Source organism: Nerophis ophidion, linkage group LG08, assembly GCF_033978795.1.
Source record: "Nerophis ophidion isolate RoL-2023_Sa linkage group LG08, RoL_Noph_v1.0, whole genome shotgun sequence".
NCBI classification, from domain to species: Eukaryota; Metazoa; Chordata; class Actinopteri; order Syngnathiformes; family Syngnathidae; genus Nerophis; species Nerophis ophidion.
Genome location: NC_084618.1, coordinates 70,500,141 through 70,572,229, shown reverse-complemented (window position 1 = coordinate 70,572,229; position 72,089 = coordinate 70,500,141). Strand labels below are relative to the sequence as shown.

The 72,089-nt window shown below is 39.0% G+C and overlaps 3 protein-coding genes and 1 long non-coding RNA gene across 7 annotated transcripts in view; all 4 read left to right on the top strand.

Moving 5' to 3' along the window:
- The first annotated feature begins 110 nt into the window (after window positions 1–110).
- On the top strand, window positions 111–17,420 carry lgi1b (leucine-rich, glioma inactivated 1b). The gene is made up of 10 exons (XM_061909590.1): window positions 111–1,083; window positions 1,165–1,236; window positions 3,153–3,224; window positions 3,299–3,370; window positions 5,293–5,364; window positions 8,851–9,020; window positions 9,082–9,246; window positions 9,314–9,534; window positions 9,610–9,856; window positions 14,436–17,420. The coding sequence occupies exons 1-10, from the start codon at window positions 905–907 to the stop codon at window positions 14,783–14,785; spliced, it is 1,620 nt and encodes a 539-aa protein (XP_061765574.1). The 5' UTR covers window positions 111–904; the 3' UTR covers window positions 14,786–17,420.
- LOC133558315 (uncharacterized) lies at window positions 9,867–10,461 on the top strand. Its single transcript, XR_009807927.1, has 2 exons — window positions 9,867–10,098; window positions 10,191–10,461. It is a non-coding gene; the product is annotated as an uncharacterized LOC133558315 (long non-coding RNA).
- A 10,480-nt stretch (window positions 17,421–27,900) lies between the features above and the next one.
- Window positions 27,901–54,035, top strand: slc35g1 (solute carrier family 35 member G1). The gene is made up of 5 exons (XM_061909589.1): window positions 27,901–28,336; window positions 33,678–33,852; window positions 43,583–43,717; window positions 43,846–44,042; window positions 49,226–54,035. Exons 1-5 carry the CDS (start codon window positions 28,039–28,041, stop codon window positions 49,636–49,638), a joined length of 1,218 nt encoding a protein of 405 aa, XP_061765573.1. The 5' UTR covers window positions 27,901–28,038; the 3' UTR covers window positions 49,639–54,035.
- A 3,994-nt stretch (window positions 54,036–58,029) lies between these two features.
- plce1 (phospholipase C, epsilon 1) overlaps window positions 58,030–72,089 on the top strand; it is a 158,683-nt gene continuing 144,623 nt past the window's right edge. For all 4 annotated transcript variants that reach the window (XM_061909582.1, XM_061909581.1, XM_061909580.1 and 1 more), the window contains exon 1: window positions 58,030–58,181. The gene's annotated coding sequence lies outside the window, so the exon portion shown is untranslated. The remainder of the gene's footprint in view (window positions 58,182–72,089) is intronic.

Here is a 72,089-nt window from a genome sequence, read left to right as displayed (position 1 = left end):
AAAATGCAGTCGTTTAAAAATCATTGAATGTTTCTCTGCGCCCGGACCGGTGGTTGGAGACCACGAGACTAGAGTATAGAGAAAATAAAAATATTCAAAGCAAAAGTCTGCCCCCACCCCCTTGAAAATATGGCCCCCAGTACAGTTTACCTCAATAGCCCTGATGTAGGCGTTTAAATGCCACACTGGAAATATAAAGAGTCTATTATGCGTTAAATTTGAAGTCAAAAGGTGGCGAAGAAAGAAGTCCAGTGTTTTGTGCCATTTTCCCCCCACCCACCCATCAGAACAAAGGGGTCCAATGTGGGACCAAACTACAAGTGTATTATCTTTAAAGAACAATTTCAATTGCCTGTTCTTGTCGTGCGCTACTGTTTGACAACAACGCAATTAATTTTACAACATGGCTAGTGCACCAAATTAATATTTAATGTCTCTTTTCTCCTTCATCATAGCAAAGCGTGGAATCGGGGGGCGGGGGGTGTCATTTGAAAGAGGCAGGTGCACTGGCTCACAATGGCCGTCCCCTCATTAGTCGTGCACTGCTTTTGAGGCGCGCATAAATAATGATAGTAAAAGCCAAGATAAGAGAAGAAATGGGCACTTTTGTTTAGGGGTGCTCGTCCTCCTCCGCCTTTCTCTTTCTCTCGCCCCATCCTTTTCTCCGTTTGAGGCCAACTTCTTTGTATGCAGCAGCCTAATAAGAAGCAGACAACATTTTGAGGAGGGAGGCAGAAAAGGGGGTGACATCAATCTGGATCTGCTGTCTGTGCCCATTTGGAGTGCAGCACTTTGCAGAGTGCACTGAGACGCGGTTGCAGCCTGGCATAAGACCTTTACTGCAAATAGCAGTCAGGATTTTGGTGTTTGTGGGTGGTTGCAAGTCTCCACTGGGACAGAGAGAATGGCATCCCCAGGGTGGACGCTCCTGGTTCTGGCGGTGGCCGCCTGCTCGCCTTTCGCGGCGGGACGGAGAATGAAGCAGCCCCGGTGCCCCTCTGGATGTACCTGCACCAAAGATAACGCCCTGTGTGAAAACGTCCGCTCTGTGCCTCACCATTTCCCCTCAGACGTGCTGTCACTGTAAGTAGCTCTTCTTTATAAGTGCATGTCGTCCATGGCCTTCTTCTTATTGTTTACTGCAAACATTGCCCACGTGTTCAGGTCTTTTGTCAAGTCTGGATTCAGTGAAATCACGGGAGGAAGCTTTGCGCATACACCCGCCTTGCAACTACTGTAAGTCAGTCGATTTATTACGAAAAATGTATTACTGTACAGTTGAATTATATATTATTAGTCTCTCCATTGTATTGTTTTTCTTATAACTTTACTTGAATTACTATGTTTAATTCTTGCCCTCCCCCAAAAGACACAGTGTACTCTCTGTAGTTGAGTAAATATGTGGAATGTAGAATTCAATAATATCATTTTAATTACTACAAAAAATAAATCCCTTAACCCAAATGGCACCAGGCAGAAATATGGGGAAATAACTACAAAAGTACACTTCATTGATTAGCGGTGTTACAAAAAAGATCAGTTAGAATAATACATAATATTGGATTAGAGAATATACAAACTCTCGAAAATACTGACATTTCACGACATAGTGAATTTGCAAACAGCTAAAATTGTACACAAAGCAAACTATAATCTGCTACCCAAGAATATACAACAATTCTTCTCAACAAAAGAGGAGTAATATAATCTTAGAGAAAAATGTATTTTAAAACATTTGTATGCATGCACAACACTTAAGACCTTCAGTACATCAGTTTGTGGAATTAAATAATGGAATGGATTAAGCAAATAAATCAAACCATGTACTGAGTTAATCCACTTCAAGAAACTCTTCAAACTTAAAGTGTTTACAAAGTACAAAGAAGAAGAACCATGATAAACATTCTGAATTTATTTCATCCATCCATTCATTTTCCAGATACACTTACTCATCTCACTACATGAAATATAACTTACTTCACCAATTATTATTTATTTATTTTTATTGTTATTACTTATGGAGTATATTGTGAATAAATTGAGAACAGGAAGTAAACAACATTTTTAGGAACTGTTATGTAAAAGAAAAGGGGTAGGATTAAATAAGATCTGTTTCTTCCTACTCCTTTTTGAACATGTTAAATAGAGAAACTGGAAATTGTGATGTATCATGTTGTATGAATGCATGTTCCAAATAAACTTAACTTAACTCAACTCAATTACTGTATACTCTGTAGTGGAGTAGATATGTCTACTCTAGAATGTTAATTGATATTGTTTCAAACATCCATTAGTACAAATACAAAGGTTTCATATACAGTATATAGTATTATTGTAAACATGCATTTATACAAATAATTAACGCCTTACCCGCAATACATGACTGTTGCTCTTCATAGTTGGGTGAATCTTTCTAGTGTATATTTTCAATTATATTATTTTAAATATTGTTATCCATGCAACACTAATTTGTATAAATGATTAATGCCCCATCCCAGTAGATGATTGTTGATCTCTGTAGTTGAGTACATCCCTCTACTGTATAAATTATTGTATTTGATTTTAAATATGAACTTCTGCAAATAATAAACACCTTACCCATAGTAAACGATCCATTAAACCATCCATCTACATTCTACAGCGTACTCCCTGTAGTTGAGTAAATCTGACGTAAGTACAGTCTGTCCATATGCATTTGAAAATATTAAATTATGTAATGTTTTTATAAAATTATATTTGAATAAATAATACAAACTTTTGGGGGGTATTGTATGTAGAATTTTGAGGGGGGAAATTAATTAAATCAACTTTTGAGTAAGGCTGTAACATAAGAAAATGTGGAAAAACTAAATCGCTGTTAATACCTCCGAGATGCACTGTATGTACAGTATACGCACTGTACTGTGCAGGTTATTTGACATATTTCTCTACTGTTTTCTGGGGCTTTATTCAAATGTGAAGCTGTTTACTTCCAATGTTGTTCCTTAGGAGCATTTAAGAGGCTGAGATCATGTCATTTATTGATGAGAAACATGTGGGAGTGTGATGCCATTGCCTAAATACACACTCTTTACAAGAACGTCACTTCTCGCCCTCTTCCCGCTAATGACTCATTTTCTGTTACGCCTTGTCTGTTTACTTTGTCCTCACAGATTGTTCACGGCTAATTCCTTTGACTTGATCGACGAAGACGCATTCGTAGGTCTGCCACATCTTGAATATCTGTGAGTAATACGTTTTAGATATGCTAAATGTGCATAAAATAATGAAATATAACCATTATAACATTTTTCCACAGGTTTATTGAGAATAACAAGATTGCATCAATCTCTCCCAATGCATTCCGGGGCCTCAAAACATTGATTCATGTGTGAGTATCATCCATCGCCTTACACACATTATTATTAAGCACCACAATATTGTCAGTAAAAGATATGAGCTTACAAAAAGCAGGAAACAATATATTATTTAAGTGCTTTTCTCCCTCCAAATCTTATTTGTGACCTTCACTCTTGGTTGTTATAAGTGCCCCTGAAGTTCAAACTATATTTTTCTGGACCAGCAAAGTGGCCTTCAAAAAATAAGTTTTATTCAATTATTTTTTTTGTATATTTTATGTGTATTTTTGTAATTATACTACATTTTAAAACATATTATTATATTGTATTAAAAACAACATATCAACAAAAATCATGTCTTATGTCTTTTAACATTAAGGTAAACATCAACAAAGTGGCTTTAAAATACAGTTCTAATAAACAATGGCATTTTTTTCTTTTTAATACTCAAAGTTGTAGCCAAACAACAACAACAACAACAACATTGCTGTTCTATTACCTTTGTATGAATCTTTCAAAGTAATTATATACTAAATAGTTATTTGTAAATTCATCTTTTTTTAGAAATATTATTTCAAAGTAGAAAAAAAACCTGTCAGAGACAATAATATACAACTATAGACTTTCTCTCACACAACTAGTAACAACAAAGGTAAAATGTGTGATGGCTACCATAGAACTTCCAATTGTGACACAAAGTGGACTTTAATCTGTTTGGAAAACAAACTAAACAAAACCAACCTTTTTTGGGGGGCTTTTTTAAAATGATATTGCTTATTTCAAAAGTATTACTTTTGTAAGTACTATGATTGATTTATTTACTTCATAAATAAGTGTTTTACATTTACAATAATACCAATGTAATAGTAATTTAGCTTGTTCTATTTATTTCTAAATAATTATAAAATAAGTATTGTGTGATTTTGTGTCTTTTTAATTAAAAAAAACAACCTTTCATCCATTTGCAATTTAATACAAATTTTATTTAAAAATATTTCCAAAAAATTGTGTAATTGGGAATTGAGCAATTGTTTATTTTTTTTTAATTAAAAAAATAAATAAATAAAAAGTTTTATTTAAAATGTAAAGCAAATTACTTTGTCATAATCTTCTTAGCAATGTCATACTTTTAGTTTGCGGCAGGCACACACTAAACCAATTTGTTCAAGTGGAGCGCTTGCAACAGTGAAGATAGTGTGACATGCAAGTGACCTGCAGGTTAAAACTATGTTTAACCGTGCTCCTGTAACCTTCAACCGGGTAACCTAGAATCTTTTTTTATTCCTGAGGTTAGTCACAGCTTGTTTCTGACACAATTTACATTGAACAATGCAGCTAAACCTTTTGGCCTAATCAACTACAGATGTATCATTTTTAGGTTATGACATTCAGTGCAACAAATCTCTATCAGAAGATTCCTTATTCCATTTAGAGAAATACTGCAGACAGATTCTGGGTTGCACTATTTCAAACTAAGGGTTTAAGAACCAGCTTGTCCTGCTGTTATAACGACCACTACATTACGTGCAATTGCAACAAATGTAAACAGGATGTGATGTCACACTAGAAGTTGATGTAAGCCCACAGACCAGTAACTTCCTATAAGATTGCCCTGAGGTTATCAGGCAACCAGTATTGCTCCCTAAAACACTAAATAAACACTATACGGCAGTTTTAAAGGTAATATTGTCAATTGTGTTGATAAAGTGCAGCAATATTACCAGACTCCATCAGATTGGCTGGCCAGGCCGTTTGAATCTTGTCCCCTCTGCTTTGTCATGGGCTGTTTAGAAAGTGCAGCCATGCAAAAACTCAGAAGAAAGTGAACTCTCCGCTCAGGACAGCAAGTCCCATATAAATATTGCAGCGCTCATGAATTGGAGCTCACTTTTCATTTTATTTTGCATTTCTAACAGACGGTCCCTTTCAGGATATTTCTTCTTTCGCTTCGCAGGAGTCTGGCTTACAACAATCTTGAGACGCTGCCTAAAGATGTGTTCAAGGGTATGGATGCTTTGACTAAAGTGTGAGTAATCACTCTTCATCACATATTTCAGTGACCCAAGACATTTACAGTATGCCATACACTAAGTATCATAGATTTCAAAGTTGTATTTTTCCATTAAGTGGCTGGCTGGGTGTATTACTCAGCTGCCTAATTTGCCAGATGTCATGGATGTTATTTTACAATATAATATGTATTACAATGAATATCTTGTATAAAGAAAACATGAGACGTCAGCAAATCTCAAGATATTTGTTCTCACTGTTTGCTTTTGCTGTAGCTTATTTGCATTATGCTACCACAGAAAAGTACCAGGCATAGCAAAGACGAAAAGTTTGATGGTAACTATAGAACCTGCACATTTGGTACAATTTGTACCTGAAATCACTACTACTTAGTTAGCTGCTGAAGGAATACTGTTTGTTGTTGTTTTTTTCATTAAAAAAAGCGAAATACTTATGTCATGACAAAGTGAAATCATGCAATAGTAATCGTAGAACCCACAATAAACAATCAGGACAATATGAACAATAAAATACAATTTAATTAGAATCAAATAATAGCATGTAGCAAAGGCATAATGGATAAAGTATGTAATGTTACAAGTAGGGTGGAGTACCAAATTTGGTACTTTTATGTGGTCAGTACAACTGGGTACCGAGTCACGTCAAATCAGTTTGTACTATAGTTTGATCCCTTGGTTACACGGGGTGGCAGACTTTGCACTTGGCAGGCACACAGGCGTATTTGTAGCAGACTGCCTAAGCATGCCTAAGTAAAAAAACTTTAAAAAGTAAGGCTACACTTTTAAGAATGCGCTAGCTTGACGGTAATACTAGCTACACCGCTGGGGGCTGTACTACTGGGCGGTTGGTAGAGTGGCCGTGCCAGCAACATGAGGGTTCCAGGTTTGATCCCCGCTTCCGCCATGCAAGTCATTGCCGTTGTGTTCTTGGGCAAGACACTTTACCCACCTGCACCCAGTGCCACCCACACTGGTTTAAATGTAAATAATATTTTGGGTTTCACTATGTAAAAGCGCCTTTAGTCACTAAAGAAAAGCGCCATATAAATGTAATTAACTTCACTTCACTAACAAACTTTGGATACGCCATATACAAGCTACTGATTAGCGTTAGCGATTTTGACCAGGCGATTACAACACCTTCAAACTTGGTAAATAAAACTACAACTAAGATGCACATTAAAAAATTAAACCACTGGTTTGTAAATAATACAAACTGTATAAACATGTTTAGAGCTTGAAAAAAGACAAGACTGGCACATTTAACTTAATGGCAAAGGCTACTCCCTGACTATAACAACACAAGACTGGCACATTTAACTTAATGGCAAAGGCTACTCTCTGACTACAACAACACACCTAAGACATATTAAAATGAATGCATAGCTGCAAATGAGACCTTAGAAGGGTAAAAATAAGATATAACAACTGGACAGCAATGTAATCATCAGCTTAGTGTTAAATATTAATAAAAATATGTATATATTGTATTATATAAAAAAAATAGCTATTACTACATGAACACACACAAAAGGACGAAAAATGGTACTGTTGTGTACCGGCCGGTATCCAGTGTTCATTTCGTTGACTACTGATTTTTTTGTTAGTTATCGTCAATAACCTATTTTTTCCTGACAAAAATAAGAGGATAACCAATCAAAACATATGCACGTTGACTAAGACGATAACAAAATGAACCAACATTTTACTCAAGAAATAAAAAGGAGACGAAAAGGTTGACAGAAACAAAATCCAATCATATTTGATATCGTCTTGTAGATGGGTGGGACAAGTTTGGAATATATCCAATCAAAGCTCTTTAACGTGTACAAGCTAATTACGAAGGAACGCCAATTAGATGCTTTTGTAACTGAGCTACTGTATCGGACAATTTCCCTTCTGGATCAATAAAGTTTGTCTAAGTCTAAGTTTCCTTGTGTGATGAGGAAGTTGGATTTCTCATTGCCAAACCCAAAATGTGCGGATTCAGCATGTTCAACATCGTAATCCATCTTGTTCTTCCGCTTATCCGAGGTCGGGTCGCGGGGGCAACAGCCTAAGCAGGGAAACCCAGACTTCCCTTTCCCCAGCCACTTCGTCTAGCTCTTTCCGGGGGATCCCGAGGCGTTCCCAGGCCTGCCAGGAGACATCGTAATATGTTTGTAAACCTGGGAGAAAGTAAAGAGGACATGTTTTCATTTTGATGCTATGATCTCATTGAGTTAGAGACAATTCTACTGTATTACTTCTTTACAAAATATGATCAAGTAGTTTTCTCTGCTTCAAGAAATAATTTATTTAATGTTGTTGACTAAAACTAGTGATAAACTAAATCAATATAGATAACTCAACTTTGACTAAAATTAAAAATAGCCTTTTTGTCAAAAGACTAAACTAAATTAAAAACTATTGTCAAAATGAAGACCGCTGGTGTCAATTATTGGTTCAAATGTGTAAGGTACCCATCCCTTCTTACAAGTAGTTTTATTCAGTTCAAACCAGTGGTCCCCAACCTTTTTGTAACCGCGGACCGGTCAACGCTTCATAATTTGTCCCGCGGCCCGGGGGGGATCTTTTTTCTTTTTTTTTTTTCTTTGTCATGAAAAAGGGATGTTTTTGTCATGAAAAAGGGAGGTTTTAGTGGTTGGTGCACTAATTGTAAGTGTATATTGTGTTTTTTATGTTGATTTAATAAAACATTAAAAATGTATTTATTTATTTTAATTTTTTTTGATAAAAATGAATAAAAAATTATTCTGCGTACCGGTACCAATCGGGCCACGGCCCGGTACGGGACGCGGCCCGGTGGTTGGGGACCTCTGGTTTAAACCATAAAGTGGTTAACCTTTTTTAAATTTAATTTTATTTATTTTTTTATTTAATATTTTGTGGGTTTTTTTTACTTGTATCACATTTCAAAAATAGTTTTATGAAGTTTTTCCATAAAAAGCGTACTTAAGACTCACTTTTTAAAATGAGTTGTTGATTGTTTGACTGCTGTGTTTTTATTCTTTGTGGCATCTGGTGGAGAGCATTATAAATAAAAATGTATTGTTATCATCATTAAAACATTTTTGTGTACCGTGAATACTATATAATTGGATACGGATTTGTGATAGCTGTAATACAATACATATATTATTTTACAATAGTGTTTTTTTTTGTGTGTGTTTTTTTTACAAAAATGTGGCTAGTGTTTAATGGCTGCAGCCACTAGGTGATGACATCCAGTGACTGGAAGTATTGACTATAATGCTGCAATTTTTTTTCAGTAGATATTTTTTCAAATATGCAATGTGCTGTAAAATATATCTGTTTTTGATTGATTGATTGAAACTAGTAGATTGCACAGTACAGTACATATTCTGTACAATTGACCACTAAATGGTAACACCCGAATACATTTTTCAACTTGTTTAAGTCGGGGTCCAAGTTAATAAATTCATGGTAATGATATGTAACGTGATGGTATTCATACTAAGGGATCTGAGAGGCAACAGCCTGATATGCGACTGCAAGCTGAAGTGGCTGGTGGAGTGGATGCACCACACCAACGCCACACTGGACCAGATCTACTGCAGCGGGCCGCCCAGTCACCAGGGCAAGAAGATCAACGACCTGCTACCGCACTCCTTCGACTGCATCTCGTCAGGTATCTCCCTCAAGCGTCACATTTAACCGGAGGGATAACGAGCGCTTGTGTCCTCTACCAGAGTTTGCCTCCTATCAGTCGCTGAAGTTCGAGTCCATTTCCGTGGAGTCGTTCACCTTTGGCAACGACCAGTTTGTTGTGTTTGCGCAACCCTTTGCCGGCACGTGCAGCTTCATGGAATGGGATCACGTTGAGATGAACTTCAGGAGCTTTGACACCATCGAAAGTGAGTCAGATCACAACCTCCGGCCGGAAATTAACGGGCTAGCAACTCTTGAACGTTCTGTTTCCAGGCACTTCCACTGTGGTCTGCAAGCCCATGGTGATCGACCGCCACCTTTTTGTCATCGTGGCGCAGCTCTTTGGCGGCTCCCACATTTACAAACGCGACATCTCCGCCAACAAATTCATCAAGATCCAGGACATTGACATCCTGAAAATCCGCAAACCCAACGACATCGAAACCTTCACGATTGACGGGGAGTCATTCTTTGTCATTGCAGACAGCTCCAAGGTTTCCTGTCTCTGTCTTGTCACATTTCAACATCTTACATCCAGCTGGAGACTTCATTTCAAACTCTTCTCATAGGCCGGATCAACAACCGTGTACAAATGGAACGGCAATGGATTCTACTCCCATCAGTCTCTCCACCCGTGGTACCGGGACACGGATGTGGAATACCTGGAGATCTCCAGCAAACCTCACTTGATCTTGTCCAGCAGCTCCCAGAGGCCTGTAGTTTATCAGTGGAACAGGGTCCTGAAACAGTTTGACCGCAGGACCGACCTACCTGAGATGGAGGATGTGTTCTCCATTAAACACTTCCAGGTCAAAGGTAGGCCCTTAAGTTTTAGTCTACCCCTCTGATTTCTTAAACGGCCCCTATAATGTTGACAACATTGGCGCTTATCTCATAGTTCTGGACCTACAGGTAAAATTCTCCCCAAAACAGACAGTGGGAATTTTAGGTTTGTTTTTTATACTTTCAACACATTTTGCAACGCCCACTTTTAGCTCCAAAATGTGGGAGGGGCTGCATCTTCCTGCTGAAGACTGGAGGCCATTTCACATTGCGTAGTATGTGTTTTAGTAACATCTTTATATCAAACCACGATATTTTCACGCAAATTTTGAAGGAACTATCAAATATGCCATGTGTATTGTTGCAGGTTGTGGCAACCCAAACTAAAGAAGCATACATACATTTCCAAAGATTGGGACTATGAGGAAAGTATGAACCTCTCCTGTCAAATTGACTAAGGCAAAATGGGGCAGACCAAGCAAGAGTGTCATTTGCATCCATCGTCAGACTTTAGATGGCAAAATGGTCCAGAAAATCAGGAGCACTCTCAATGGGAGTAGAAATTGAGTCAGAACCTGCAAAATAAAACAGAATAAAGAACATACACTTTGCTCAAAAATTAGAGATAAAGAAGGTAAGTCGCTGGTATTCTACTTTGTGTCCTCTTCTGATGTTTTCCTCAAGATGCTTGAGGAAATACTGAAAGAGCAGGAGTAAACACAAGCTATGGCATCTGTGGAGGAGCTGTGAAGTCCAGAAATGGCGGTTCTCATAATATTAACGATATCAGTTAGACCAGGGTGAAAAAAAGCGTGTAATTAAGTGATCAAAATACAATTTTTACATGGCTTAATCGACACTGTTTATGCGAGGAAATGGGCTCAAGTACTGTAGACCAGTGGTTCTCAAATAGGGGTACACGTACCCCTGGGGGTACTTGAAGGTATGCCATGGGTACGTGAGATTTTTTTTTTTAATATTTAAAAAATAGCTACAATTCAAAAATCCTTTATAAATATATTTATTTAATATTACTTTAACAAAATATGAATGTAAGTTCATAAACTGTGAAAAGAAATACAACAATGCAATATTCAGTGTTGACAGCTAGATTTTTTTGTGGACATGTTCTATAAATATTGATGTTAAAGATTTCTTTTTTTGTGAAGAAATATTTAGAATTAAGTTCATGAATCCAGATAGATCTCTATAACAATCCCCAAAGAGGGCACTTTAAGTTGATGATTATTTTTTATTTGTAGAAATCTTTATTTATAATTGAATCACTAGTTTATTTTTCAACAAGTGTTTAGTTATTTTTATATCTTTTTTTCCAAATAGTTCAGGGAAGACCACTACAAAAGAGCAATATTTTGCACTGTTATACAATTTAATAAATCAGAAACTGATGACATAGTGTGGAATTATACTTCTTTATCTCTTTTTTTCAACCAAAAATGCTTTGCTCTGATTAGGTGGTAATTGAATTAAAAAAATGTTCACAGGGGTACATCACTGAAAAAAGGTTGAGAACCACTGCTGTATATGATCCGCTTTGAACTGAACTCTCGCGGCTGTGTTGGAGCCACTATGGATTGAACTTTCACAGCATCATGTTAGACCCGCTCGACATCCATTGCTTTCGGTCCCCTAGAGGGGGGGGGGGTTGCCCACATCCGAGGTCCTCTCCAAGGTTTCTCATAGTCAGCATTGTCACTGGCGTCCCACTGGATGTGAATTCTCCCTGCCCACTGGGTGTGAGTTTTCCTTGCCCTTTTGTGGGTTCTTCCGAGGATGTCGTAGTCGTAATGGTTTGTACAGTCCTTTGAGACATTTGTGATTTAGGGCTATATAAATAAACATTGATTGATTGATTTATTTATTTATTGACGTCACACCAAGAGGGGCAGCATATCCAGTCCGGCCATGGAAAGGGGGCGTTCAAAGTACAGTTACCCATTACTCAATAACTACATGATATTATGGGAAATGACTACCAGATTCATTTCCAAAAGGTAAAAATACAGAAAAAAATAACGTCAATCTTAGTGAAATGTTGGTCATCTGGAGCTATTGAGGAAAAATACTATAGAAATGGATTTACTTAGATGAAGTCAGTGTACCGCTTGTATGGTATAGCTTTACTCTCCACTGCAAATGAGTCAACACACAGCAAATATTGTCTAAATCAGGTGCAGTAATGGCTGCCTTCTGAGGGCTGTTTTTTTTTTTTTTTTTTTTGATTAATTATATTATGCATGCAGGTAATAACCTGTGATTACTCGCAATTATTGAAATTCAAGTGTAATAAAGTGTAATCTGATTTTTAACAAAATATCATTTGACAGCAGTAATTATTATTATCACCCGATAATATTAACACACAATTTCGTATGCATTTGAGTATTAGTGTTTATATAGAAATTAATGGATAACTTGCTTTGAAATTAGAAGTAGACATGACAAGCAAATATTTAACTATTAACTATTATTTGTAACCGTACGCATATTTTTTTTTTAAATATAGTATTAAAGGGACAAGCAGTAGAAAATGGATGGATGGATATATTAATATACTATTTGGCATGAGTATAAAGTTTAAAATATGTTTGTTTTTTTGTCAATTTAAAGAACGAATGCATTTAGTAAAAAAAAAAAGTATTTTATTGACACAAATATTTTTCTAGTCTTCTGTGGGCCACATAAACTGATTTAGCGGGTGAGACCTGGCACCCAGGCCTTGAGTTTGACACTTGTGGTCTAAATAGTTGGCATCAGCAGATTTCACCTTAAAAACCAACATTGTTGAGCTTCTAAATCAAGAGTGTCCAAACCTTGTGACTGGGGGCCCGCATTGGGCATGCATACATATACACACACACACACATATATATATATATATATATATATATATATATATATATATATATATAAAGCCTATGCATATATAAGTACATAATATATGTAGATAATATAATGGATATACAATTAATAATTACAGCATTATAATTGGTTATTAAGAGTATGTGAAAGTTGTTTACTTCCATGAAGTGTTATGTACGTGAGGCGTGGAAGGAGACGACACCACGAAAAAGCTCAGGTTACCGGGCTTATTATAACCTTTGATGAGTGTGTGGGAGGTATATGCTACTTAATGTGTTTGTTGCAGGACTATGTGTGAATTTAACCATGTGAATATTATCAGACCATGTTGTAAGTGCGTGCTGGGTAAATTCTTCAGCAGTCCAAAAGGGCGAGACAAAAAGGGAGACAGGTGGTCGAGGGCAGGAGAGAAGAAACAAGGTCTGTGTCCAAGCGAGGGTCGAGGATCAAGGGAGGCAGTGCAAAGGGAGGTCGAGGCACAGAACTCGAGCACACGGAACAAGACGGGTATTGTGGCAGAAACAAGGAACATGAGACAAGGGAACAAGGAGGACAAGAAGAGAGATAGCGAGGACAACAGGAGGGAAGCCAGAGACGAAATGCTTACTACAATGATTTAACGACGTTCCGGCGTAGACTCCAAGGGTCGACTGGCCTTTATGCTGCCGCGCTGATTAATACCAAGTGCGCTGATTGCCGATAGTCTGCAGCTGCGTCGCAGCACGGTTGTGAAGCGCCAGGCGCGTGCAGGCGCGTATCCTGGCATACTGCCAGCCTGAGTGTTGAAGGAACTTGCTGCAGGAGAATTGTGGATCCGAACTGTGCCGTGACATGAAGTAATGCTTTAATCAATCCGAAATATCAACCAGCTAAAATGGTAAGTTTGGAGAGAGTTTTCCATTTTCCCGTCATCCCTTGTAATGGATTTAAATTGGTGTATTTTGATTGTTTTATGTTGATTGGATGTTTTTTTGTATTGGACGTTTTTTATAATATCCACAAGGTTCAATGAGCAGGTTGTGCTATGTGTGACCATACATCATCCATTTTGTACCCCTTGTCCCTTTCGGGGTCACGGGTGGTGCTGGATTCTACCTCAGCTGCATTCGGGCAGTAGGCAGGGTACAACCTGGACAAGTCGCCACCTCATCATAGTACCAACACAGATAGACAACATTCACACTCAATAGGGCAAAATTAGTGTTGCCAATCAACCTATCAGTACATGTCTTCGGAGGTGGAAGGAAGCGGGAGTACCCGGAAGGAACCTACTCAGTCACAGGGAGATTATACAAACTTCACACGGAAAGACTCTGAGCCCGGGGATCGAACCCAGGACCTTTGTATTGTGAGGCGCATGCACTAACCCCTGGCTCACCGTGCTGCCCCATGTGTGACCATGTTTGTTGAATTTTTGTACTGGTTGATGTTTCTTTCTGCACCGTGATTAGGGAAGAATGTTTGTGTTGGGTCATAAAAGTAAATGCTGCACTTCATTGACTTAAAAGTACAATTAAAGGCAGAGTTTCTCTCGTTTGAGATAAAATGGCAACAATCAGGCCACCGGATATTATATATATCAAATGGATACATTTATCCTGGTCAAATTGGTTATTGACCTTGTTCTGTCTTGCGGGAAAAAATTAAAGACGCCGGCAGGCCGCATTTGGCCCGCAAGCCGTAGTTTTGACAGCCCTGCTGTAAATTGTTCTTTTGTTCCTTTTACTAGGAGATCTGTTTATATGCTTGACAAGATTCATCGGGGACTCCAAGGTGATGCGTTGGGACGGCGCCATGTTCAAGGAGGTCCAGACGTTCCCATCCCGCGGATCTATGGTCTTCCAGCCCGTCTCCATCGGCAACTGGCAGTACGCCATCCTGGGCAGCGATTACTCACTGACGCAGGTGTACCAGTGGGACGCCAAGAGGGGCCACTTTGTGCCGTCTCAGGAGCTGAGCATCCAGGCGCCGAGGGGATTTTCTCAGGTGTCAGTGGACGGTCGAGAGTTCCTGATTGCCTCCAGCTTTAAGGGCAAGTCGCAGATATACGAGCATCTCATGATCGATCTTAGCAATTAAATCTGAACTCAAATGCCTACTAGGTCGTACAATCCTGATTTCGATTAACATCAGAGTTTGGACCACATAAACATTCTTATGTTTTCGTTTTGGTGAACCACCCACCAAAAACACAGTGAGAAGAAGAAGAAAATTAAAAAAATCTATAGCCTCATCGTCACTTGTTTTCAAATGTTCGGTAGACTTGGTTTGTCATTTTGCTGTGGTTAACTTGTTTTTACACTTGCGTGACAAGAGTGCTAAAGAGCGAGATTTCAAATCATCTTACGTCTTCGTTATAAAAGCAGATTGTTTTGTTTTCACGTCTCGGTCTTAACAGGAGTTAACTTCATTCTAAATTTGTATGATAGCTCAGAACTTTACTCTGAACCTTAATACGAATCTTGTTTCCATATGAGTTGGGAAATTCTGTTAGATGTAAATATAAACGGAATACAATGATTTGCAAATCATTTTCAACCCATATTCAATTGAATGCACTACAAAGACAGGATATTTGATGTTCAAACTCATAAATTATTATTTTTCTTGCAAATAATAATCAACTTAATATTTCATGGCTGCAACACGTGCCAAAGTAGTTGGGAAAGGGCATGTTCACCACTGTATTACATCACCTTTTCTTTTAACAACACTCAATAAACGTTTGGGAATTGAGGAAACTAATTGTTGAAGCTTTGAAAGTGGAATTATTTCCCATTCTTGTTTTATGTAGAGCTTCAGTCGTTCAACAGACTGGGGTCTCAGCTGTCGTATTTTACGCTTCATAATGCGCCACACATTTTCGATGGGAGACAGGTCTAGACTGCAGGCGGGCCAGGAAAGTACTCGCACTCTTTTTTTACGAAGCCACGCTGTTGTAACACGTGCTGAATGTGGCTTGGCATTGTCTTGCTGAAATAAGCAGGGGCGTCCATGAAAAAGACGGCGCTTAGATGGCAGCATATGTTGTTTCACTACTTGTATGTACCTTTCAGCATTAATGGTGCCTTCACAGATGTGTAAGTTACCCATGCCTTTGGCACTAATGCACCCCCATACCATCACAGATGCTGGCTTTTGAACTTTGCGTCGATAACAGTCTGGATGGTTCGCTTCCCCTTTGGTCCGGATGACACAATGTCAAATATTTCCAAAAACAATTTGAAATGTGGATTCGTCAGACCACAGAACACTTTTCCACTTTTCATCAGTCCATCTTAGATGATCTCGGGCCCAGAGAAGCCGGCGGCGCTTTTGGATGTTGTTGATAAATGGCTTTGGCTTTGCATAGTAGAGTTTTAACTTGCACTTACAGATGTAGCGACAAACTGTATTTAGTGACAGTGGTTTTTTGAAGTGTTCCTGAGCCCATGTGGTGATATCCTTTAGAGATTGATGTCGGTTTTTGATACAGTGCCGTCTGAGGGATCGAAGGTCACGGTCATGCCGCTTACGTGGAGTTCCAGATTCTCTGAACCTTCTGATGATATTATGGACCATAGATGTTGAAATCCCTAAATTTTTTGCAATTTAACCTTGAAAAAGGTTGTTCTTAAACTGTTTGACTATTTGCTCACGCAATTGTGGACAAAGGGGTGTACCTTGCTCCATCCTTTCTTGTGAAATTTTTTGGGAAGCTGTTTTTATACCCAATCATGGCACCCACCTGTTCCCAATTAGCCTGCACACCTGTGGGATGTTACAAATAAGTGGTTGATGAACATTCCTCAACTTTATCAGTATTTATTGCCACCTTATTTGCAAAAAAGAAATGTTTATCAGTTTGAACATCAAATATGTTGTCCGTGTAGCATATTCAACTGAATATGAGTTGAAAATGATTTGCAAATCATTGTAATTTGTTTATATTTGCATCTAACACAATTTCCCAACTCATATGGAAACGGGTTTTGTAAGCGCAACAGTTTGACCCTGGAACTGACTATTTTCTGATGTCTTCATATTCAAAGGGAATATCTTAAGTGGAGCAACTTTCAGGACTCTAGGCCAGTGTTTGTGACTGAATAAGTGAGAATAATATTCATTTAACAGAGGAAGCAAGCAAAGTGGTCCGTAGTGAAAATCCCGTTGACTGTGTCTACTGCAAGACCACGGAATGAAGATAGACGGTCCTAAAATCTACTTGTACTCTGCGGTTACGCAAGACTCCATGCATGATGCAGACGCTCACAATGTTGCTCTTCGGATGAATGACTCGCTAGAAGCATCCCACTGTGTCGCTATCCCACCTCGTTCCCTTTTCACTTGCCCTTTTTTCGCCCTCATGGACAAAAAGCATTGTTGGAATGACACAGTGCTGCACCTGTACCTGTGCTCGCACCTCTTTCAACTAAACCTTACTGACAACAAGTTGCCAAATACAATGTTTACTGTTATTTTTCTACTATACTGTATATAGTTATTTATATGATACAGCTTTTCTTGGTAGTTTTATTTTGGATAGGCTAGAATGTTACGATAGTAGCCTCATTGTTACATTTGTGCAGTTTTACTCTTAAAGTTAGAAAATAAATGTGGAAATTGTCATTAAAAACAGTAGAAATGTCAGATTTTTGTTATTGCTATTAATGATTTACCTATATAACATGTATTTTTTATCCATTTAATGACTAATAAAACAGAGTATAGGAAATGGCATCTTCCTGTTGCTTCCAATAATATAAAATTATGTTCTGTATCATGCAAACATACTTATTGGTTTCCTGATATTTAAAACAAAACAAAACATTGTTTAGTGCAATTTTTACAATTTCTTAGAAACACTGAAGAGTGCTTTAAAATACAAAATAAGAGCTGATGACCCGCCCCCGAAAAAATATTCACACAAACTTTGGCTCCAATGTGTACAATGTACTTTATTGATCAATATTTTATTGTCTAAGCCAGGCGTGTCAAACTTGTTTTTTATTGAGGGCCGCAAGGCAATTATGGCTGCCCTCTGTGACAGTGACTAATATATAAATGTAAATAAAAATTGCTTCATGACACATATTTATTATATATATTTTTGACATACACGAAAAAAAACTAAATCTGTAGATTTTACAGTAAAAAATAGAGTTCAGTTGCCAAACTTTTACCATAAATGTACATTTTTTAATAGTATGTACTGTAAATGGAAATGAAAAACAGTGCCACTGTTTTTACTGAAAAATCTATGGTTGTTATGGAAAAATCATGCCAGTTTTTTGTTAGGTTTTTCTAACGATAAAGTTCTAGCAACTGAGCTATTTATTTTTTTTAACAGAAAAATATTTTTTACTGTGTATATTTTAATGGATGACTTGCTTTAAAATCATAAACCAAGTCAATATATTATTTATTTTTGTGTTAACAAAAATAACTGTTTGGAACGAATGATTATATGCGTTGCAATATTAGCTCAAGTTAAAAGGATATGCAATTGTACATGGATCTTTTTCTGTTGAAATGGAATGTTGCATACATTTAGTCAGAAAAGACAATAATTCCAGCCTTTTGTGGGCCAAATAAAATGATATGGCGGGCCAGATATGTTAAAGTTAAAGAAAAGTTAAAGTACCCAGGATTGTCACACACACACTAGGTGTGGCAAAATTATTCTCTCATCAACCTTGATCACCCCCTGGGAGGTGAGGGAAGCAGTGAGCAGCAGCGGTGGCCGCCAATTCCAAACCTTGATGCTGAGTGCCAAGCAGGGAGGAGGTAATAGGTCCCATGTCTATAGTCTTCGGGATGCCTCAGCCAGGGTTTGAACTCACGACCTACCGATCTCAGGGTGGACTCTCTAACCCAGGCGTGTCCAAAGTGCGGCCCGAGGGTCATTTGTGGCCCCCAGCTAATTTGTTAATCGACCCCGGCCCATTCTAAAAAATACTATACTAAAAGAGTGTAATAAAAGAGTAAACAGTGACATGTTTTTTTTTTAATTTTATTATTTTTTATTTTTATTTTATTCTAATCTATTTTTATTTTTTTCCCCCATTCTCCCCCTGGTTTACCTGTATCTCATCTTTTTTGTAAGGGGCGCTGAAAGCCGGCAGACCCGTCAGCGATCCTGTTCTGTCTCCCTGTTATGTTTGTCTGATCTTGAATGGGATTGTGCTGAAAATTTTAATTTTCCTGAAGGAATAAATAAAGTACTATCTAATCTAATCTAATGTAACAAGAAAAAGTAGCAATGTTGACACTAATAACACAAAGCTGCCATGCGGACTGTTATGGACCTGCTGAAGGCTCCAATTACTTCACTGGAACAATTTCATTTTCAAACATTTTTGGGGGGATAATATTGCATATTTTGTGCAAAACAAAGTTTTCTTTCAGAAAAAGGGCATCAAACAAACAAGTATGAAAAAAATTATAAAATCTTATAATCAAGGGATCTACAGACTTAAGCGTAAAAGTAAAAAATATATATATTTGGCTTATTTTCAACACATTCTTGTTTTTATTGTACGAATACCCCTTTTCAAGCCTTGCATAAATATCTTTGCCAACATGTAAAAAAAAAAACAAAAAAAAAAAACTGTGTTTAGTTGTACTGTGCAGGTTTGAAATAAATATTTCAATTCAATTCAATTATTGACCTATTTAGGGTTCCAATCACTTCACGTCAAACATTCCACTTTGAAATGTTTTGGAGGAAAACGTTGCATATTTTGTGTGTTTGCCATATAGATAAAGAGTTTTGACATAAGGGCCATAAACATAAAAAACACAATTTAAAAAAATGTTATAACGACAGACATAGCTGAAGTTGATCTCGAGATTAAAGCGTTAAATGAAAAAAATTATAATTTATGACTTATTTCTAACATTTTTATGACTGAGACCCTTCCGGAGACCGGGGACCAAACTTGAGGAAAGCCATAAAAGGTAAAAAAACAACAACTATTGTATTGCTTTTAAAAAAGAAAAATATAAAAATGGCCCCCTCATACTTTGATTTTTCAGTCTGCGGCCCTCGGTGGAAAAAGTTTGGACACTCCTGCTCTAACCACAAGGTCTTTGGCCCCTAGGCCTTGAGATTGACCCCTGCGGTCTAAGGCAGGGATTGTCAAACAGTGGTATGTGTACCACTAGTGTTACGCGGGTTTCATCCTGTGGTACGCCGTACAAACAGTTTTTTTTGTTTTGTTTTTCCTATATTAAGTGTTACAGTGCCAACATATTACGTATAATTCAATACAACCTTGGCCTTGTTTTTAATGAATACCTCGGCCTACTACGCTACTGTATTTTAATGTAGGCCATTAAGGTGGTAAAAAGAGATTTAGAACCACTGATCTAAGCAATAGCATACGTCTTTAATGATGGTGAAAGCAACACATTTATCATAAAGCGCTACTTTTTTCTTTTTTTTTTTTTTGAGACAATTATTTATGTATTTAAAGGCCTACTGAAACCCACTACTACCGACCACGCAGTCTGACAGTTTATATATCAATGATGAAATATTAACATTGCAACACATGCCAGTACGGCCTTTTTGGTTTATTAAATTGCAATTTTAAATTTCCCGCGAAGTGTCGTGTTGAAAACGTTGCAGTATGATGACGCGTGCATTTGACGTCCCGGGTTGTAGCGGACATTATTTTCCAGCCCGATCCAAGCTATAAGTAGTCTGCTTTGATCACATAATTACACAGTATTCTGGACATCTGTGTTGCTGAATTTTTTGCGATTAGTTCAATTAATAATGGAGAAGTCAAAGTAGAAAGATGGAGTTGGGAAGCTTTTAGCCTTTAGCCACACAAACACACGGTGTTTCCTTGCTTAAAATTCCCAGAGGTGAAGCCTTAGTACGGATCAGAGCGGTCAAGCGAACATGGATCCCGACTACATGTCAACCGGCAGGTTTCGGTGAGAAAATTGTGGTAATAAGTCGGCTCTTACCAGAGATCAACGGAGCTTCTGTCCTGCTGCAGCTGCCGTGACTTCCCTCAGAGACTCTGGCGTCAACACACCCGTGGCCACACCCCTCCGACTTTCAGGTACTATTTAACTCACTAAAACACTAGCAACACAATAGGCAGATAAAGGATTTTCCAGAATTATCCTAGTAAATGTGTCTAAAAACATTTGCATTGCTCCCACTTCAATCGCCTTTTTTTTTTCTCTCTCTCTCTCTAGTCCTTCACTCTAAATTTCCTCATCCACGAATCTTTCATCCTCGCTCAAATTAATGGGGAAATTGTCGCTTTCTTGGCCCGAATAGGTCTAGCTGCTGCTGGCTATGATTGTAAACAATGTGAGGATGTGAGGAGCTCCACAGCCCGTGACGTCACGCGCACATCGTCTGCTACTTCCGGTAAAGGCAAGGCTTTTTTATCAGCACCAAAAGTTGAACTTTATCGTGGATGTTCTCTACTAAATCCTTTCAGCAAAAATATGGCAATATCGCAAAATGATCAAGTATGACACATAGAATGGACCTGCTATCCCCGTTTGAATAAGAAAGTCTCATTTCAGTAGGCCTTTAATAGTCGTTTACTTGCTATGGTATGTTATTTATTTGTTCACTGTTCTGTTACAGAGAACAACAAAGTGGGATACCATTGCGATAGTATGAAAAGGGGTAGGATTAATTAAGCTACTTTTCGGATGTTCTGTAATGAAACAACTGGAATTGTGTGATGCATTACATTGTATCGTATGCATGTTCGAAATAAACTGAAACTGAACTGAATACTGGATTTGTAAAAACAATTGGATGAAGTTTACCTAAGTGAGATTAGATTCAGAAAAAAAAGAGGGAGGAAATTGTCACTATCTAGGTCATGAGGTGTCAAACTCTGACCCGCGGGCCAAAGTTGGCCCGCCGTGTAATTTAATTTGGCCCTTGAGGCAATATCAAATTAACATTAGAGCTGGCCCGCCGGTATAATGACAATATAACATATTATAAAACTGCATTCACCGCTAATACTCATACTTGCCGACCTTCCCGATTTCCCCGGGTGACTCCTGAAGTTCAGTGCCCCTCCCGAAAATCTCCCTGAGCAACCATTCTCCAGATTTCCACCCGGACAACAACATTGGGGGCGACTGCCTTTAGCGTTTTCTACAACCTGTTGTCACGTCCTCTTTTCCTCCATACAAACAGTGTGCCGGCCCAGTCACATAATATGTGCGGCTTTCACACACACACACACACACACACACACACACACACACACACAAGTGAATGCAAGGTGTAATTGGTCAACAGCCATACAGGTCACACTGAGGGTGGCCGTATAAACAACTTGAACACTGTTACAAATATGCGCCACACTGTGAACCCACACCAAACAAAAATGCCAAACACATTTCAGGAGAACATCCACACTGTAACACAACAGAACAAATACCCAGAACCCCTTGCAGCACTAACTCTTCCGGGACGCTACAATATACATCCCCACTACCACCGTACCCCACCCCCCCAAACCCTGCCCACCTCATTGTTATTTTATTTTCTAATTTATTAGCCTGTGGAAAAAGTTAATGTTGATATTATGTTATAATATGTTGGGACGGCGTGGCGCTGTGGAAGAGTGGCCGTGCGCAGCCCGAGGGTCCCTGGTTCAATCCTCACCTAGTACCAACCTCGTCACGTCCGTTGTGTCCTGAGCAAGACACTTCACTCTTGCTCCTGATGGGTGCTGGTTAGCGCCTTGCATGGCAGCTCCCTCCATCAGTGTGTGAATGTGTAAATGTGGAAGTAGTGTCAAAGCGCTTTGAGTACTTTGAAGGTAGAAAAGCGCTATACAAGTACAACCCATTTACTGTAAATATATTCTACATTTAAGTGCAGTCAAGAAGGACATATGCAAGAGAGCCTTTTTGTGCCGAGAAGCCTTGTGGTTCATGGAGAGACTATAAACACAATAAAACTAGGTTTCGATTTGCAAACTTAATGAAAACAAACATGAAATTTGGCCAAAAAAAGGTTACGAATGAAGTGTGGACTTACACTTATGCACATATGTGACGTCACACGACATAGTATAACTCAGTGTTTTTCAACCACTGTGCCGCGGCACACTTGTGCGCCGTGAGATAGTGTCCGGTGTGCCGTGGGAAATTATGCAACTTCACCTAAGTGGTTCAAAAAAATATTTTTGCAAATCAATAATTATAATCCGCAAATAATGTGCCGTCGCTTAGTGTCTGTGCTGTGTAGAACTCGGCAGGGTAACCACCTAATACTCCAGTAGGTGGCAGCAGGTAGTTAATTGCTTTCTAAAAGTCGGAATGTGTCAGGTGAGACAAGGATGGTTTGTTGTGATCCCAATATGCAGACCACAGCAGGAGGCAGCGTGCAGGTAAAAAGGAATGTAATGCATAAACCTAAATTGAATAAAAAAGGGAAAGGAAAAGGAAAAGGCAATGGCTTTGCAAAGCGAAAGTAAAACTGAACTGGCTACTAAGTAAACAGAAACAAAATGCTGGACGACAGCAAAAACTTACGGAGTCCACAAAATACATCCATACATGACGTGACAATCAACAAAGTCCACACAAAGAAGGATAGCAACAACTTAAATAGACTTGCTTGCCAAAAAGAGGCAAGTGCGGGGAATAGCGCTCAAAAGGAAGACATGAAACTGCTACAGGAAAACACCAACAAAACAGGAAAGGCCACAAAATAACAACGCAAGACAAGAACTAAAGCAATACACACAGGAAAACAAACTCAAAATAAGTCGTGATGACCTGGTGGAGTTTCATTTTTGAAAGTTTTCTGCTGGTGGTGTGCCTCCGTATTTTTTAATGAAAAAAAAAGTGCCTTGCCTCAAAAAAGGTTGAAAAACATTGGTATAACTGATGGAATCGGTCACAAATTGGGATCAAATCACACGTTTGCCTTCATAATGTTGTGGGCTTCAATGACATATTCCAGGTCAGGTGTTTAAAAAGCGAGTTTCGATAGTCCTTGGTACACTATACCAGTGGTTCTCAGATGGGGGTACGCGTACCCCGGGGGTACTTGAAGGTATGCCAAGGGGTATGTGAGATTTTTTTTTAAATATTCTAAAAATAGCAACAATTCAAAAATCCTTTATAGATATAGTTATTGAAAGATACTTCAACAAAATATGAATGTAAGTTCATAGACATAAAGTTCATAAAAGAAATGCAACAATGCAATATTTGTCAGGACTTTGACTTGGATTTGTTTTGCTTCTTCGACGCAGAGGGAATTCGGGACAAGCCAGGCGTGAATTAAGGTACATGTTTAAATTTGTTTAAAAACTATAATACAAAACCAAAAAAAACAAAGGGCGCGCTCAATGGCGGTACAAAAACAGGGCTATGAAACAAAAGACTAGAACCGAGGCTATTACTATAAACATGAAACCAAAACACTTGCTCAATGGCATGAATAACAATGAACTCCAAACAAAAACAGCACGAGGGCATGGCTATGAACAACTAAAACAAAACACTTACTGTGACAAAAAACAAGGGGCATGAATAGCAAGGTGCGTGGCAGGTGATCGAGGGCATGAAGGAGCTGCAGCATAGGTAGGAAGGTCGGTATGTAGATAGCAAAGTTCTCAGCCCGAGGAACAGAAAACAAATTACTTAAATACTGGCTGTGGTAATTAGAAACATGTGTGAGAGGCGTGACTAGGAGGGCAAAAACAAACCAGGAAGTGTAAAAGCAAAAACTGTACGTCCAACAAACAAAACATAACATGACCAAACATAAACCTGATTTACAGGAATGAAAATATTCAGTGTTGACAGCTAGATTTTTTGTGGATATGTTCCATAAATATTGATGTTAAAGGCCTACTGAAATGAGATTTTCTTATTTAAACGGGGATAGCAGGTCCATTCTATGTGTCATACTTGATCATTTCGCGATATTGCCATATTTTTTCTGAACGGATTTAGTAGAGAACATCCACGATAAAGTTTGCAACTTTCGGTGCTAAGAGAAAAGCCCTGCCTCTACCGGAAGTGGCCGACGATGGCGTCACATGTTGATGGCTCCTCACATATTCACATTGTTTTTAATGGGAGCCTCCAACAAAAAGTGCTATTTGGACCTAGAAAACGACAATTTCCCATTAATTTAAGCGAGGATGAAAGATTTGTGTTTGAGGATATTGATAGCGACGGACTAGAAAAAAAAAGCGATTGCATTGGGACGGATTCCGATGTTTTTAGCCACATTTAATAGGATAATTCTGGGAAATCCCTTATCTTTCTATTGTGTTGCTAGTGTTTTAGTGAGTTAAATATTACCTGATAGTCGGAAGGGTGTCTCCACGGGTGTGTTGATGCGCAGTGCCTCAGGGGAGTCGACGGCAGCTGTATGGACGACACAAGCTCAGCTTTTCTCCGGTAAGAAGCAACTTTTTAACCACAATTTTCTCACCGAAAACTGCCGGTTGACATTCCGTCTTGATTGATGTTCGCTTGACCGCGCTCTGATCCATTGTAACGTTTCACCTCCAGGAATTTCAAACAAGGAATCACCATGTGTTTGTGTGGCCAAAGGCTAAAGCTTCCCAACCCCATCTTTCTACTGTGACTTCTCCAATATTAATTGAACAAATTGCAAAAGATTCAGCAACACAGATCTCCAAAATTCTGTGTAATAATGCCGTTTAAGCAGACGACTTTTAGCTGTGTGTGTGTGTGCAGCGCTCATACTTCCTAAAAACCCGTGACGTTTTGCGTACACGTCATCATTACATGACGTTTCCAGGATGAAACTCCCGAGAAATTTAAAATTGTAATTTAGTCAACTAAAAAGGCCGTATTGGCATGTGTTGCAATGTTAATATTTCATCATTGATATATAAACTATCAGACTGTGTGGTGGATAGTAGTGGGTTCCAGTAGGCCTTCAAAGATTTATTTTTTTTGTGAAGAAATGTTTAGGAATGAGGACTTCACGGTGGAAGAGGGGTTAGTGCGTCTGCCTCACAATTCGAAGGTCCTACAGTTCTGGGTTCAATCCCAGGCTTGGGATCTTTCTGTGCGGAGTTTGCATGTTCTCCCCATGAATGCGTGGGTTCCCTCCAGGTACTCCGGCTTCCTCCCACTTCCAAAAACATGCACCTGGCCAACACAGACGTATTTGGCATTATTCATTATTGTAGTATTTATTTCCACCTTATGTTGTATGTTTTAAATTACACATATACTAATGTGTCAATTTAAGTTTGACTATATTTATTTTAGATTTACTTAGATTTAAGGAGGGCAGCACGGTGGTAGAGGGACTAGTGCCTCTGCCTCACAATACCAAGGTCCTCAGTAGTCCTGGGTTCAATCCCGGGCTCGGGATCTTTCTGTGTGGAGTTTGCATGTCCTCCCCGTGAGGACATGCAAACTCCCACTTTCAAAGACATGCACCTGGGGATATCAATCAATCAATCAATGTTTACTCATATAGCCCTAAATCACTAGTGTCTCAAAGGGCTGCACAAACCACTACGACATCCTCGGTGGGCCCACATAAGGGCAAGGAAAACTCACACCCAGTGGGACGTCGGTGACAATGACGACTATGAGAACCTTGGAGAGGAGGAAAGCAATGGATGTCGAGCGGGTCTAACATGATACTGTGAAAGTTCAATCCATAATGGATCCAACACAGTCGCGAGAGTCCAGTCCAAAGCGGATGAATGTGAGTGTGAATGTTGTCTGTCTATCTGTGTTGGCCCTGTGATGAGATGGCGACTTGTCCAGGGTGTACCCCGCCTTTCGCCCGATTGTAGCTGAGATAGGCGCCAGCGCCCCCCGTGACTCCAAAAGGGAATAAGCGGTAGGAAATGGATGGATGTATGTTTGGAAGGAAGTTGATGAATCCAGATGCTCAGTAGAATCATTTAAGTCTCACCTTAAAACTCATTTGTATACTCTAGCCTTTAAATGGACTCCCTTTTTAGACCAGTTGATCTGCCGTTTCTTTTCTTTTTCTCCTATGTCCCACTCTCCCTTGTGGAGGGGGTCCGGTCCGATCCGGTGACCATGTACTGCTCGCCTGTGTATCGGCTGGGGACATCTCTGCGCTGCTGATCCGCCTCCGCTTGGGATGGTTTCCTGCTGGCTCCGCTGTGAACGGGACTCTCGCTGCTGTGTTGGATGCGCTTTGGACTGGACTCTCGCGACTGTGTTGGATCCATTATGGATTGAACTTTCACAGTATCATGTTAGACCCGCTCGACATCCATTGCTTTCCTCCTCTCCAAGGTTCTCATAGTCATCATTGTCACCGACGTCCCACTGGGTGTGAGTTTTCCTTGCCCTTTATGTGGGCCTACCGAGGATGTCGTAGTGGTTTGTGTTGTGGTTTGTACAGCCCTTTGAGACACTAGTGATTTAGGGCTATATAAGTAAACATTGATTGATATTACAATCCCCAAAGAGGGCACTTTAAGTTGATGATTACTTCTATGTGTAGAAATCTTTATTTATAATTGAATCACTTGTTTAATTTTGAACAAGTTTTTAGTTATTTTTATATCTTTTTTTCCAAATAGGGGTTAGTGCGTCTGCCTCACAATACGAAGTTCCTGCTGTCCTGGGTTCAAATCCAGGCTCGGGATCTTTCTGTGTGGAGTTTGCATGTTCTCCCAGTGAATGCGTGGGTTCCCTCCGGGTACTCCGGCTTCCTCCCACTTCCAAAGACATGCACCTGGGGATAGGTTGATTGGCAACACTAAATTGGCCCTAGTGTGTGAATGTGAGTGTGAATGTTGTCTGTCTATCTGTGTTGGCCCTGTGATGAGGTGGCGACTTGTCCAGGGTGTACCCTGCCTTCCGCCCGATTGTAGCTGAGATAGGCGCCAGCGTCCCCCGCGACCCCGAAAGGGAATAAGCGGTAGAAAATGGATGGATGGATGGAGTTCAAGAAAGACCACTAGAAATTAGCAATATTTTGCACTGTTATACAATATATAAATCAGAAACTGATGACTTCCTTATCTTTTTTTTCAACCGAAAAGGCTTTGCTCTGATTAGGGGGTACTTGAATTAAAAAAATGTTCACAGGGGGTACATGACTGAAAAAAGGTTGAGAACCACTGCACTATCCCCCACCCCCGCCAGGAAAAAGAGGGCGTGACCATAGGGCAGTGTTTTGGTTGTCCAGCACAGTTAGTTCTCATCGCTGCCCCCTGTGGCCATAGCGAGCACTGCACGCGTGTGTACCTACCAAGGTTAGTCATTAACTATCTCATTTCAGCCCCTTGCGTGCGACCAAGGAGCCGGCTGTGGCCGTGTCGAGGCATGCTGCTGCCCGGCCCGCACTTCTCACCATGGATGACCGCAACCACTGCCCGAAGGAGAGCGCTTTATCCGCGGGGGACCACGTCACTGTGGTGTTCCAGAAAGTGGCAAGTCATGGCGACAGCAGCAGCGCCGGTGGCGGCAGCGACGACGAGCACGACGGCCGATGGCGCGACGGAACGGAGTGGGCAGAAAGGGCTCGTTTACGGGATGCTGAGGAAGAGGCAGGCGGCGGAACTAAATCAATGGAGGAGGGCGGCCGGAGGGCAACTCTGTGCCCGCCGGCGTGCTGCGTCACCAGGGAGGCGGCATCCATTGACGACAATGGTGAGTGGTTTAAACTTATCATTGTGTACTTAGTGAAAGAGCCGTTATAATTAATATTTTGAAATATTTCGTGGTTTGAGTTGCGTCCGCGTGACGTCATCACAGTGATAACGGTGCTCGTGTCATTTGGAGTTTAGCACTTATTGTGTACTTAGTGAAAGAGCCGTTATAATTAATATATTGAAAGACTTCCTGGTTTGAGTTGCATCCGCGTGACGTCATCACAGCGATAACATATTTTATTGTGTACTTAGTGAAAGAGCCGTTATAATTAATATATTGAAATACTCCCTGGTTTGAGTTCCGTCCGCGTGACGTCATCACAGCGATAACGGTTCTTGTGTCATTTGGAGTTTAGCACTTATTGTGTACTTTGTGAAAGAGCCGTCATATACTGAAAGATTTCCTGGTTTGAAAGGGCCGTTATAATTAATATACATTAAGGTTTCCTGGTTTGAGTTGCGTCCGCGTGACGTCATTACAGTGATAACGGTGCTTGTGTCATTTGTAGTTTGGCACTTACTGTGTACTTAGTGTAAGAGCCGTTATCATTAAAATACATTGAAATACTTTTTTTTTACGTATTAACAAGATGTAAAAAATAAAAAATGTTATTGAAGCCTGAAAAATATATTTTTAAACATTATTTATTATTTTTTTTAATTTTTTAACTTTTATTTATAAATTTAAACATTTACAAACAGACGAGAAACAATAATCAAAAATAAGTACAAAAACAGTACAAAACAGTACAAAATAAAACAGCGCCAGGGGATTGTGAATTCAAAGTAACTAAAATAGAATACAAAAAAAAGAAAAAAAATGTATATATATGATAAACAAAGTGCAAAGCCATAGGCTCACTCAATTTCAGTAAATAACTTCAATTTGGAACACAGCATCATTGTTTTCACAGCTTTTTTGTTGTTAGAGGTAGAGAGTGTTTTAATGTAGAGTTCTAAAACATTGAGAGACTTCTGGTTTGAGTTGCATCCGCGTGACGTCATTACAGGGATAACTGTGCTCTTGTCATTTGTAGTTTGGCACTTATTGTGTACTTAGTAAAAGAGCCATTATAATTAATATATTGAAAGACTTCCTGGTTTGATATGCATCCGTGTGACGTCATCACAGGGATAACATATTTTATTGTGTACTTAGCGAAAGAACCATGAAAGATAATATAGATTGAACAACTTCCTGGTTTGAGTTGCGTCCGCGTGACGTCGCCACATCGATATCGATGCTCGTGTCATTTGTAGTTTAGAACTTATTGTGTACTTAGTTAAAGAGCCCTCATTATTAATATACATTGAAAGACTTCCTGTTTTTGAGTTGCATCCGCGTGACGTCGCCACAGCGATAACGGCACTCGTGTCATTTTGGTAATTTGGCACACATGTTCTGACTAAAATGTAAGGAGTGTATCACGTCATCAACCTCAGCTAATTTGGGAACAATACAGTCTTTGGAACATTTAACCTTTTTTTTTTTTTTAAATAACCAGAGACATGACGGCTGTACTGAGCGTTCAAGTGTCACGTGACAAACGTTTGCTATCCCAACTCAGCATCACATATTGTCCACCAAAATCCCAGTATATTGCAGTGGCGGGCCGTGTGTTTCCCACCTAGGCCTTCAGTGACGTCTGACTTCAATGATTACCTCTCAAAGTACCATCATTGATGTCACCACATGACCATTGCTGGACAAGTACTATACAGAAAGACATTTATACCCTACTGGGCAATGAATCACTTCAACCGGCGTGGGGCAGTTGGGAGAGTGGCCGTGCGCAACCCGAGTGGCTCTGGTTCAATCCCCACCTAGTACAAACCTCGTCACGTCCGTTGTGTCCTGAGCAAGACACTTAAACCCTTGCTACGGAAGGGGGCTGGATAGCGCCTTGCATGGCAGCTCCCTCCATCAGTGTGTGAATGGGTAAATGTGGAAGTAGTGTCAAAGCGCTTTGAGTACCTTGAAGGTAGAAAAGCGCTATACAAGTACAACCCATTTACCATCTATCTACCGTGTACAAAACGGGTGGTTTTCTGGCGCATTTAAAAATTAAAACATATCTTAGGGACGGTCGTGGCGCAGTGTGAGAGTGGCCGTGCGCAACCCGAGGGTCCCTGGCTTAATCCCCACCTAGTACCAACTTCGTCACGTCCGTGGTGTCCTACGCAAGACACTTTACCCTTGCTCCCGATGGGTGCTGGTTAGCGCCTTGCATGGCAGCTCCCTCCATCAGTGTGTGAATGTGTGTGTGAATGGGTAAATGTGGAAGTAGTGTCAAAGCGCTTTGAGTACCTTGAAGGTAGAAAAGCGCTATACAAGTACAACCCATTTATCATTTATTTATTTATGTGGTACTGTCAAAATTAAAATTGCAAAAAACATATCAAACATGAACAAATAAAGTAATAAAATATCTAAACTCACATTTCATTGCCGAGACAGCTGAGCTCATCTCCTGGGTCAGCTGACATTATCTCACTAGATGTAGTTTCTCTTTCCATATCCTTCTTGAAAATGGCTTTGCAAATATATGTGTTGTCTTGTCCAATCATAAAAGATGCAGACGAGACGTGTTGGCTGAGTTCTTAAAGTTGACTCCACAGTGTGCTCATCAAAAACGTCCCGTTGCCGGCATGTCTACATGAAACACCCAAAACGGGGCTATTGCATGTTCTTCACTACTATGGCATGCTGGGTAATGGAGTTCTTATGTTTCCTAGCTCGTAACATGACTATATACAGTATTTGCCTTAGGCCATCGAGAAAGCCTTACTGACAACAACTCGTGATCTGATTGGCTATCGCAACTGTCCGTCAAATGTATATCCCTGTTCACTTGCAGCGCACGGACGCCTGCAATGTTGATTCTGAAGGCTCTAGGCAGATTTGGTACACTATGGCAACATAAGTTAGCTGAAGTCTGATTGGATAAAAAACTCTACAACCTAAAAACAACAGCACTGGAAGGAGCGTAATATGAAATGAAGACAATATGAATACTTTTTGGATATTGAGGGAAAGAAAATAAAAAATTACTTTTATCTTTAATTATGATCTTGATCTCTGGTTATGTTAGGCCAAGAGAGAAGGCCTTGCTGGCCCTGAAGGCACACCACTGTATATTGTAATTTATTTCGCAAAGCCACAAAGTAATATAGTGCGCGCCGCAGGGTTCGGCACTTTTGTTCGTTTACATTTTTTATACATGTTTAATTTATCGTGGTGCAAAAGTCACATGACTGATGTTGGCTCAGCACGGCAGCTTAGCATCACATGATTTCGTCCAAAGGGAAGCGTTTTATATGACGGACATCCTCAAAGTGAATTTGGTAACAATACACGGTTTACCTCCTAGTATTAAATGAACATATATAACAGGGGTAGGGAACCTGTGGCTCTCGAGTCAGATGTGGCTCTTTTGATGACTGCATCTGGCTCTCAGATAAATCTTAGCTGACGTTGCTTAACACCATAAGCAATGAATAATTCTGCTGGTAATCACGGTGTTAAAAATAACGTTCAAAATAAATGTTTCTACCGCACCTGATCAATAAATCGCATTAATTGTAATAAGTATTTTATTTATTATAGGTTAGCTTCAGAATGGCAATGTTATTAAAAATAATAAGAGACTCATTATACTTTAAATTGTTGGTCTTAATTAAAAATGCACGCATTTAGTTGTATTCAGTATTAAAAAATATTATATGGCTCTGACGAAAATACATTTTTAAATATTTGCCTTTCATGGCTCTCTCAGCCAAAAAGGTTCCCGACCCCTGATATATACTGTATGCATGATTTTAGTTACAGTGGGGCAAAAAAGTATTTAGTCAGCCACCGACTGTGCAAGTTCTCCCACTTAAAATTATGACAGAGGTCTGTAATTTTTATCATAGGTACACTTCAACTGTGAGAGACAGAATGTGAAAAGAAAATCCAGGAATTCACATTGTAGGAATTTTAAATAATTTTTTGGTAAATTATGGTGGAAAAAAAGTATTTGGTCAACCATTCAAAGCTCTCACTGATGGAAGGAGGTTTTGGCTCAAAATCTCACGATACATGGCCCCATTCATTCTTTCCTTAACACGGATCAGTCGTCCTGTCCCCTTAGCAGAAAAACAGCCCCAAAGCATGATGTTTCCACCCCCATGCTTCACAGTAGTTATGGTGTTCTTGGGATGCAACTCAGTATTCATCTTCCTCCAAACACAATGAGTTGAGTTTATACCAACATGTATACAATGATGATACATCAGAGGATTGGGAGAATGTCATGGGGTCAGATGAAACCAAAATAGAACTTTTTGGTATAAACTCAACTCGTCGTGTTTGGAGGAAGAAGAATACTGAGTTGCATCCCAAGAACACCATACCTACTGTGAAGCATGGGGGTGGAAACATCATGCTTTGGGGCTGTTTTTCTGCTAAGGGCACAGGACGATTGATCCGTGTTAAAGAAAGAATGAATGGGGCCATGTATCGTGAGATTTTGAGCCAAAACCTCCTTCCATCAGTGAGAGCTTTGAATGGTTGACCAAATACTTTTTTTCCACATTAATTTATAAATAAATTCTTTAAAATTCCTATAATGTGATTTCCTGGATTTTTTTTCACATTCTGTCTCTCACAGTTGAAGTGTACCTATGATGAAAATTACAGACCTCTGTCATTATTCTAAGTGGGAGAACTTGCACAATCGGTGGCTGACTAAATACTTTTTTGCCCCACTGTACTTTGTTGACTTTTCACTCTATAATAATAATTGACCTTTGCCCTGGTAATTGATACCTGTTCTGACTCATTTGCAACCAGTGTAAGTTGGTACAATAGGCTGAGCGAAAAGTTGATAGCCCTGAAGTTGAACAATACTGTACTTGTTTCTAACCATACCCAATATTAGAAACGCCCCTCGAACAGATTAAATTAGTATCGGCTAAGCAGGATCCTGTTCTTGCAGTAGATTGTGCAAAAGTATACGTAAGTCAATTGCCAATTATTACATAACATCATGACAGGGCAAAAAAGGTGAAGCAATGAAGAAGAAACCATTCTGGTTATCTTAGGAACTGTAGAAGGAAATGAGATAGCATCGTACCTCATCATTCATACTACCAGCAACAGTCCGGCCTTTATCTGGGCAAAGGTTCCTCACGGGATAGCACAAACACAAAGCACAAAGAAGGTAACATAACCTTGGCAAGCGTATCATTGCAGGATTTGCACATGCTGTCTTGCAATGGTTTGTTTTTACAAGTCAGTACCGTAACCTACTCAGCTTGAAATGTTTCTATTCATTACGTGTGTTTTCCTACACCAGGAAAGCCAAAGAGATGTCCCGGCAGGGGTTTGTTCTTCGCCTTCCTGTCCACAGTCTTCTTTTCCATCATCTCCCTGTTGGTGAAGTCTATCCAGGGAGTGCACGCCATCGAAATCAGTGGCTTTCGCTGCTTCTTCCAGATGCTCTTCATCATGCCGTTACTAATCTACCACAAGTAAGTGTGCTGGTGAAAGTCACTTCCAGGTTTATACCGGTCAAGCGTGGAGGCATTTGAATGCACACATTAATCCACCACAAATATGTAAAATTAAAAAAGAAAAAAATAATTCAAATGAAAGCAGTATTATCAGACAGATCTTGTTAAGACGAATTTTGTGATCGAGGTATTATTTTCCTGTGATAAATATTAAGAAAGAGGGGTTAGTGCGTCTGCCTCACAATACGAAGGTCCTGCAGTCTTGGGTTCGATCCCAGGCTTGGGATCTTTCTGTGTGGAGTTAGTATGTTCTCCCCGTGACTGCGTGGGTTCCCTCCGGGTACTCTGGTTTCCTCCCACCTCCAAAGACATGCACCTGGGGATAGGTTGATTGGCGACACTAAATTGGCCCTAGTGTGTGAATGTGAGTGTGAATGTAGTCTGTCTATCTGTGTTGGCCCTGCGATGAGGTAGCGACTTGTCCAGGGTGTACCCCGCCTTCCGCCCGATTGTAGCTGAGATAGGCGCCAGCGCCCCCCGTGACCCCAAAGGAGAATAAGCGGTAAAAAATGGATGGATGGATGGATGCCATTGATATTTTCTAATTATTGTTATTATTATTTGAAACTCTATTTTGTATGTCACTATAAATATATATAAGCATTGCTTGTTCAATATTGCAGTTTTAAAGTTAAAGTTAAAGTACCAATGATTGTCTCACACACACACACACTTGGTGTGACGAAATTTGTCCTCTGCATTTGACCCATCCCCTTGTTCACCCTCTGGGAGGTGAGGGGAGCAGTGGGCAGCAGCGGTGCCGCGCCCGGGAATCATTTGTGCTGATTTAAACACCCAATTCCATTTAAGAGAGCCTTTTTGCTCTGAAAAGTCTAGGGGTTCACAGAGAGATTCAATATTATTGTAAACACAATAAAACTAAGTCTGATTTGTAAACTGAACAAAATCATTAGGAAATTTGGCCAAAGAAGAAGGTTCATAATCTAAAAGCTTGTTAAAGAAACAGAAAAATAGCTTTCACAATTATATTTTTAATTGATCAAATTTCATGAAATTAGTGTAGGAAGGGGGAAGTCTAGGCTTCCCTGCTTAGGCTGCTGCCCCCGCGACCCGACCTCAGATAGGCGGAAGAAGATGGATGATGGATGGATAGGGTAGGAAGTGACGGAAAATCTGAGTAAACCTGATTGGTTCGACTCGACGTGTGAATTGAGTCACATTACAGCGACCAGGAAGAAGTCGCAGAGTCAGAAAAAAATCAGTGTGAATCAATCAATAAAATATATTTGGCACACTCAGATACATGTATATCCTACACTTAAAGATAAATGACAATGCAGTTTTTACCCACTGTAGATTTTTTACGCAAGGGAGTTTTGTCTAGTGCAGGGGTGTCTAACTCATTTTAGTTCAGTGGCCGCATGGAGAAAAAAATCTACTTCCAAGTGGGCCGGACTGGTAAAATCACGGCATGATAACTTAAAAATAAAGACAACTTCAGATTGTTTTCGTTGTTTAGAAATAGAACAAGCACATTCAGAAAATGTACAAATCATAATGCTGTGGTGTTTTATTTTTTTTTTACAGTTACATGTTGCGGTTAGTAGTATTCTATCTTTATTGGTTGTTATTTATATTTGCTGAATAAATGATGTGATAATGTTCATCAGTCACCTCATTGGTGTTAGTTTTCAATCCATCAAGATGAAAAAATAATATCAAAATCAAATTACGGGATGTAGTTTGCTCATTTTCCTCGACTGGTGAACTAACATCATGTGGTTTAATGTTTTTTTTACATATGTAGCATCACCTCCAAAGATACAAAGAATTGCTATTGCGACATCTAGTGGACATATTTAGAACAGCAGTTTCTTTCATTCAAAAATGTTCTGCTCATTTTTATACTGAGCAAACTCATGGCGCGGGCTGGATAAAACCTGTACTGGCCTGTGGGCTGTACGTTTGACACCCCTGGTCTACTGTAAACGTGTCAAATTTTGAGCTTGTCCAATCTGAATATTTGAGTCCGGTTACTACTCTTGATGGCGTATTCAAGCGTGAAATGCTCAGAGCGACCACTGCAGAGAGCATCCAGTGATGAATACACACATTTCTATTATAATATCTACTATGGATGTACAATATCAAAATCTTATAGTACGATATTAGGGGTGTAACGGTACGTGTATTTGTATTGAACCGTTTCGGTACGGGGGTTTCGGTTCGGTACGAGGGTGTATCGAACAAGTTTGTATTCTAAAGTCTTAACAAGCTGCTCTGCTTTCTGCCTCTGTCTGAGCACTGAGCACCCAGCATTGTCCCGCCCACACAACCATCTGATTGGTTACATACAAAGCCAATCAGCAGTGCGTATTCAGAGCGATGTAACAGCCAATCAGCAGTACGTATTCAGAACGCATGTTGTAAATGCTTCATTGTCGAGCAGACATGTGTTTAGCAGCGGACATCGTACACTCCCCAAATTGTAAAAAACACCTTCCAGTCATAACTATTACAAACATCACTATGAGCCCGTTGACATTTTAGAAACTTAAACTGCAGTTCAGCTCGCTCACAGTTCTGGCTTAAGGTGATGTGAAGGCTAATTAGCTTTTAGTGTTACGTTACCTAATTTTGCTGTGTGTGTGTGTGTGTGTGTGTGTGTGTGTGTGTGTGTGTGTGTGTGTGTGTGTGTGTGTGTGTGTGTGTGTGTGTGTGTGTGTGTGTGTGTGTGTGTGTGTGTGTGTGTGTGTGTGCGTGCGTGCGTGCGTGCGTGCGTGCGTGCGTGCGTGCGTGCGTGCGTGCGTGCGTGCGTGCGTGCGTGCGTGCGTGCGTGCGTGCGTGCGTGCGTGCGTGCGTGCGTGCGTGTGTTAAGGGCAGCAAAGCCCTGTCTGTCTGTTATTTCACATGAACTAACATGAACTCCATAGATTTCAGGGATGAATAGTCTCTCCTATTGCTATTGTACTATTTTTCAGCTATAGGTACATTAATCATACGTAATATAGCAGCCTAGTTTTGAATGGCAGGGTGTCTGGTATCACTTGTTGACAAAAATATAACATTTACATAAGTCAACTACAGGCTTCCCAAATGCTGTATTAAATCAAGCATGATGAGTTGACTTGAAACTGTTTAATGTTGCACTTTTTATATGTAGAAGAAAGGTTTTGTCATTTTATTTAATCAAAGAAACAACTTGAGGCAGTTTAATGTGGATTAACGTGGGCAGAATTATTAAAGTGTTCCCAATGTTAAAAGGATAAAGCCATTGTCCACAAATTTGGTACATAAATAACCCCAAAAATTATATTTGTTTGTTTTCTTACTGTACCGAAAATGAACCGAACCGTGACCTCTAAACCGAGGTACTTACCGAACCGAAATTTTTGTGTACCGTGACACCCCTATACGATATTATTACACTGTTAAGGCCAGGGAACAATATTATTGCAGTAATGTAAAAAGAAAAGATGACTTGGAAAAAATGTAATTTGGAAAATTTAAAGTGTTACTTACTGAATGTTAAGGATAAACCCACTTACCGTAAATAAATGGCTATACTAATATAATGTATACTTAAATACAGATTAAGTGAAGTGTGAAGTGAATTATATGTATATAGCGCTTTTCTCTAGTGACTCAAAGTGCTTTTTCATAGTGAAACCCGATATCTAAGTTGGATTTAAACCAGTGTGGGTGGCACTGGGAGCAGGTGGGTAAAGTGTCTTGCCCAAGGACACAACGGCAGTGACTAGGATGGCACAAGCGGGGATTGAACCTGGAACTCTCAAGTTGCTGGCACAGCCACTCTATTAACCGAGCTATACTGTCCCATAAGAAAAATGTTGATTAACATCTTTAACTTAATTGAAAATTATATAAAAGTGATCTCATTGTGAGAATCAGAATTGATTTGAATACTTATAAGGAGAACTGCTGGAGCCTATACAATTTTTTTTAATTAAAAATGGATTAAAATAAATACTGTAAATGCGCAAAACAGGAAATAATCATAACTATAGAAATAAACACAAAGTGTGATTTTGTCATGTGAAATAGAAACGTTTGCCAGTCAGCAAATGAATGTATTCATGAATGAATAGGGATGGGTAAAATAACTATATTTAATGCAATATCTTTTAAATGTGATATCGAGTCACAGGGCATGATATCGATACCCTCCACCTCACACCCTGGTAGTCTTGTGTGTGTGAAGCAACAGCAGCAGTATGACGCTACGTTAACCAACAATCCAATTGTCCAGGGCAAAACAAAAGAAACTACTAGCATTACCACCCAATTGTCTGCGGGCCATGAAGACACAGTAAAAGAAGACATTGCAACTTTTGTTGGCAAAAATTAACTTGCACGTCTCGCCGGCTTTAAAGGCCTACTGAAACCCACTACTACCGACCACGCAGTCTCATAGTTTATATATCAATGATGAAATCTTAACATTGCAACACATGCCAATACACCCAGTTTAGTTTACCAAATTACAATTTTTAATTTCCAGCGGAGTTTCTTGTTGAAAAGGTCGCGGAATGATGACGCGTGCGCGTGACGCCCCGGGTTGCAGGGGACATATTAGCGCAGCACCATTTGCGGCTAAAAGTCGTCTCTTTTCATGGCGCAATTACACAGTATTCTGGACATCTGTGTTGCTGAATATTTTGCAATTTGTTCAATTAATAATGCAGAAGTCAAAGTAGAAAGATGGAGGTGGGAAGCTTTAGCCTTTAGCCACACAAACACACGGTGTTTCCTTGTTTAAAATTCCCGGAGGTGAAGCTTTACTATGGATCAGAGCGGTCAAGCGAACATGGATCCCGACCACTGGTCAACCGGCAGGTTTTGGTGAGAAAATTGTGGTAAAAAGTCGCCTCTTACCGGAGATCAGCTGAGCTTGCGCCGTCCATGCAGCTGCCGTCGACTTCCCTCAGACACTGGCGTCAAGACACCCGTGGACAAACCCCTCCGACTATCGGGTACTATTTAATCTCACTAAAACACTGGCAACACAATAGAAAGATAAGGGATTTCCCAGAATTATCCTAGTAAATGTGTCTAAAAACATCTGAATCTGTCCCAATGCAATCGCCTTTTTTTAACTTTTTAAAAGAAAAATTTCTAGTCCTTCGCTATCAATATCATCATCCACAAATCTTTCATCCTCGCTCAAATTAATGGGGAAATTGTCGTTTTCTCGGTCCGAATAGCTCTTGCTGCTGGAGGCTCCCATTAAAAACAATGTGAGGACGTGAGGAATCCTCACCCTTGTGACGTCATCGTCTGCGACTTCCGGTACAGGCAAGGCTTTTTTATTAACGACTAAAAGTTGCAAACTTTATTGTCGATGTTCTCTACTAAATCCTTTCAGCAAAAATATGGCAATATCGCGAAATGATCAAGTATGACACATAGAATGGACCTGCTATCCCCGTTTAAATAAGAAAATCTCATTTCAGTAGGCCTTTAAGTGGCTTGTTTAGCTACTTTTACTAGACTACGTTTTGCTCACGCGACGTAAACATCGAACTGAAACTGCTATTTAAATTTGAGAGACTAGTAAGGTGACCGATAATGAGGTGCAAGTTTACTATGAAGAAAAGACGACAACCGTAACTTGGCCGCTACTTTTCATATCCCTGCCTGCACACACAAGTCCTTCAACCACAGACCTTAACAAAAATAGATTTTTCGGGGGGGGGAAAAGTACTTTTAATGGCAGGCTCCATTGCTACTATTTATGGCAATGGAGGACACAATGAAACTAAGTAATAACAGTAGGTTAGAAATGTCTGAATGGTATGTTAGCAACGTTAGCTTGATTTGTTGTGTAGATAGCTTAGCCTTCTACTGCAAGACAAAGAGCATCACCGTCCTCTGGCAAAATAAATTATTTCCTAAAAACTAGAGATATCCGATAATGGCTGTTTTGCCGATATTCCGATATTGTCCCACTCTTAATTACCGATATCAACCGATACCGATATATACAGTCGTGGAATTAACACATTATTATGCCTCGTTTTGTTGTGATGCGTTAGCTTGATTTGTTGTGTAGATAGCTTAGCCTTCTACTGCAAGACAAATAGCATCACCGTCTTTTGGCAAAATAAATTATTTCCTAAAATCTAGAGATGTCCGATAATGGCTGTTTTGCCGATATCCGATATTCCGATATTGTCCCACTCTTAATTACCGATATCAACCGATACCGATATACACAGTTGTGGAATTAACACATTATTATGCCTAATTTTGTTGTGATGCCCCGCTGGATGCATCAAACAATGTAACAAGGTTTTCCAAAATAAATCAACTCAACATAAGGAAAAAAATGCATGCATGTCACTGCCATATTTATTATTGAAGTCAAAGTGCATTATTTTTTTTTAACATGCCTCAAAACAGCAGTTTGGAATTTGAGACTTGCTGTCCTTGAGAAAGCATGAGAAGGTTGATGTGGGCAGGATTGGGGGCAGGGGCGGGGTTGAGGTGGGTGGAAAAGGATTGCGGTGGGTGTATATTGTAGTGTCCCGGAAGATTTAGTGCTGCAAGGGGTTCTGGGTATTTGTTCTGTTGTGTTTATGTTGTGTTACGGTGCGGATATTCTCCCGAAATGTGTTTGTCATTCTTGTTTGGTGTGGGTTCACAGTGCCCCGCTTATTTGTAACAGTGTTAAAGTTGTTTATACGGCCACCCTGAGTGTGACCTGTATGGCTCTTGAGCAAGTATGCGTTGCATTCACTTGTGTGTGTGAACAGCCGTAGATATGTGATTGGGCCGGCACGCAAATGCAGTGCCTTTAAGGTAGGCCCCCAGTATTGTTGTCTGCGTGGAAATCGGGAAAAATTCGGGAGGGGCACTGAAATTCAGGAGTCTCCCGGGAAAATCGGGAGGGTTGGCAAGTATCACTGGAAGACGCAACTGCTCTCTACTTCTCTCTATGTCCGTGTACCACTCCGTACAGCGACGTTCTAAAAAGTCATACATTTTACTTTTTGATTTTGATACCGATAATTTACGATATTACATTTTAAAGCATTTATCGGCCGATAATAGCCTTTAGCCACACAAACACGGTGTTTCCTTGTTTAAAATTCCCGGAGGTGAAGCTTTACTATGGATCACAACGGTCAAGCGAAAATGGATCCCGACCACTTGTCAACCGGCAGGTTTCGGTGAGAAAATTGTGGTAAAAAGTCGCCTCTTACCGGATATCAGCTAAAAACACATTTTTTATCAAATCAGTACCTACTTTGTTTTGCAATGGACAAGTAAATTATATAATCCGTTATTACGTTCGCAATGTTGCTTGTAGCGTACACGCGTACTTTGTAGCCTTAGGCCTCTTTTTGTTTACAACTCCAAACAGCCGTGCAGCAGAGTTGTTAAAATGATGTAGAATACAAAAGCTTTTTATTGTCAATATACATTTGTACACTTTCAGTATAGAGCATTAGAGAGTTTGAATGTAGAAATGTAACTTTGGTCAGCGAATATAGTTCCAGACCTGTACGTCAGCCAGGCTTTGCTCCTTTTTTGTGCGCCCACATCTTCGTCTCTCTCATTAGTACCGACAAAAAAACCTTGGTGAGCCGCTGATCCCTATATCATCTGGGATGATGTGTTGTTGTAGGTGGCGGTCACCTACTGTATGTCCATTGTCCACAAAAAAGCAAGAAAGCTAAAAAACCTACAAAACATTTCAGAGGTGCAGGTTTAGATTTGCATTTAACGACTCCGCCTCTCAAAACGAACCATTTTAAAAATGGCTTGTAAAATAGGTCTATAAAACATAATCTATGCATCTTTTTTTAATCAAAGAACCGCAATTACATGTTATGTAGACCAGTGGTTCTTAAATGGGGGTACGCGTACCCCTGGGGGTACTTGAAGGTATGCCAAGGGGTACGTGAGATTTTTTAGAAATATTCTAAAAATAGCAACAATTCAAAAATCCTTCATAAATATATTCATTGAATAATACTTCAACAAAATATGAATGTAAGTCCATAAACTGTGAAAAGAAATGCAACAATGCGATATTCAGTGTTGAAAGCGAATTTTTTTGTGGGCATGTTCCATAAATATTGAGGGTAAAGATTTCTTTTTCTGTGAAGAAATGTTTAGAATTAAGTTCATGAATCCAGATGGATCGCTATTACAATCCCCAAAGAGGGCACTTTAAGTTGATGATTACTTCTATGTGTACAAATCTTTATTTAAAACTGAAACACTTGTTTATTTTTCAACACGTTTTTAGTTATTTTTATATCTTTTTTTCCAAATAGTTCAAGAAAGACCACTACAAATGAGCAATATTTTGCACTGTTATACAATTTAATAAATCAGAGACTGATGACATAGTGCTGTATTTTACTTCTTTATCTCTTTTTTTCAACCAAAAATGCTTTGCTCTGATTAGGGGGTACTTGAATTAAAAACATGTTCACAGGGGTTACATCATTGAAAAAATGTTGAGAACCACTGATGTAGACCACAATGATGTGTTTTAAGTTATTTAGAAAATCATGTTATGACCCCTTTAAAACCTGTTTATGCTAAAGAGAAAAATAAACTCCATATTTGGGTTTGTTACAGAGTTGAAACATTTTCATTATTAAAGTGCAGATTGTATCGCAATTAATAAAATATAGAATTTATTAATTTAAATGTTAGCAATTTAGGAAATTGGCCACACAGTTTACTCAGCCCTAGGTCTGAATACAATCACTTTTAATAATTATACAAAAATGTTTCCCACATTCATATCGTGTGGCAATAAACAAACGCTCATCACCAATTTTTTCCCCCTTTATAAATTTGTATTTTTTTTTCTGGATTTTTGTTTGTCAGCAACAATATATAAATGTTTAATGTAGAGTTTTATTCTTTTCTAAACACGAGGATGAGTTGAATAACATACTTACCTTACAAATTAGTAAATATGATACTAATGTTACCAATTAATCACTTTATGAATAAGATAGATTACGTTGATTATGTAATTTGTATTTGTATTATGATTTTTTAATTTTTATTAATTACCTGAACAAAAAGTATATTGTCAGGTAATTTGTTACCTTTTTATATATCTCCATATTAAAACAATATGACCTAATTTACATATTATTTTTCAAAAGCAATAATATGAAAGATATAAAAATAATATGAAAAGTAATAAAGTCCCCTTATGCCTTTTGAGAAATTGATCGTCTTTTTAAACAATATATTTGTGGTGATAAACTTACATTTGATGTAAAATTCTACCAGTTATTCTATTGTGGTGATTTTCATTGTTTATTTTTAATTTGTATTAAAAAAAACACATCATTGATTATTTTTTTAATATTTATCCCCCATTTGACCAATTTATGGTCTTAGTTTACTGCTTCATCTTCAAGAGTATTAATGATGTTGTGCTTAATAGCACTTGATGTTATGTTTCCTAAAATGGCTTTATTGATTTGAATCAAATGGATGAAGACTCACTATTGTGTCCTTTCATCTATTCATCTTTTTTCATTTTCTTTATGAATCCACCCTCCACAAAATTACCTCCGGACCACTTTTCAGCCCGTGCATCCATCCATGTGTCATCTCTTAACCAAAATGTAATTTCCATTACCTTTCACTGTCGCACAGCCTCCATTTTTTTTTCTTTTTCCATTTGCCATCCCGTTCATCGTCACCGTCATGTGTGCTTCTGCAGGACAGGCTTCCTGGGTCCGCGGGACAAACGTCCATATCTCTTCCTGCGGGGTTTCCTTGGCTCCAACGCCATGATCTTGCTCTTCTATGCTGTGCAGCAGATGCCGCTGGCTGATGCGATCGTCATCATGTTCAGGTGAGTAGAATAAGCCACGCCCTCACACCTCTTATTGCTGCTACTTTACCTCCCGCTTCCCGTTGTGCTTTGTTTCATCGTGTAGTTTTAGCAACGCATGCTGCTGTAACTCCTTATTGCACCCTCAGTAATCCAGTCTTCACCTCATTGCTGGCTTGGATATTCCTGAAGGAGAAATGTACGCTGTGGGACTGCGTCTTCACCGTCTTTACCCTCACGGGCGTCATCCTCATCGCCAGGCCGCCGTTTCTCTTTGGGAAGCAATTCCAGGGAATTGAGGGCAACTACGTGAACCACATCAAGGGGACGATCGCTGCCTTTGCAGGTGATTTAACGAGGACTGCTTGATAGATCTACCATTTGGGTTGTTGGTCCTCCCTTGTACAGCAAATGCGTGTTACTCCCCGGTGTCGTCCCACAATCAACCATAAATGGTCATGCTAATTAGCTCATGAATATGGTGATGATATACACTGTATATCATCACCAAACTACGGCCCGCGGGCCAGGTGCGGCTTGCCAGCGTCCGAAATCCGGCCCGCGGGTAGTCCCGACTAAAAAAAAAAAAGGTATTTATTTAATTTATTTTTAATCAGTCCTTTTTCGCCTATCCATCAATCCATTTTCTACCGCTTGTTATTAGGGCTCCTAGCCGCTCAAGCAGATCATATTGTCTAAAAATGCATTTTCCCGGCAGTAACGGGACGTCATCACGATTGCGCCACAAAGGCAGCAAGTGCACGATCTTTCAGTCAATTAGTGCATTGGGGGAAAAATGGCGAAATTGTTGGGGAAACATACATTAAACCCCGAGTGTAGAGTTTTTACACTCGGAAAAAATCGATTCGAATACGTTGTGCGATTCAGAATCGATTCTCATTTTTAAAAAATCGATTTATGAATTTTTTTATTTTTTATTTTTTAAATCAATTCAACAAAACAATACACTGCAATACCATAACAATGCAATCCAATTCCAAAACCAAACCTGACCCAGCAACACTCAGAACTGCAATAAAGACACAAACACGACACAGAACAAGCCAAAAGTAGTGAAACTAAAATGAATATTATCCACAACAGTATCAATATTAGTTATAATTTCAGCTTAGCAGTGATTAAAAATCCTTCGTTGACATTATCATTAGACATTTATAAGAATTAAAAAAAGAATAGTGTCACAGTGGCTTACACTTGCATCGCATCTCATAAGCTTGACAACACACTGTGTCCAATGTTTTCACAAAGATAAAATAAGTCATATTTTTGGTTCATTTAATAGTTAAAACAAATTTACATTATTGCAATCAGTTGTCCTTTACAATTATAAAAGTTTTTAAAAAAAAATCTACTACTCTGCTAGCATGTCAGCAGACTGGGGTAGATCCTGCTGAAATCCTACGTATTGAATGAATACAGAATCGTTTTGAATCGGAAAAATATCGTTTTTGAATCGAGAATCGAATCGAAAAAATCGATATATTATCTAATCGTGACCCCAATAATTGATATTGAATCGAATCGTGGGACACCCAAAGATTCACAGCCCTAATATATATATATATATATATATATATATATATATATATATATATATATATATATATATATATATATGTATGTATGTATGTATGTATGTATGTATGTATGTATGTATGTATGTATGTGTGTGTGTGTGTGTGTGTGTATATATATATGTATGTGTGTGTGTGTGTGTGTGTATATATATATGTATGTGTGTGTGTATGTATATATATATATATATATATATATATATATATATATATATAGTCAATTTTTTTTTGACCCAATACGGCCCCCGGGTCAAAAAGTTTGGGGACCCCTGATATACAGAGTCACGTCTGAGACCAGACCTGGGCAAATTAAGACCCTTTTCAATCTGGCCTGCCAGACATTCACAAATAATTGTTTTAGATCTTTAAGATGGAAACTGTAGCTGCAATTATGTTGTGCAGTGATATTTTAAATGACCATAAGTCTTGAATTATACTAAGTATTTTAAAGTTAAAGTACCAATGATTGTCTCACACACACACTAGGTGTGGTGAAATTTGTCCTCTGCATTTGACCCATCACCTTGATCACACCCTGTGAAGTGAGGAGAGCAGCGGGCAGCAGCGGTGCCTCACCCGGGAATCATTTATGGTGATTTAACCCCCAATTCCAACTCTTGATGCTGAGTGCCAAGCAGGGAGGCAATGGGTCCCATTTTCTTATAGTCTTTGGTATGACTCGGCCGGGTTTTGAACTCTCAACCTACCGATCTCAGGGCGGACACTATAACCACTAGGCCACTGAGTAATGGTTGGAATCTGCGCTTTTGCATGATATACTAGTTACTATGGTCATTTAAGTCACGTTTCCACACAATGTTTCCAGATCGGCCAGCCTGAAATGGGGTTGTCAGGGACAGACGCGGAAGGAGATTTTTACAACAAAGTTCTAAAGCTTTGTGATGTATCAGATATATCATATTTTAGGTGATTTTTTTCCCTTTGCGTTCATATTTGGCTGTTTGTTGGATTTTTGTTTCGTTTCGCTTGATTGTAAAATATATCCATCAAGACAGGGTGTGACTTTCATATGTTGTCAGTATTCAGTGTTTTATCGTTCATAGGTAATATTGTAAATCCCACATTCTTTAATTTCATGTACATTCTGGGTGTCTCATTCAGTAAACATTTTTTTAAATTCCATTCCGTTTTTAAGACGGTCTGTCATAATGTTTTTAGCATTCAATCAGACGTCATCCTGAGGTTTTGTATTAGTGTTCCTAAAAATCAGATATACCGGCCCCCAGACACATTTGTTTCTCTAAATTTGGCCCCCCCGAGTCAAAATAATTCCCCAGACCTGTCTTAGACTGTGGATGAAGGAAGATGGGCCTAATTTTTAGATCGGTGCATATTTCGTCGAGCACCGAAACATTATTTTTGTAGCGCTAAGTAATGTAATATTTAATAAAAATACCAATTTAAAAGTCAATATTTGACTAATTGTGTCAGCTTCACCGTGACTGAAAACTGTTGGGAAAGATAAAGAAAAGTCTTTGTCCAATTAATGTATTATTTATAGGGGTGTAACGGTACGTGTATTTGTATTAAAACGTTTTGGTTTGGGGGTTTTGGTTCGGTTCGGAGGTGTACCGAACGAGTTTCCTCACGGACATATTAGGTAGCGCACCGCACGTTGTGTAAACATTGCAGAGTGAGGCACATCACACGGCAGGCTAGCAGCGACCGGGCTAGGACAATATGCAAAAGCCAGAGCTGGAAGACCCTCCTGCCTCGTTAACATCTCCCGTTTGGGAACACTTTGGCTGCGCGGTGCGATACAACAATGAAGGACGGAGGTTTGCTGACATTGTTCAGCAGCAGTAGGGTATGCTTCTGCCAACACGACAAACATGCTAACCCCTTTGAAGCGGCACCAGCCCCAATTGAACATCGCTTTAAGGAAGAGAAAGAGGAGCGTGGTGCAAACACCGCATTTAAGCAGCCTCTCCTCGGCCAGCCAGGCAGGGCTAAAGCAATAACAAATGTTTTTATAGCAGCACATTTAAGACCATCCATCCATCCATTTTCTACCGCTTGTCCCGTTCGGGGTCGTGGGGGGTTGCTGTATTGCATTAAAACTAGATTTTGACCCACTTCTATGGTGGAAGAACAATAAGCCCATATATATACTCTTACTACCAAGTTAGCCAGGCTGGGGGGAATAGTTAATCTGAGGCTGAGTTGACTTGAAACTGTTTAATGTTGCACTTTTTATATGTAGAAGAAAACTTTTGTCATTTTATTTAATCCGAGCAACAACTGGAGGCAGTTTAATGTTGATTAACATGGACCCTGACTTAAACAAGTTGAAAAACTTATTGGGGTGTTACCATTTAGTGGTCAATTGTACGGAATAAGTATTGTACTGGGCAATCTACTAATAAAAGTTTCAATCAATAAATCAAAAAAAGCACTTTATATGTAGAAAGGTTTTGTTAAGAAACCATTCTGAGCCTTATCTTATTTAGTTTTTATTTTATGTATGTTGACCAAATTAACCCTGGCAATGGACCCTGTGTGCTTATGTATTTTATGCCATTGTTTACAAATTTGGTAAATAGATAACCAAAAAATTTATATTTTGTTGTTTTCTTACTGTACTGAATATGAACCGAACCGTGACCTCTAAACCAAGGTACGTACCGAACCGGAATTTTTGTGTACCGTTATACCCTAATTATTTATATTATTTTATCTTTATCTATATAAATATGTATGTCAGGTTATCGTTGTCCAATTAATATATTTATTATTTATATGTCTTTATTTGTGTTTACAGAAAATATGAGAAATACCCTACTATACCTGGTGTGAGGAGAAGCGTAATAGAAAATGGAAGGATGGATGTCTTTATTTTGTGTTGCATGACACAAGTAGTCACCATTAACAACTTCAAACCATATTTTATAGCATTCGGTCTTAAAAAGAGATTTGTCACTGTGTGGCCTCACATTAAAACAAACATGCTCCTGACTTCAATATCCTTTATTTAACCTGGAAAAAAAAACCTCCATGAGATTAAAATGTGACCTGGTCAAGAGGGCAGCAAAATGACATTTCAGAAATACGTATAACATCAACAAAAACAGCAGCACTCACACGCTACAATTAAAATATAAAGGACTTACATATTTTGACAAAAACATGGATAAGTCAAAAAAATATAAAATGTTTCAATAAAAGCAAGTATAAAACAAGTACAATGCCCAATAGAAACAGTTTCTTGATCCTTTTAAAATGAACTGAAATCCACCGGAGGAATTAGCTCAGGTAACCTCAGATCCTTTTGTAAGTCAGGGAGCAGCATACCTGAGGGCTTTTCACCCCCAAGATTTGTCTTGGTTCTAGGAAAAACATGGTCAGTATGTCCAGTGACCTTAAGCTGTAGCAACTGGAATCTCCACACTTGTAAGAACACAAATAAAAGGGACCCACACTAAGGAGGGATTTATATATGATAACCATCAAGAAAATCTGTGAACAGATAATGATGGATAGTTTGCCGTTGCATACAAAGTGCAATGGTGTAGAAGGTTGCCACAACCAATAATAAAATGTAAGGCAGAGTGATTTATACCATATTTTCCGGACTATAAGGCGCACTTAATTTCCTTTTTTTCCCCTCACAACGCAACAGTGCGCCTTATAACCTGGTGCGCCTAATGTAAGGAATAATTCTTGTTTTGCTTACTGACTTCAGAGCTATTTTATTTGGTACGCGGTGTAATAAGTGTGACCAGTAGATGGCAGTCTCACATGCGACACATGGACACTGCAATATGACTCAAGTAAACACCAACATTTTATAAGTTAAATTGAAAATATAGAACATTACACACGGCGCTCAAAAATCTTTGAAAATGTTTTAGTACGACTTTGGTAAGCTATTAAGCCGCACCGCTTGATGGACTGTACTGTGCTTCCTCCACAGGCGCAATCGGTGCCGCCTGTACAATGGTCATCCTGCGCAAACTCGGAAAGAGCGTCCATTACTACCTCTCCGTGTGGTACTACGCCGTCATCGGTTTCATCGAGTGCGTCATCGCCGTCACCGTCCTCGGCGAATGGAAGCTCCCCGACTGCGGCCACGACCGCTGGATGCTGATGCTGATCGCCGTCCTGGGCATCGCCGGCCAGACCTTCCTGACCAAGGCCCTGCAGGTGGAAAAGGCCGGCCCCGTGGCCCTGGTGAGGACCGTGGACGTCGTCCTCGCCTTCTTCTTCCAGTTCATCTTCCTCGGCCGCGCGCCCACCATGTTGAGCCTCGGGGGGGCTCTATGCATAGTGCTTAGCACCAGCGGCGTGGCCATAAAGAAGTGGTGTCACAACTCACGCAGGAGCTGAAAGCGAATAGTTAAGTATAGCTGTTTATTTATCCTGTTACTCTTTTGATCGGTTTTTTTTACCCTACAAAAGGTTAAAGAGAAACATCTAAGAGTAAAAAACACGTCTTAGTGTAACTGACATGAAGTACTTCTGTGTGCAAAAAAAACAACTGTTACCTGTGAACATACTTCCTATTTTATATTTGTTCTAAAGTGCAATAGAGTTAAATTATTAAAAATAAAACTTAATAGTGGGAGCGGGCAACCTGTGGGGGCCAAATATGTTGCGCAATAGCTTTTGGTCGCCGGCCACCATGCTGTTAAAAGAACAACAACTTACGAACCAAAGATCATCCTTTTTGAGCCTGTTTTAAGTTAACCAAAGCCAGCATTAGGACCATCCACACTGTGTCCAAAAAGTCTTTAATCATTACAAAATGTCTTAAAGGGAAACTGCAATTTTTCTGGAATTTTGCCTGTCGTCCAAAATCCTTATATGAGACAAAAATAAAAAAAAATGGGTTTTTTTGCATTCTAATTTGTAATAATTGGTTCATTCTCGGTGGCTTGCAAGCAGCTAATTGGAGCTAGGGCTGGGTGATATTGCCTTTTATTAATATCTTGATATTTTTTGGGCTATGTCACAAAACACAATATATATCGCAATATTTTGCCTTAGCCTTGAATGAACACTTGATGCATGTAATCACACCAATATGATGAGTCTATGTGTCTACATTAAAACATTCTTCTTCATACTGCATTAATATATGCTACTTTTAAACTTTCTTGCAGACAGGGAAATCACAACCAAGTCAATTGACCAAAACTGCATTTATTAAACAGTTATTAAGCAGTGGCACAAACATTCATGTCATTTCCAAAACAGAAAGTGCAAGATTGTCAGATATTTTAAAACAAGCTATTAGTGCACTTTTGTGCATGATGTCACTAAGATGATGTATCAAAACAACACAAAAGTGCACATTTGGTACAGAACGCCACTACAATAGTTAAAAACAAATAAAGTGCAATTTTGTGCTTGATGTCACACAAAAGATTTCCAAAACTGTCAAAAATTGTGGGAATACAAGTATGACGATACAAAGCGCCATTCATATAAAGCTCGCGGGCCGCACCAACATTCAATTTTCATATTGAGGTGCGGGCCGCAAAATAACGTCTCGCGGGCCGCAATTGGCCCGCGGGCTGCGTGTTTGAGACCCCTGCCCTTGATGGACTGTTGTCCTCTAGCCAGGCGGGTAAGTTATTTTCTAGTTTATTTTGGGTTCGCACGGCGTGTACTGTATGTCCGCATAGTTTGGCTCCAAATTCCACATTTTCAGCGTCAAGTTACGCCGACCTCCCTGTCTCGGCTTACATCCGCTCCAACGTTTCACCCTCTCTTCGCTTCTGTAAGGTGCAGTTCATTCTCCGTATACCAAAAAAGATAAGGTTGTCAATCCTCGTTTGTCCAAAAATTGTAGCGTTTGTTTCCCGATGTATCAACTCGGAAGTGCCTTGCTATGGGAACGGAAATAAATCCCGGTAGTGCTTAAGATAACCGAAATACGGTAAATATTCTGCATATCACGTTTTGTTATAAATGTGTCTGTTACGGTGGTACAGGGGTTAGTGCATGTGCCTCACAATACCAAGGTCCTGAGTTCAATTCCTGGGCGTAAGATTTTTCTGTGTGGGGTTTGCATGTTCTCCCCGTGACTGTGTGGGTTCTCTTCGGGTACTCCGGCTTCCTCCCACCTCCAAAGTCATGCACCTGGGGATAGGTTGATTGGCAACACTAAATTGGCCCTAGTGTGTGAATGTTGTCTGTCTATCTGTGTTGGCCCTGTGATGAGGTGGCGACTTGTCAAGGGCGTACCCCGCTTTCCGCTCAAATGGAACTGGGATAGGCTCCAGCACCCCTCGCAACCACGACAGGGACAAGTGGTTAAAAAATGGATGGATGGATATTTTTTGCTACATTATATATATATACTTGCAGTGTGTATACAACAGGTTAATAGAGGGCTTTGAAGGCTACAGCTGTGACTCCCATTAGATGTATTTTGCAAGCTTTTTTTTTTTAATTTTATGTAGAATCCTTAAAAAAAAAAATCATAATGATTGTGAACGATAGGCAAAATGCCAAGAAAGTGTGCAGTTCCCTTTTTAAAATGATTTTTTGACATGTCTTAAATTGATTACAAAACGTTTTTGTCTGAAGGACAAAGTGTTTACGTGACGCAAACAACCCCAGCTTACACACCAGCTGTATTAGCACTTAAATATGACACCAATGTGTCGTTTGACAAATAGGGCAAATTTACAAAGAATTGTAAAAAAAAAAAATTGTATTCATATTTTTACCGGAATGGGAAAATGTCCCTCTAAATGTTCCGAAATCCTGTTTTAAACAGAAGACTCGTGCCATAGGGTGGTGGACGCCGCCAAAGGTTCTCATATCTTACTAAAGCAGGGGTCGGCAACTTAAAATGTTGAAAGAGCCATATTGGACCAAAAATACAAAAACAAATACCGTATTTCCTTGAATTGCCGCCGGGGCGCTAATTAATTTAAAACCTATTTTCATTCCTGCACTTACCAAAGGCATGGGGTAAAACTAAGCATGCGCTAATTATTTTAAAACCTCTTCTCACTCCGGCACTTACCAAAGGCATGCAATAACAATTTGAGTGTGATGTAAGCTTGGATCTTAAATCCTACTGAATATCTCTTAATCTTCTTCCCTTTATGTGATTTCAAATTACTGGTGTTGAAATCAGCCTCCTCCATTTTGAAAATGATGACAGGGGAAGTGTCACTCGTCACGAGTTTGACCAGGCGGTAATACTAAGCATGCGCTAATTATTTTGCGAAGCGAGTTTGACCCCGGCAGTAATTCAAGGCAAGCACATACTATATGCCCTGCGGCAGTTCAAGGAAATACAGTATGTCTGGAGCCGCAAAAAATTAAAAGCCATATTACATACAGATAGTGTGTCATGAGATATAAATTGAATTAAGAGGACTTAAAGGAAACCAAATGAGCTCAAATATATCTACAAATGACACATAATGATGCGATATGTACATATAGCTAGCCTAAATAGCATGTTAGCATCGATTAGCTTGCAGTCATGCCGTGACCAAATATGTCTGATTATCACTCCACACAAGTCAATAACGTCAACAAAACTCACCTTTGTGCATTCATGCACAAGGTTAAAAGTTTGGTGGACAAAACGAGACGGAAAAATTAGTGGCATAAAACACCTCTTAGAAAGTCGGAGAAAGTTGTACATGTAAACAAACTACGGTGAGTTCAAGGACCGCCAAAATTAGTAGGACAAAACGGCGCTCGCCAAATACTCGAATCAGTGAAGCATGTTTAATACAAACAGTGTGCTTTATAACAATCACGGAGGTTTGTGTCACGTTTGTCCCCCTACAGAAACTATATTAAAACAAAAAATATATTTTTTCCCTCATCTTTTTCCATTTTTCATACATTTTTGAAAAAGCTCCACACAGCCACTAGGGCGGCGCTAAAGAGCCGCGGGTTGCCGACCCCCGTACAAGAGGAATCAACAGCGCCTCCGCTGGTTGTAGCCTGGTAATGCACTCAATCATCCTTCAACTTATAATCAATAGAATTGTCAACGATTAATCAATATCCCTCCCTGATATCAATTATTAGAACGTTTGTTACATACATAGTTCAGATCATGTAGAGTAGGATTCTCTCGGGAATCACTACAGATAATGACTGGAAAAATGGATTTAATCGCATCCTAATATTGTTTTTGTCTCTCTCTGGAGTATGTCACAACTTAAATAGCAATTTTACTGTCAGTTGATGATTAAGTGCCTTTAGTGAACTCTTGTGTTTGAGGCAGCTGAGGACAGTATTTGGGACAAAACGACCTAAAAGACTGTTCAGTTGTCCCCTGGGTCTTAACTCCCGGCCGATGGGAGAGTTACATTCGCTACTGTACATCCTTTCAATGACTGTCATGTAATCCTTGTGTAGGTTCTCTTCAAGTAGTGCACTACTCATTAATTATGACGGGGTTACTTATATTTTCATCCAGTATATATTTCCATTCTTTTTCATGCACACACCATAATGATGATGCTATGCTGAAAAGAAGTTAAATTTAGACGTTTATTTAGCCTTTTTTTTTTTTTATGCTCCCAAAAATATTTATTATTAAATGGTTTGAAAGTAGTGTGGATTTTTTTTTTTTTTTAAGTTCTGAGAAGTAAAGACATTTTTTATTTTAGAACTTATCAAGTAATATTTGAGGTATATACATGGTGTATATATGGGAAATATTTATTGTCATTTATGACATGGATGAATTCTGTATATGGATTATATTTAGTTGAGTAATAAAAATGCTTCAGACGTCATTCATTTTTGCGTGTGACTAAATCCATGGTTTAGTTTGACCGTTCCTTCCAAACGCCACCTGACAGTAAAGCTTCCCAAGGCCGCAGAGGACAGCATGAAGAAAAAGAAAATAAACCACCTAGTCAGGTTACGTCCAGGCATGAGATGGGAGGTTGTGTGTGGGGTTAGTGAGACCCAACTAACGTCTATAAAATGCACACAAAGAACCGTTTGCACCTTGTCAGCGCCATAAAGCTGAGCGGGTCCCTGGGTAAATGGGGCGCGGACAACAAACAGGACAGACTAAGTTCAACAGCCCAGTAAGGCAATTAGTCTAGGAGAAGGATCTCTGATATAAAATACCCCTTCCAACCCGCACCAAGCCAGCGTGGAAGGTGTAGGCTAATAACCAACATGAAAAGTACGCCAAATGGCAGAAACATGCTGAGGCTTTCGTCCAGCAGTGGACTGACAACGGCTGATGATGAGTCAGGTTACAGACTAAAACTGTCGTGTGGTCATTGAGTATATGCTTACATGTAGTTGGTCTCTGTCAGACTTTTTTGTGTAGTTTTCTCCCTGATTTCTTGTGCATGCAGTACATTCATGCAGAGTGGAGATTATGCACTGTCATCATTTTAACACTTTTACATTTTTTAATCCTTATATTTTGTGTTAATAAGAATCTACTGTAGTTTCCATCCATTTCTCTACCACTTATTCCCTTTTGGGGTCGCGGGGGGCGCTGGCGCCTCTCTCAGCTACAATCGGGCGGAAGGTGGGGTAGACCCTGGACAAGTCGCCACCTCATCGCTGGGCCAACACAGATAGACAGACAACATTCACACTCACATTCACACACTAGGGCCAATTTTTAGTGTTGCCAATCAACCTATCCCCAGGTGCATGTCTTTGGAAGTGGGAGGAAGCTGGAGGGAACCCACGCATTCACGGGGAGAACATGCAAACTCCACACAGAAAGATCCCGAGCCTGGATTTGAACCCAGGACTGCAGGACCTTCGTATTGTGAGGCAGACGCACTAACCCCTCTGCCACCGTGAAGCCTTTACTGTTGTTACTATTTGAAAATATTGTTAATGGTTGTGGGCTTCACAGTGGCAGAGGGGTTAGTGCGTCTGCCTCACAATACGAAGGTCCTGCAGTCCTGGGTTCAAATCCAGGCTCGGGATCTTTCTGTGTGGAGTTTGCATGTTCTCCCCGTGAGTGCGTGGGTTCCCTCCGGGTACTCCGGCTTCCTCCCACTTCCAAAGACATGCACCTGGGGATAGGTTGATTGGCAACACTGAATTGGCCCTAGTGTGTGAATGTGAGTGTGAATGTTGTCTGTCCATCTGTGTTGGCCCTGCGATGAGGTGGTGACTTGTCCAGGGTGTACCCCGCCTTCCGCCCAATTGTAGCTGAGATAGGCGCCAGCACCCCCCGCGACCCCAAAAAGGGAATAAGCGGTAGAAAATGGATGTTAATGGTTGTATGTAAATATCACATTCATTAGGTCCTTTATATTATTATATTTAAATATTTAATTATATAATTACAATGAAAAGGTAAGTATTAATAAGCATTTAGTTATTTTTCTGAAATATTGTAAGAGTTTTATAAAAATATTAACATGCGTTTAGTCCAATAATAATTTTTCAAACGCTTACAAGTCGGTTAATATTTTTCGTGGATGTAACGTGTCTTTTCTGGCACAAGGGGGCAGTCTCCACTAATTTAGCAGCATCTTCATGCGAGACCTTATCGCTGAGTCACTAAATAATAGTAAAAATATCCATAATCCAAATATTAAAAATGGTTTGAATGTTATGTATTATATACAACTTCGATTTTTTTCAAATGTTATATATGTGTATACATTTTTTAAATGTTAAATAATTCGAAAAATACACACACACACACACACACATATATATATATATATTTTTTTTTAAATAAACTTATACAGTACATACATATTTACATATATCAAGGTATATGTATGTATATATGTATGTATGTATATATGTATATGTATTTACTGTATAAATATGTATACAAACTATATATATATATAATATAAACTATGTATGTGTGTATATATAGTTTTTTATATACCTACACAGTACATACAATTTACATACATCTATGTATATGTATGTATATATATTTAAATATATATATGTATGTGTAAATATGTATGTAATGTATAAGTATATATACAACTATATATATATATATATATATATATATATGTACATATATGTATTATAAACTATATATGTGTTTGTGTATATATGTATGTACATACACACTATTGATTGCATCAATTTAAAAAATCATCTGTTTTTAAGGCTTTAATGTAAAGCTTCTGTATCTAATAATCAATACTTTGAATACATTTAAAAAAATGTATGTTCAAAACATAGATGACATTGGAATTTTATGCGTTTTTATTTTATGATAGATACAGTAATGCATCAAACAAAACTAACATCTGTTTTAATGCTTCTTTTAATTCATCCAGGCGCATTTAATGTTTCCCTTGAGAGTATGTATTTTTTTCATTTCAGTGCCGTCAACTCATATCAGATGTGTTTTTAATGTTTATGATTAAAAAGATGACATAGCTTTTATGAAAAGGATGGGGGAATCCCAAAAATGTGCACATAACCTTCTGCGTGAGGAGGGTTTGAGGATTTTTCTTGGGGGGGATTGCACATTCCTGCAGGATGGCATCATGCTTCCCATCAGTGTACAAGGAGGGAAAAGAATCCCTCATTTTCCAAGGTGGAATGGAATAGACCCACTTATATAGGCCGGGAGCTTGAAAGAACAAGCAAAATACTGAATGAAAAAAAACAAAAAAACAACAACAATAGTTAATCGCTGCAAGCCTGCAATTTGTGGGAAGTTCTCCTTTGAACTTTAATCCTCAACGACTGAACAATGAGGGCTTCACGGTGGCAGAGGGGTTAGTGTGTCTGCCTCACAATACGAAGGTCCTGCAGTCCTGGGTTCAATCTCGGGCTTGGGATCTTTCTGTGTGGAGTTTGCATGTTCTCCCCGTGAATGCGTGGGTTCCCTCCAGGTACTCCGGCATCCTTCCACTTCCAAAGACATGCACCTGGGGATAGGTTGATTGGCAACACTAAATTGGCCCTAGTGTTTGAATGTGAGTGTGAATGTTGTCTGTCTATCTGTGTTGGCCCTGTGATGAGGTGGCGACTTGTCCAGGGTGTACACCGCCTTCCGCCCGATTGTAGCTGAGATAGGCACCAGCGCCACCCGCGACCCCTAAGGGAATAAGCGGTAGAAAATGGATGGATGGCATCTCATCACCAGGGATTTTTGCGTGAAAAAAACAACAACATAATCTCGCCATATCAAATTTAATTGATTTTACATTATTAGATAAAACCAACTAGAATATTTCCAAAATGGATGTACTTCATTTAATCCCATGCCTGTTATTTGGCCCTTGACCCAGCGGTTTGGGGCCTCTGATGTAGATGCCATCATACCATGAATTGATTAACATGGACTTAAACAAGTTGAAAAACTTATTCGGGTGTTTCCATTTAGTGGTCAATTGTACGGAATATGTACTGAACTGTGCAGTCTACTAATAAAAGTTTCAATCAATCAATAAATTTTGTGAGTGTACGTGCGGGGATAAAAAGCTCAATAATGTATAGGAGGGCATAAAATGTACATCTGGCCTAAGTGAGTATACATTCCAGTATGGTGAGACACACACACACACACACTAGGCTCACTTATTGTCCCCTTGTCCACAGCTCAGCAGCTACTGAAAAGCTGCATTCACGCACAGTCGGATATTTTTCTTTTTTTTTCTTTTTTTTTATCTCTAAAGTGCTTTTATTAAAGTTTGGATTTTTCATGACATTTTTAATTCAATAAGTAATATACTTTATTTATTTTTAAATGCAAAAACAAAAACAAAAAACGTTGACAACAAATTTTCCATGCAACACGAAGAAACTGAAATCACCGCACAGATTCCCGAGGTGTCCCTGAACGCAGCAGCAAAGTGTGTGAGGCAAGCTGCTCAATCAAGCCGCGTCCACTCTCACTCGCTGCAAAACTTCTCCAACACCTGACTCCTTTTTAATGGATGCTAAATGAGTATAAACCACAATATTCGGTAAGTTTCTGCTTCAATACGTCTTAACTATCGCCAGAGACGCTTTCCGACAGTGTGGGCTTGAGTTTGTTAGTTAGCATGAGTATATAGGTGAGTCTTCGCCGGGCTAACATGACATCAATGCATTTGTTGATTATTTTCTTGTCGATAAAATATTCCAAACTTTAAATGTTGGGAAATAAAATTTGTTTTTTTAGTGGGGGAAATAAACTGTTAATGGTCGTTGTTGTGGTGGTTTGAGGCGATGTTTTAAGAGTGGTCGTATAAACATGCCTGTTGGGGTGTTATGACCTTTGACCTTTCAGTGCTGGGGATGTTAGTATTACATGTTGGAAGTGGAGCTGCTGGTGGGAAATAACACAACAAAGTACACCAGGAACTCATTTGAAATGCAGTAAATATGATACGGACAAGCGGTAGGAAATGGATGATGTTAAAAAAAAAATATGGTAAAGTGCCCTGTGATGAGGTGGCGACTTGTCCAGGGTGTACCCCGTCTTCCGCCTGCTTGTAGCTGAGATAGGCACCAGCTCCCCCCGCGGCCCCAAGGGGATTAAGCAGCAGAAAATGGATGGATGGATGGGCTACAAAAGTGCAATGTCTACTGGACTTTTGACATTTTGTGCATTCTAAGGATGATTTGTCACACAAATAGCTGTTTGTACCTTTTTAGAAGTGGAGATAATAGGAAAAAAAGGGAAAATTCTGACACAATATTGCATAATTTACTGCATTCGGTTCCACATAACCCAACTCATTTTAGAACGGCAGCCACATGGAGAAAAATCTATTCCCAAGTGGGCCGGACTGGTAAAATCACGGCACGATAACTTAAAAACAATGCAACTTCAGACTGTTTTGTTTATTTAAAAATAGACCAAGCACAGTCACAAAATGTACATATAGTGTTGTTGTTGTTTTTTTAGACTTAGACTTCTTTTTTATTGTCATTAGAATTTGAACTTTACAGTACAAATAAGAACGAAATTTCGTTGCATTAGCTCTAGGTACTGCAGGATGAAAAAAAGCAATAAGGTGCAGATATAAATAAATAGATTACTGTACAGATAAATATATTGCACTTGTGCAAATGCATCCAGGTTTATGGATTTATGTTATATTGTCCTTTCTATTCCAGCGAGTTAATCCATTTTGGGGGGGAGTTGAGGGGGTAAATTAATTATGATGCATCCAAGAGTCTATCGGCCTGAGGGAAGAAGCTGTTACAGAACCTGGAGGTTCTGCTTCGGAGGCTGCGGAACCTCTTCCCAGAGTCCAGCTGTGAAAACAGTCCTTGGTGGGAGTGGAAGGGGTCTTTGCGGATTTTCTGAGCCCTGGTCAGGCAGCGGCTTTTTGCGATTTCCTGGATAGGAGGAAGAGGAGTCCTGGTAATCTTTTCCGCCGTCCTCACCACTCTCTGGAGAGACTTCCAGTCTGAGGCATTGCAGGCTCCAGTCCAGACAGAGATGCTGTTGGTCAGCAGGATCTCTATAGTGTCGCTGTAGTATGTGGTGAGAATGGGGGGAGGGAGCTGTGCTCTTTTCATCCGACGCTAAAAGTGCATGCGCTGCTGAGCTCTTTTTACAAGAGCTCCGGTGTGTAGGGACCAGGTTATATTGTCAGTGATCTGCACCCCCAGGAACTTTGTGCTGCTTACCATCTCCACCGCTGTGCTGTTGATGAAGAGTGGAGCGTGGCTGAACTGGTGCTTCCTGAAGTCAACGATGATCTCCTTGGTCTTGTCGACGATCAGGACCAGGTTGTTTGTTCTGCACCAGTCAACCAGATGTTTCACCTCCTCCCTGTAGTCCATGTCGTTATTGTCACGGATGAGGCCCACCACTGTTGTGTCGTCCGCATACTTCACAATGTGGTCAGTAGTGGACCTGGCGCGGCAGTCATGGGTCATCGATGTGATTTTACACTTGCATGTTGGTAAATGGTAAATGGGTTGTATAGCGCTTTTCTACCCCTTTTTGTGAATTTTGTGAATTATATTTATATAGCGCTTTTCTCTAGTGACTCAAAGCGCTTTACATAGTGAAACCAAATATCTATGTTACATTTAAACCAGTGTGGGTGGCACTGGGAGCAGGTGGGTAAAGTGTCTTGCTCAAGGACACAACGGCAGTGACTAGGATGGCGTAAGCGGGAATTGAACCTGCAACCCTCAAGCTGCTGGCACGGCCACTCTACCAACCGAGCTATACCGCCCCAAAGCGTTTTGACAGTAATTCCGCATTCGCCCATTCACACACTGACGGCGGGTGCTGCCATGCAAGGCGCTCACCAGGACCCATCAGGAGAAAATGTAAAGTGTCTTGCCCAAGAACACAATGGAAGGGACTAAAATGGTGGAAGGCGGGGATTGAACCAATAACCTTCAGATTGCTGGCACAGCCACTCTACCAACTTCGCGGTTAATCGTATTCTATCTCGGGCTCGGCGATATATCGAATATACTGGATATATCGCAGGTTTGTCTCTGTGCGATATAGAAAGTGACTATATCGTGATATTCGAGTATATGTTCTCACGCAGTTTCTTTTAGCTGCGGGCGTTACACTACAGGAGTTTCTCACTCTATCTTGTCTCCTTCTCACAGAGAGGTAAAACAAGCGCACCTTCTTACATACGTCACATACTGTCGCACGTCAAAGTCATACGCCCTCGCCGAGCAAAGAGGTAGTGGCATGGGTAACGTTAGCTGTGATGCCAGCGGAGTGGTCAGAGTGGTAATACGAGAGAAAGAAGGTGCCAATCTGGTAACGAATGAAGGAAGAATTAATTCCCAAGAAAAACAGCACAGGGTCCATCGTCTGGCGTTGGTTTGGCTTCAAGTGAGAATATGTTCAGCAGACAACAGTGATATGTCAAGTATGCGACAAAAGCGTTGCTACAAAAAGTAGCAGCATTACTAATTTGTAGCATCATTTGAAAAGTCACCCGAAAAAGAATAAGGAGTGCTTGAAACTCTGCATGTCAACATCTCTGTTTGGTGCCACACCCAAAAAAATGCCCAAGCAACCATTTCCAGATCAACACCTTATGAAAAAAAGAGTCGACAGAATGAGATAATGTCCGCAGGGACCTACCACATAGCGAAGGACATACACTATTGATTCCCTATTATGTAGCTCATTTTTATTTGACAGTTATTGAAATATCTTGTGGGACATCATGCACAAAAGTGCACTTTATTTGTTTTAATCTATTGTAGTGGCCTTCTGTACAAAAAGTGCAATTTAATTTAGGGTTGTTTTGATATGTCATCTTAGTGACATCATGCACAAAAGTGCACTCGTAGCTGGTTTTAAAATGTCTCTGACAATCTTGCACTTTCTGTTTTGAAATGACATGATTGTTTGTGCCACTGCTTAACAACATTAAAGGCCTACTGAAACTCACTACTACCCACCACGCAGTCTGATAGTTTATATATCAATGATGAAATATTAACATTGCAACACATGCCAATACGGCCGGTTTAGTTTACTAAATTAGAATTTAAAATTTCCCGCGGAGTTTCTTGTTGAAAACGTCGCGGAATGATGACGCGTATGTTGATGACGTGTGTTTGTGACGTTTCGGGTTGGAGGGGACATACTAACTCAGCACCAGTTACGGCTAAAAGTCGTCTCTTTTCATCGCGCAATTACACAGTAATTTGGACATTTGTGTTGCTGAATCTTTTGCAATTTGTTCAATTAATAATGGAGACTATAAAGAACAATGCTGTTGGTGGAAAGCGGTGTATTGCAGCTGTCTTTAGCACCGAGACTCAGCCGGTGTTTCTTTGTTTGTTGTGAAGCTTTAACACAGAGCAGTCAAGCGAACATGTTTTCTCTACGTCAACCAGCATGTTTTTGGATGGGAAAATTGTGATATATATCTTACCGGAGACATCAGTGGATTATTCGTCCTCCTGTAGTAGCTGTCAAAAAAGGCAACTGTGAGCTTGGCTCGTCGGCTTCTCTCTGAGACACTGGCATGTTCACCGCAGCCATCCGACCTCGAAGTATGTCTTTACAATCTCACTAAAACACTATTAAAACAATAAGCAGATAAGGGATCTTCCAGAATTATTCTAGTAAATGTGTCTAATTACATCTGAAACGCTCACACTGCCGCCGCCCGGAGCCGTTGCTTTTTATTTTATTTATATATATTTTTTTGTAGTCCTTCACTATCAATATCCTCAGCCACAAATCTTTCATCCTCGCTCAAATTAATGGGGAAATTGTCGTTTTCTCGGTCCGAATAGCTCTTTTTGTTGGAGGCTCCCATTATAAACAATGTGAATATGTGTGGAGCCCTCACATGGGTGATGTCATCGTCTGCTACTTCCGGTAAAGGCAAGGCTTTTTTATTAGCGACCAAAAGTTGCGAACTTTATCGTCGATGTTCTCTACTAAATCCTTTCAGCAAAAATATGGCAATATTGCGAAATGATCAAGTACGACACATAGAATGGACCTGCTATCCCCGTTTAAATAAGAAAATCTCATTTCAATAGGCCTTTAATAAATACAGTTTTGGTAAATTGACTTAATTGTGATTTCCCTCTCTGCATGAAAGTTTAAAATGAGCATATATTAATGCAGTATGAACAAGAATGTTTTCATGTAGACACATAGAATCATCATATTACTGTGATTATATGCATCAAGTGTTCATTTCAGGGTAAGCAAAAATATCGAGATATATACCGTGCATCGTGACATGGCTTAAAAATATCGAGATCTATTAATAAAAGCCCATATCGCCCAGCTCTAATTCTCTTTATTTGTCGTTATTTATACTTTCTAAATAAATTATGTGATAATGTTCATCAGTCAACTCATTGGTGTTCATTTTCAATCTGTCAAAATAAAAAAATAATATCGAACTCAAATTACAGTATGTTATTTATGTAGTTTGCTAATTTTCCCCGACTGGTGCACTAACGTGGTTTATTATATATTTATTTGTATGCAGCATAATCTACAAAGATACAAATAATTGCTATTGTGACATCTTGTGAACACATTTAGAACAGCAGTTTCTTTCATTGAAAATTTTGGGCTAATGTTTATACAGAGCAAACTCATCCCGCGGGCGGGAAACAACCTGTTCAAGGCCGTGGGCCCTACGTTTGACACCACTGACCTAACCCAACAAAATGAAATAATAATATGTTCCAGGGTCAAAATGTTGCCATTGTACAAATCAAAAAAGTGTTTTTAACATTTTTACAACTTTCCTGTCAAACTAATATGAAATTTTTCATTTGGATTCTGCAAAAATTACTGCAAAAGTGCACATGTGCTGTTGTTAAGTTGTTTGTAAATATCTCTCGGAGTGCACAAGGAAAACTATTCACATCCAAATCAAGATTGTGATTCATCTCAAATCTAAATTCATTCATCATTTTCTAAAATAAAAAAAATAAAAAAAAATAATATATATATATATATATATATATATATATATATATATATATATATATATATACACACACACATTTAAAAGAATCAATAAAACATTTTTTTTTCAGGCAATCTCCATGCAATCAAAAAGCGCTTTTCTAACCTGTAACTTGTTTTGAAAAAGTTTAATTATTTTACCAATTAAAACATTCTGAATCAAGGCGTCACTGCCATGAGTCGGATCAAATCGTTAGGTGCCCAAAGATTCACACCCTGAATTTCTAAAGAATCGGGCATGAAATATTATTTTGATTGTACTTTTTTCCCCATTAGATTAGATTAGATAGTACTTTATTTATTCCGTCAGGAGAGTTCCTTTAGGAAAATGAAAAATTTTGCTGTACAGCCACTTATGATTTTTATGCATAATGACGATGATTCATTCATTTTTTTAGTATTAAAAATATATTAACAAACAAAACCCAAGTTGTATTCTCTCACAACTAGTCAGATAATTTTCTCATAGTAAATAATGGAGCTAGAAATAATCAGTTCCAGTGTCAAACTGTGGCCATCATGTAACCTTTTTCAACTGCGCAGGCATATTAGCATTAGATTTGTCTTACAAGTGTAAAAATAAGTTAAACAAACTTTATATTAAAATGAAAATGCAACAATAAAACAATGTTTTTCTACTTAAAAATGTCTGAAAAAAGGTACGCTCTCTTATATTCAGGGTTTACAGGTTTATGCATGCAATTAAAAAGCGACAGATTTTCTTTCTGTCCCTCACACTCTACGGTGACCTAAACAAACCCTGACAAATAAAGTTTGTTATATTCCAGGTCAGGAGATTTGTAATGCAAAATAAAGCAACAACTTCTCCTCAAGCGAGTCAGCGCTTTTCTTCCTATCACTCACACACACTCGTGACCTGGCGACATGCTGGGAAAAAAGTGCCTCTAAGGTTGTCAGCAAACAAGGGAGGAGTAGCAATTATGCCAATGTTTACGATAATCTTGATCAAACAAGTATCGAACAGAAATATGAAGAAGATATGATAAGAAGATTTTTTTTTTTTTTATGTCAATCTACTTGTTGAAAGTATGTATTTAAAAACAGATTTAAACATGCTTGTAAAAAAAGGTCTTGAATAATCGGGGTCGTCTTATATTCAGAGTTATCTTGAATCCGGGATAGCGTTGTCCCGATACCAATATTTTAGTAACGGTACCAAAATTATTTCGATACTTTTCAGTACTTTTCTAAATAAAGGGGACCACAAAAATTTGCGTTATTGGTTTATTTTAACAACAAATCTTACAGTATATTAAACATACGTTTCTTTTTGCAAGTCTGTTCTTATATAAGATAGTGAACATACGAGACAAGTTGTCTTTTAGTAGGAAGTAAACAAACAAAGGCTCCTAATTTAGCTGCCAACGTATGCAGTAACACAGTGGTTCTCAAATGGGGGTACGCGTACCCCTGGGGGTACTTGAAGCTATGCCAAGGGGTACGTGAGATTTTTAAAAAAATATTCTAAAAATAGCAACAATTCAAAAATCCTTTATAAATATATTTATTGAATAATACGTCAATAAAATATGAATGTAAGTTCATAAACTGTGAAAAGAAATGCAACAATGCAATATTCAGTGTTGACAGCTACATTTTTTGTGGACATGTTCCATAAATATTGATGTTAAAGATTTTTTTTTGAGAAGAAATGTTTAGAATTAAGTTCATGAATCCAGATGGCTCTCTATTACAATCCCCAAAGAGGGCACTTTAAGTTGATGATTACTTCTATGTGTAGAAATCTTTATTTATAATTGAATCACTTGTTTATTTTTCAACAAGTTTTTAGTTATTTTTATATCTTGTTTTCCAAATAGTTCAAGAAAGACCACTACAAATGAGCAATATTTTTGCACTTAATGAATCAGAAACTGATGACATAGTGCTGTATTTTACTTCATCTCTTTTTTTCCAACCAAAAATGCTTTGCTCTGATTAGGGGGTACTTGAATTAAAAAAATGTTCACAGGGGGTGCATTACTGAAAAAAGGTTGCGAACGGCTGCAGTAACGTGTTGTGTCATTTATCATTCTAATATTTTGTCAAAACAAGTAGTAGAAAATGAGATTTTAATCTACTTGTTCATTTACCGTTAATATCTGCTTTCTTTCTGTTTCAACATGTTCAATCTACACTATTGTTAAAGTGTAATAATCGCTTATATCTGTTATTTGGATACTTTACATTAGTTTTGGATGATTCCCCATATTTAGGTATCAATCCGATACCAAGTTATTACAGGATCATACATTGGTCATATTCCAAGTCCTCAGGTGTCTAGGGGCATATTTCCTGAGTTTTTAAACATAATATAAAAAAAAAAAAATGAAAGATGTGGTGATGCCAAAAAATATCGACGTAATCATAGTAGTATCCACTAGATACACTACTGTACTTGGTATCATTACAGTGCATTTTAAATGGAGATCCACCAATGGCTTTTGTTTACATTTTGACGCCGGTGAGTTACGGTGTGCAGTGAAGAATGTTTAGCTATTCCTTGTCCTGCAGGGATGATATTTATAAGAAACGTACTTTATTTGTCGCCATGGAGGCGAGGATTAGAGATATAGAGGGGGAGGCGTGGCGGACTGGTACCTTTCAGAGGCGCGGTATAGTACAGAAAATGATTCATTAGTATCGCAGTACTATGGTAGTACCGGTATACCCTACAACCCTAATTCGGGGTTATCAGAAAAAGGAGGATTAAAGCGAAAGGGTCGTCTGTTTTGAATGTGCATGCAACCCAAAAAGAGGTCATCAAATGACTTTCCGTCACTCGTGACAAATGACCCCAAAAAACGGGGTCATCTGATATTTGGGTTAATATGGTTCTTTCATATTCTACTCCTCTTCCCTTTTACACAAACATAACTATTGACACTAAGAGTCGAGTAGGAACTTTATGAGTGATGTTATTATTTTGCTGTTGCAAGCTCATTGGCAGTGAGAATACAGTCGCTCCTTTTCTCTCTGTTGTCACTTTACACAGAAACACACACACACACACACACACACACACACACACACACACACACACACACACACACACACACAACGCACACTAAATAGCGCCTCCTTTTCACTCTCTTTCCACTGCACGCCCTGCCCTCCTAATCAAAGCCACATGTGCTGCTTGCCATGAAAAGTCGTTTGTGTATTTTGCAAAGAGCGTTGACAGTCAAACACAACCTGCTACACATTACAGGTTGTTTTTTATATCCCCCTGCAACCCCTCTTATTCTTTTTTGTATGACAGATTATTATACAGTAGACAGCGGAGGCTTTTTTTATGTTCTCCACAACTGGTTCTTTGCTAATCAACGTTCTTCAGATGAGTACTAATAAAATACAGTCAATCCAGCCAGGTTGTCAAAGGTGTGAAGGATGGTGTGTCAAGTTAAAAAGTTAAAGTACCAATGATTGTCACACACACACACACCAGGTGTGGCAAAATTATTCTCTGCATTTGACCCATCACTCTTGCAAAAACTGAAATCTAAGTAGGATTAAATATCTCAAATAAGGGTGATATTTGCTTATTTTCTGTCTGATAAGGTAATGCTTCTCACTAAGCAGATTTTATGTTTGTGTTTTACTTGTTTTAAGGGTTTTGGTCCCAAATTATTTCAGTAAGATATTACAGCTTGTTGCTGAGATTTTATGAACTATATTGAGTAAAACATGCTTGAAACTAAAATATCAGCTGATGCAAAGCTGTGTCATTAACACTCACAATTATAGAACTACTTTTTTAAAGTAATAATTTCTTCAAGAAAAAATAAAATCATGATGCTAATTGCATATCATTATGTCAAGTAAATGGCACTAGCATTTACTTAAATTGAGAATATTTTTTAACATCCATTCATCCATCCCTTTTATACCGCTTACTCCCTTTTGGAGTCGCGGGGAGCGCTGGTGCCTATCTCAGCTACAATCGGGTGGAAGGCGGTGTACACCCTGGACAAGTCGCTACCTCATCATAGGGCCAACACAAATAGACAACATTCACACTCACCTTCACACACTAGGGCCAATTTAGTGTTGCCAATCAACCTATCCCCAGGTGCATGTCTTTGGAGGTGGGAGGGAGCCGTAGTACCCGGGGAGGGAACCCAAAAAGGTCTAATTTTCTTTACCAATAAAAGTGCACTTGTTATTAGTGAGGATATACTTATTTTAAGGTATTTTTGGGTTCTGATTGATTGATTGATTGATTGAAACTTTTATTAGTAGATTGCACAGTACAGTACTTATTCCGTACAATTGACCACTAAATGGAAACACCCGAAAATTTTTTTCAACTTGTTTAATCAATTCATCGTAGTTGAGGTTAGCTAATTTTACTTGTTTTGGAAAGTCTTGACAAGCCAAATTTTCTTGTTCTATTGGCAGATAATTTTGCTTAGTTGAAATAAAATACCCCTCATTTTTATTTGATTGTTTTTCCTTTCTTTTTGAACACTGACTTTTTGCAGTGTGATCACCCCCTGGGAAGTGAGGGGAGCAGTGGGCAGCAAAGGTGGCCGCGCCTGGGAATCATTTTGGTCATTTAACCCCCAATTCCAACCCTTGATGCTGAGTTTCAAGCAGGAAGGTAATGGGTCCCATTTTTATAATCTTTAGTATGACTCGGCCGGGGTTTAAACTCACGACCTACCGATCTTAGGAAGAAGTGATTGTCAATTATGAATCGCAACCAGAGTGCACTACTTGGCTGTAACCGGCACAGGTTGATTCAATCCCTCTAAAGACAAACAACATGGCATTAGCTATTTTAAGCTCAGCTCCATTCTAGCCTTAGCATTGAACTCACAACTTACAGATTTCAGGGCAAAAACTCTAACCACTAGGCCACTGAGTAGTGATTAATATAATAAAACATGTTAGTATAGGAAACGCACTTTTGGTAAAACAACAGTTCTCCGGCTGTTCAACAAATATATATTTGAAATATGGAAAACAAGTTAAATAAATAAAATAACAGCAGGTTTTTCTGCTGTCCGATTTTTTTATGGACCGTATGTAGAGTTGAAAAATGAAATTTCAATAAAAACTGAATGATGTAGATTTGAAAAATACCTTCAAATACGTTAAAAATACAAATATTATAGTACAGCAGTTGTGGGCTGCCAGGGCCAGCAAGGCCCTCTCTGCTTGACTATCATAAATCATGATCATAAATTGAAAAATTATTTAATTTATTTCCCCCTAAAATATGAAAGTACCGTATTTTTCGGACTATAATGGTCACTTAAAATCTTTTCATTTTCTCAAAAATCGAAAGTGCGCCTTATAACCCGGTGGGCCTAAAGTTCTTAATAATTGTGGTTGTGCCTACTGACCTTGAAGCAATTTCATTTGGTACATGGTGTAATGATAAAAAGACTGAAATGTTGTAAAAAATTACAATTAGATATTTTTAAAAATAAGATAGGTTAGATGTTGTTCTTTGTTGTATTGTAGCCATGTGATCCAAATATAAGCTGATATTTTCTTAAGAAAGAAAAAAAAGACAGGTTGTCTTATATTCGGGGTCGTGCATGCAAAACAACTGATATAGCCCCAAGTGAGGCAGAGCTTTTCTTCCTGTCACTCACAGACACCAACTAAAAAATCAGTCTGAAAAAGACACGACGGCATACGATAATAAAATGCTGACGTTTCCAAGTTAGCAGAGAAGCTAATAGCAGGTTTATATTAAATGTCATTTTAAAATTTAGGGGGCGGCATAGCTCGGCTGGTAGAGTGGCCGTGCCAGCAACTTGAGGGTTGCAGGTTCGATTCCTGCTTGTGCCATCCTAGTTACTGCCGTTGTGTCCTTGGGCAAGACACTTTACCCACCTGCTCCCAGTGCCACCCACACTGGTTTAAATGTAACTTAGATATTGGGTGTCACTATGGAAAGCGCTTTGAGTCACTTGAGAAAAGCGCTATATAAATATAATTCACTTCACTTCACTGCCCCTCTCCAGTGCCAAAGACAAATAGTGTGGCTTAATCTACTCACTTTTTAGGAACTCACTGCTAGATTTCCCCCAATTCCTATTGAGACGTGCTTCTGTTTACTGACACATTTAAGTCGGGAACGATGATGACGTAAAGCGGTAGAAAATGGATGGATGGAATATGATGACTTAGCTTGCAGGTGGTGATGTTGGAGTGTCCTCCTTTTTCAGCCCTTTTCTGATGTGACCCTGAGCACAATAGGAAATTGCATTCCTGACCTGCTGATTATGCTGCAGGAATCCACTTTTCAAGTCTTTAACTGGGTTTTCTGGAGGCCCCTGCAGGAAACCCACCCCCCCCGCATTTGAGCAGTCTGAATCGTCACGGTCATTTTGTCTCGTCCGCGTCGGCTTTCTAATCACATCACATACCAGGCTGTGAGTCATCCTTTTTGATGAGCTCGGGAATGATTCACATGAATGAACATCGGGAAGCTTTTATGTGAGAGTGAAGGCCTGAAAAAAACGATGGAGGACTGCTTCCAATCGTTATGTCACCCCACGATCTCGTATGCAACACTGGACTTCCCTCATGAATAGCAATAGAGTCGTATTTCATTGCCGTGATTTATACAAGGGATGGATTGATCATGTGGATATCGAGTCCAGCTCCAACTGGTGTTATTGCAGCATGAAAGTTGTTGGCTCGAAACTTACTGTGTACTTTTTTCATAGAAAATCCTCTATTATGTCGTGTCATGTTTAAGATCCTATAAAAATATTGTCTTTTCACGGTCACGGAACCATGTTTGTTTATCTAAGACTAAACGGATGTTAATTCTCCCTGCCATTCAGAAAAAATAGATTGATAATATATATTTATTAGTAGGGAAAAGGGTATATCAGAAATATGACATATCTTGTTATGTCAGTTATTAGTTAAAATGTTTGAAATTGTTATCATTGGTACTATTACTACTGTCATTAGTCAAATGTTTTTTTTTCTTTTTTACTTTTTCTTCCCAAAAAATCATGCTGTTACTATCATTGCGGTTTATTCACTAAAATCATGGTCTTACTGTACTTTTCATTATTGCAGTTTATTCACAAAAATAAGGCTGTTGCGGTTCATTATTGCTGGATTTTCATAAAAAATTTACGCTGTTCTGTTCAAATCATGCTTAATGCTCATTAATGAGGTTTATGCACTAAAATCCTGGTCTTACTGTACTGTTCAATATTGCGGCTTATTCACAAAAATAAGGCTGTTTTGGTTCATTATTGTGGTTTATTCACAAAAGTAAGTCTGTTATGGTTCATTATTGCGGCTTATACACAAAAATCCTGTTACTGTTTTGCGTTTTTTTCACAAAAATCAATAATGAACACTAAGTTTACTATTCTGATTTATTCACAAAAATATGCTGTTACTGTTTATTATTGTAATTTATTCACAAAAATCTTGCTGCTACTGTTCATTATTGCACTTTTTTCATAAACATCATGATGTTGATGTAAAGTATTGCAAATTATTCACAAATATTCACACTGTTACTGTTCATTTTAGTTTATTTGCAAAAATCATGCTGTTAAGGTTCAGTATCGCGGTTTATTTGAAAAAATGTATTTGTTATTGTTCATTATTGAGGTTTATTCACTTTGAGCGTGCTGCAGGATTTTGAATTTGCATTTACAAATAGCGATGTTAAAGTGCTTTAAATGACAAAATGATGATGCTGATATGTTCATTGTTAATATGATACAATGTAACTATTACTTAATTTAAACGTATTGTACAAACATTTTTTTAATTTCATACACCGTCAGTAGTTATTTTGTGCCTTTTCCCAGAAATTACTTTCTTCAGCTCGGTTGGTAGAGTGGCCGTGCCAGCAACTTGAGGGTTGCAGGTTCAATTCCCGCTTCCGCCAACCTAGTCACTGCCGTTGTGTCCTTGGGCAAGACACTTTACCCACCTGCTCCCAGTGCCACCCACACGGGTTTGAATGTAACTTAGATATTGGGTTTCACTATGTAAAGCGCTTTGAGTCACTAGAGAAAAAGCGCTATATAAATATAATTCACTTCAATTCACTTCACTTCACGCTTTCGATTAGCTGAACTGGCCCTATTTAGTTCTTGTAGCACCATCTGTTGTTTTAGCATACATTTTACAGCCCATAAGTGTGTTTTCATCGGGAGATTTTTATTAAATCTGAGCAAATAGATGTTGGCAGCACAGCAGACCGTTTTGTAGTTAATAAATCATATGTAGCAGAATGAATAAATAGGTTTCTTGGTCAGTGCACTTGTCACTGTGACCTGAATTTGTGTACATATTTGTTTTGTTTTGCTTTTGTTTGTGCCTGAGTGTCTGGCAGTCTGCTTTCCTGGCCTGAGGCTGAGATTTTGCCTGGAATAGTCATTTGCTTTGCTTGCTTTGAGGAGGTCACAGTTCAGCTGATGTA

Coding starts and splice junctions, on each gene's coding strand:
- lgi1b (XM_061909590.1), top strand. CDS start 905: ATGGCATCCCCAGGGTGGACGCTCCTGGTTCTGGCGGTGGCCGCCTGC. Junction 9,535..9,609: donor TCATTGCAGACAGCTCCAAG/GTTTCCTGTCTC, acceptor CTCTTCTCATAG/GCCGGATCAACAACCGTGTA. Junction 9,857..14,435: donor TAAACACTTCCAGGTCAAAG/GTAGGCCCTTAA, acceptor TCCTTTTACTAG/GAGATCTGTTTATATGCTTG.
- slc35g1 (XM_061909589.1), top strand. CDS start 28,039: ATGGATGACCGCAACCACTGCCCGAAGGAGAGCGCTTTATCCGCGGGG. Junction 28,337..33,677: donor GGCATCCATTGACGACAATG/GTGAGTGGTTTA, acceptor TTCCTACACCAG/GAAAGCCAAAGAGATGTCCC. Junction 43,718..43,845: donor GCGATCGTCATCATGTTCAG/GTGAGTAGAATA, acceptor TTGCACCCTCAG/TAATCCAGTCTTCACCTCAT.